This window comes from Pezoporus occidentalis, unplaced genomic scaffold, assembly GCF_034315485.1.
Source record: "Pezoporus occidentalis ecotype Australia unplaced genomic scaffold, CSIRO_AGI_Poc_V1 ctg1, whole genome shotgun sequence".
Taxonomy (NCBI): Eukaryota; Metazoa; Chordata; class Aves; order Psittaciformes; family Psittacidae; genus Pezoporus; species Pezoporus occidentalis.
This window is the reverse complement of record NW_026912778.1, coordinates 6,794,522-6,855,469: the sequence shown is the minus strand read 5'-3', so window position 1 is coordinate 6,855,469 and position 60,948 is coordinate 6,794,522. Positions and strand designations below refer to the sequence as shown.

Here is a 60,948-nt window from a genome sequence, read left to right as displayed (position 1 = left end):
GGATGGTCTCCATCTGTGCTGCTGGTCTTAAAATGTGTTGGGTAAGAGCACTAAAACACTCAACACATCTCTCTGCAGTCAAAGTCTGTGGACTTACTTGCATATTTTAGTGTTTAGGATCAAACTGACCCTCGCCTTGTCAGTGTTAATGGAAGCCATAATGTGCTGGTACTATCAAGCTCTGCATGAAAATTTATATTTAAAATAAACAACCAAACCAAAAAACCCCACAAACAACAGCAAAAAAAAGTACATATTTGAAATTGTGTATTTAGGTTTTCATTAAGACTTATTCAGCAGTACAGACTGTAAGATGGTATGCAAGAATGCCTCTTGGGTGTAATACACAAGTCCCAGCTGGAACGTTTCCAACAGGATGTAAACCACGGTCCTCAAGCCTGCACTTTAAAAAACATATTACTTAGCACACGGCTAACAAATGACAACACAAAAATACACTGCTGTAATGACTTAACTTTACAAGAGAGGGATGGGTAGATATTTGAAGAGTTTTTAAAAAACAAAAATTGAGGCTGGAGAAAGGGAAATCAATACACAGATGCATTAGACAAATATTTATTCAAAGGAATAAAACCACTGGTGATCATTACAAATTTGATATATTAAAAATTCAATGCTGTATAAACATACATATTAAGTCTGATATCCGTAAGTCCACAGAGACCAGGTCTGTAGACCTGTGCTTTCAGGTCTTCCCAGAGGCGCTGCTTGATGTTTTCAACAATTCTGAGGTTTCTTCAATTCTGAAAATAAATTTTGTTTACACACGCAAACACTTATTAAAATATGGTAAGAAATAACTGACTTGCCTTTAACTTTCTAATGTCCCCAAAATATTAACAAGCATAATGAAACCTTGTTTCCACTCATCCCCACTTTTCCTCTGCAATTGGTTTGTATTTTAAATGCCTACCACATATCTATAAACCTTAACTATACATAAAGTAAGCTACACAATAAAATTAAATCACAAAAAAAGCTACAGCGTTTTTGAGACCAGGCCTTTATAGAATAGAAAATCTCTTGCTAAAGAAACATTACAAGCAACGCATTTCTCTGCAAGTATAATGAAAATATTTCTTACAAAAAGAAATTCATTACAGATCTCAGGACTAGTATCAAATACACCTTAGAGTTATCACAATGCTTAAGCTGAAACTGGTTTTACTTTACTTGAAACAACAAAAACAGAGTTAAGGTAATGGAAGAAAAGTTGCAAGTACCTGGGATTTCCTATCAGAAGATAAACAATATTTCAATTCTTTGTCAACCAGATTCTAAACACTCTTTAATCTCTAGTTAATACTATTAAGAATGTTTTCTACTGCTTTTTAGAAACCAAAACAGTGACTCATCCCACAAATACAGAACTGTAAGTGGATTTATTATCCAGGGGAGTCATAAGGAAATGCCACACCTGATGTAGAGACCTTTGAGGTTTGGAACACATGTACATTCTCTATATGCCTCAGTCCAGTACAACTGCCTCCTGGGAAATGAAATCCTGCTGCCCTTTCCTATTACTTACATTTTACTTATCCTTTCCATTCTTTGTCTTGTTGTCTCCTGCAATTTAAAAGCAACAAAGTTAGTGAACTCTTCAAAGCTAACATTCTTCAGATGGACTTTCAACCTAAAAATTCATAGAGAAAATGTGATTTTAAGTCCTGCTTGCTAAAGAAACATTAGAAAACGTATCAAAAAGATTTTTATGAGACAGAACTAGATATAGTTTTGCAGCTTCCCTGTTTATCACTAGTAGTATATACAACTAAAACTAATGCTTACTTGTTCTCTTGATCTCGGAAAAGAAATCAACTAAGCATTTGACAGTTTTACTTACCTTCGAAATGTCTGTCAGATCATGAGAATTAATGGTCACAGCTTTGGGAGATGGGTCTGTGGATAATAGTGAACTGTATCCAGACAACTGATGAAGACACTCTGGCATCTCTTCCTTCCTCTCTGTATCTATGTAGAAACAGTTGGTTTTGGGTCACCTTTGCCTTTTGCTCTCTTATTGCAAGGTCAGCTATCAAATAAGCTTGATTTACAGTTTAGAGATTTACATTGTTTAGAGATGGATAAAGAAAAGCTAGTGGTGAGAGACTAAAATAGGTTTTTCATTTGCTTAAAATAAGATAAATGCTGTATAGTATGTATAACACACATAAGGCAAATTCCAAGAAGATTACTAGGAATGCTACCTTTATCCTGATACAATAAAATCAACACTTAAAGTGTAATTATTAGGTCAAACATTTAATAGTAACTTAAAATAGTTTATGTTCTTTTTATTGTAAACTGCCTGTTCAAACATGTCATAATTTGTTCTAAGTAACCTGTCTTATAAGCAGCAGAAATAAAAAGATAATATCACCTTCCTGCTTAAAAGCTGGATGAAGGTCTGGCTGTTTCCCTAGCTCTCTTCCTGCTGGGATAAGTTTAGCATCCATTTAGCAGAAAGAGACTTCTCTTTTTACATTGGGAAGGCTCCGATACTCTGCAATTTTAGAATACTATTGCTGGAGAACAGAATTTAGCATTTGGAAAAAAAAAAAGTGATCCCTTGCTCTTCTTCTAGTAGAACCACCATCTGTGGATCATACCTTTAGAACTTTTCCAGCTATATTATCCTGTATTTAAAATAATATTATATTACTTCTAATTTATTAAAATTAAAAACTGTTTCTTCGGTACAACTGTTATTCCTGAAGAACACTACAACCAAAAAGAACATGAAAGCATTTCAAGTACTGTACATCTCAGAAGACTTAAGACTGGCCATGTAACCTGTATGCCTAAAATTTCCTGAACCGTATTTTAGAAAAGCAGGAATAATAGGAATTCAGAGAATTCCAGAAGCATGAAAATACAAAAATTCTTTCTTAAACACCATCAGCCTGCTTGCTCATTACAAAGACCTCAACTGTCAGTAACATACCACTAAAGTTAGGAAAGGAAGTAAAGATGTTGCAACTTTCCAAGGTCTGTAAAAAGGTCCCGTTCCTGAGACTTGAAAATTAAAATGAATCTTGCCATAACCAAGAAACTGTCTTCCTAATTTCCATGAAAACTGAATTACTGAGATTCCCTTTCAGTTTCAGTGCAACAACCCACCACTGGACAAAAACACCTAACAAGTGAGAATGGGAAACAGTATCTTCCTTACTACTGGTTGTAGGCATAACAGCTGCCATGAAGGAAACAGGACAAATTAATAGAGAATGATGCAGAGTAAAGGCTAAAGAGCTACCACTGAGGCAGACAGAAGAATCAAAAACATTCCCCAGGCCATAAGTAATTTCTTTCTCGCTTCAGGCTGTTTCATTTACTACTTGTACATTAGCAAAAAGTTAGAAAGGAAGAAAAGATTTTGTCTTGATCTTCAAAATAAGAGTTCAACAAAAATAATACTTGGATAGCTAACTCTTTCAAACGGGATGAAACTATAGAGAATATTCAGCAGTGAGTTGGAAATCACCACAGACTGTAAATGAAATGGCCCTGATTTGTCCCGAGCCATTATAAAAGCAAAAAACAATCAAAATGGTGTCACATTTATCATGATAACAAAGCTCTGGCAGCAAATATCATTCATGTTTATGAACAGCTTATCTTAAAAACATTATTATAACTCCTTCAAAGTGCAGATAACATGGTTTTTCACACCTTTAACTATAGCACCTTAATTAAATTCGCATCTTTATGATTTTTAATAGTTATTTGTAACCATTAATTACTGCATGTTTTCAATAATGCTTTAAAAACTATTTCAGTAAGTACAGCTGCTAAAGAATGAATTACAAACACAAAACGACTGATAGGTTAACTTTTAGTTTGCAGCATCCATTTAAATTCAGAGGTCACTAAATTGCAATTGTCTACTTAAAAAAACACTTTTTTAGTTAAGGTCAGCAAAAAAGTTTAGCATATGATGTTAATTAAAAATATAATCATTAATACTCACCAGGGGAAACTGGAATCCTACTAGAAGAACCTTCTTGATTTATATTGCTTAACTCTGTAGGTAACTCTCTCTGAAATAAAAATTTACTACATTTTAGCCATACACTTTATTTAAATCATCTTTTGACCAAACAAAGGTATATTTAAGTACTTCGTAATTCAGTACTGAAGTACTAAAATTAAGTAATTTAAGTACTAATGTATGCATTTGCTACACCATCCAGATATGCTGGGACTGCACAGCTGTCTTTACAGGACTGAAAAAAAAACCAACATTTGCATACACACATTGCATTTGAAAAGTAGACTATTGCTGTTTATAAACAGTTCAAAACCAAGTCCAAATATAGTTAGATAGCTTAGTTATTAGCAAAACGAACAATCAGACCATTCTTGGTCTGTGCTAACAATTACATCTTGACATTGTCTGCTGTTACCTTAACAAAATAAGCTTACTTTCTACTTTCAGTTGATATTCAGAAATGCAGCTCCTCAGTCCTAGAAAGATTAGCCTATACATGAACTGAAATTCATGCCACGTAAGTGTTTAGAACTCAAAAGTATATTTTAGGCTAGTCTCCCAGGCTCCTAAATGAGAGAGGGCTCTTTTAAGAAAGGTGCCAAATTTAACTCAATCTAGCTTAGAAAGGGTTGTTGAAGGAAGCAAAATCGTACTAACAATAAATGTTCTGCAGTGCAATTTTCTAATTTCAAATAAAAAAAAAAATCCAACACTCACACAACATCTGGATTTTTTTTCACCAGTGAGTTATCATTATGATTTGAAATCTCAGCCTTTAGTAAAGTATATCACTTTATATCCTGCAGTAACTACACCAGCTAACAGGGGAATATTACATCCAAATAAGCGAATGAGGTTGAAATAGTAGCTATTGTATGAGAAGAAGCCGGGAAAAAGATTGTAATAATGGATACATTTGAGAGATCTGCACTGACTACTTCTGCTCAATTCTTTCCATCAAAATCGATTTGGTCTTTCAGACCTTCCTAGAGCCAAATGCACAGCTGCAGCTACTTTGGCAGCAATGCAAGACAGATCTTAGTGTTCCTGCTATGCTGGCTAGGTGCCAAAAATTCCCTGAAAAAATAAAAACTAAAAAAATGCAAGAGTAAGAAGAAGAGTAATTCTGAATTGTTTCTCTATATGTGAAACACAACTTGGATGGAATTTCATGAAACAAAGAAGCAGCAATTCCCTGGGCCAAAGGATTATTTCTTGGCAGTTTTCAAATGCCTATTGCAAAAAAAGTTAGGTTTTGAAGACTTTTTTTTTTTTAACATATAAAAGCCAGCTTATTTTGCTTTGAAAAAAGGACAAGCAACAATGCTACACAAATTACATTCAAAATTCTTTCAGCAGTGACTTCTTTCAGTAACATGCAGTACAGAAATACAATTACCTTACTGGAATTTTTAAAGTGGTATTAAAGTTAAGTATTTTGTAAATATTTTCCAAATGCTATTCCAAACCTCTGAACAACTGACATAAACTGCTACTGAAGTAATAATAAACCAAATTTACAGAAAATAACAAGCCTAGTCTGAAACAGACTTTCCTGTGCTCCTACCTCATAAAAGCAACAAGTATCTCTTGGAGAACACACTTCCACCCAAGAGCAAAACTATGTCTATTCAAGCTGAAGGCCTTTTGAGACTGCTGACAGACAAAAGTATTATCACTGGTGGTGTTATTTGGACTTATAACCATTAATAATTAAATTACAATATCCATACAAAATTCATTTTAAATTGTAAATCACTTTAGCTGTTACCAATAAACTGTGTTTAAAACATAAGCGATTGAGAATGTCAATCCTTATCATATGAGTACAGCCTTTAGAAATAACCTAGTGACCAGTCTGAACACTTCTTCATTTTGAGACTTTACATAACTAGCACACTTGCAAGGAACACAGGAAAAAAAAACATGTCTTGCATACATATATTAGCAACACTGAAATCTGCAGGGCCAGCAACACACACAGAGCTTCTAATTACAAGTAAATTCAACAATTTTTACAATTACAGAGACAAATGCAATACTGATCAAGTATTTTCTACAAGGGTTTTCAACTTCTGGAAAGCACCTGACAGCATCTGAAGGATATACATGAGATACTTAAGCAAATACACTTTGAAATTAAGCACGTGATCACAAAATTGATGCTATGGTTCACTGCATTTCAGAATACCTACATGTGCACATACGTAAAATTATATAATGCACATACAACTACTTTATCACTCTCTACAACTACCTGAAAGGAGGATGAAGTGAGGAGGTGACTGGTCTCTAATCCTAAGTAGTAAGTGATAGGACAAGAGGTAACGGCCTTAAGCTGCACCAGGGTAAGTTTACATTGGTTATTGTGAAAGGGTGAAGGGCCAGGTATTGGAATGGTCTTCCCAGGGAGGTGGTAGAAACTCTGTCCCTGGAAGTGTTCAAAATCTGTGTAGTCCTCAGTGACACGGTTTAGTGGTGGACTTGGCAGTTCTGAGGTAAAGGCAGGACATGGTGACAGACTCACAGATAGAACCAATTAGGTTGTAAAAAAAAAAATCTTTAAGATCATCAAGTCCAGCCTCTAGAGCTTATAGGTGTTTTCCAAACTAGTTGATTCTACAATTCTACAGGGACCTTCCAATAGCATGAAAAACAACAAAGCCTTAATGCAACAAAATACTTGGGCATATTTGTAAAAGCAAATCAATGTAGCCACATTACAACTGTAGCACTTTTACATGTTTAAAAATGCAGCAAATATCATGACAAGGAATAGGAAGAGGAAAAAGAGGAGGGTGAAAGAAAAAGAGAAAAACCATCAGGTCTGGGCTACAAAAGAGCCACAAACTAAGAAGAGGACTAAAATAAGAACTTTTCCATTAACCTTGTATTTTGCATTAAGCATGCCATCTATTTTTGTCAACATTAGTTATACAGAATGAAGACAATCTTCCAAAGAGAGTATCTGTATCTGATTAGTTTGGAGAATTAAAAAAAATAAAATTATATTCAACAGCAACATTTGCAGTACAGTATAAGAAATTGAGAAATATGCATACCAGAACAAGGAAAACCTTAAATGTATCACTAGCATGACAAAACTCTCTACAGAAATATTAAGCTTTCAAAGGCAGCATAAGTCTTTTCAAAAGCTTCCTTCTATAAGTTCACGAGGAGATAAAACACACAGAGTCATTACTATTGAAAATAGACTTCACTATACCTGCTGTTCCTGCAAGGAAACAATTTCCAATGGAGAGCTTTGCTTCACAAAGCATAAGAAAACAGCAAAACTTAACAATTAAAAAAAAATACCACCAACTCCATAAACAGCACTTCCATTCAGATCATGCTTTTAAAAATAGCAAGAAAAGCATATATAGGAGGCAGCAAGAACAGAAACAGGCCAACAACATCGTGTCTGGGCCATTTTTGCTATAGAAATACAAGTTAACATACCTTTTTGGATTGCAACAACAGTTCTGTTTCAAGAAGCAAAACTCGACTCAACAAGTTATTCCAGTCCTTCTCATCTATAATCACCTTTCCTTCCAGTTTCTCTTCTAAAACATGCAGTTTATCTTCCATCCAATCCAGTTTATGAAGCTTTTCCTGGCAATCAGCAAGCTGACTCTTCAGGGCCTCAATCTGAGAATTATCTTCTATGACCTGAAAATATGGACAAGAGCATGTCCTCTGATTTCAAAACAGACATAATTCATCAATTAATCAATGAAATCAAGTGGAACCTTCCTCAAGTTCAGTAATCAGATTCTGCTACATTAGAAAATTATTTCTTTCACAATTGCCATAATGTTCCTATGGAGCTCGGCTTTTAAAAGAAACTGTTGACAGAACTGGTTCTTGAAAGGCCAGTACAATTTAATTGACATTTTTCAACTTTTTCAATATATTTATTATATATCTATAGTTACATTTAAGGAGGATCCAGCTACCATGTTAAAAACTTTATCCCTTTATAAAAGTTCTGTAAGAAAAGTTAAGAATACATGCTGACAGCATCTTAAAATAGAAATTCTTACTTGTTCACAATTAACTTTGACAACATCATGATCTAGGCACAATTCTTCTTCATTACCTCCTTGTGCTGGAAGGGGTAATGGATGAAGGTCACCACTAATTTCATTTCCTGAGTGCCGTTCCACTAAAGGCTTCTTTTGAACATGGAAATAAAAAAAAAACACACACACAAAAAAAAAAAAATTTCAATTCATCGCCAAGCAACTGAACAACCCTAAAAGGCCAATCATTTTCATATTTATTTGAATCTTAAAACCTTATCCCAACTGGTTGCAAAACAGACAGCAACAGCAGAGATTTTCATTTTAAAAAATCATATAGACATGAAAAACTGTAAAACAAATACACATGCACTTTATCATATGCACTGTGTACCTTGATTTTCTTCCATAAACAGTAATTAAAGCATTAATGTCCTCTCCTATTGTAAGAGCTGTTATATTTCCAAGTGTGGTCTGAGAGGTATGAATCTTACCTTATATATTAACATATGTATAGACAGGTCAAACATCAACACTGCCACTCAAACATTCAAAACCAGAAAAGTTTAAGTAGTTTAAGATTAGAACTCTTCTCTTTTCCCTGACAACTGTCAGCAAAATAACACTACTAACCACGTTTCGTTTGCTTTGAATGCTTCCCTTAGAGAAAGAAAAATAAGAGACAAATTCTGCTTTCTTTCCAGGTAGATCAAGTCCCATGATTGCTATCTGCCACAAAATAAAACAATTACCTAATGATTACAAACTCACATTTACTAGTTTTGTACAACATATTAAGACTTAGATTCCTAGATGTTTTAGTGAAACTGAAACTCTCCTCTTCTAGGGAACTCTTAATACACTCACATTCAGTTCACCATTCAACAACCAGAAAATAAATCATTCCAAATATTCCCTTTGTTAAGTTTTCCTCAGGCCTGAAAGCAGCATTTTCCTTCTAAATAGAAATCATCCACAGTTAAATGGGCACATTCCGAAAAGTTTTGTACAATTTTCCTTTGCACCCTTTTAGCATTAAATACTAGGAAAGTGGTCTCCTCCACAGGCCAAGAGTACCATAACACGTAAGATCAAGCATTAGTCTTGTAAAACCAAAACCAAGCGGAAGATTACATTACGAAATCTTTGCTTAAAAGATTCAGACAAAAGAGCAAAAAGCGTTTTGAAAGCTGCATTGAAAACACTGCAATGTTAGATAAAACACACTTTAATTACCAAACAGGATATTTTTTTTTCCAATTGCATTTTCATTCCTGTCCCTCCATTTGATTTAAACAGCAAACAATAGTCCTACATCATTACCACCAAGACCTTAAGATCAACTAGTCAGTACAAGAGAAGCAATACCTTCTGTATTTCAGCTATAATTTCAGTCAAGCACACTTCTTCAGGAAAAGGAAAAAACAAGCAAACAAAGAACACCAAATACAACCAATAAAAGAAACAAACAAAAAAAAAAAAACAAACCAAAAAAGACCCAACTGGTCTGACTTGCTACAAACGAGATTAACCTTTAGATATAACATAAAAATTATTTTCATACCTGTTTGGAGTTCAGAGCACGGTCACTAATATCAGTAATGACATTATCACAATTTGACCTTATTTCAGATTTAAACAATCTGGGTTTTTTCCTTGCTTGGGATTTAACCTTCAAAGTGAAGAGGAGAAAATAATACGCTTCTAATACAGGAACACAGAAATATTTTCTGGAGTGTGGGGAGGCAATACAGACACATGGACACAATACATGACAACACTCAAATTTACAGAGAAAATGGATCTGGAAGTGAATGCCGCATTCATACACTCAATGTCTATACGAGGTTGCATCAAAGCTGGTCATAAACAGAAAACAATTTGCCCCAAAGTTGAAAAACAAGCAAATACAAAAAAGGTAGTTATGCCCCAAAAAGCGACAAATTAAGTATACAGAAAGTCTAAGTAACAGTCCTGAAGACTGTTACAAACTCAAATGATAAAATATGAGGACACAAAATTTCTTTTATTAAAGAAGACACAGATAAAAATAACTTAATAATGCAAAACAAATATGAAGAAAATAATCAGGTTTGAGATGTGTTTGTTTCAGTGGTATACAAGTGTCATGTTTAAATGAAATATTACCAGAACTTTAGCGTATCTGATGGCTTTGCTTTGTTTTTAAATGAACTAGCAAAGTCTAATTACATATTCACTATGTCAAGAAGAATAAAATAAAATATATCACTTCTATTAAAAAGTACTGAATTTATTTTTATTCTTTTGTTTGTTTGTTTATACTACAATGCATTACCAGCTTCGTGTCTTTCATATACTTGATAGGGCTCAAGCGTCTGACAACAGAACTTCATACTAATTTTCCCCCCTATTTTAACCATCAGCAAAGCTGCATCTAAAAAGTGTTCAGCTTCTATCTGCAGCATCAAGCATGTCAAAAGAAACTTATAATACAATTACCATTTAATCAATACCTTATTCGAGTTACTTAATTCCTTATGCTTTTTCACCACACAGTTGATAATGTCACAAACAATCTGCATTTTTCTTTCCACAAAGCCAAACTGAAGAAACTGCTGTTTTGTTAAAACTGGTTTATATTGAAATTGATCTCGAAGAAGCTGCAACAAAATAAGAGTCTGCTTCACTTTCAAAATCACTATGCAATCTGTTGCAGAAATGGCATGCTCAGGTTCTTATTTTTTCTACAATCTTTTCTTTCATCCTGCACTTCAGCAGTTAAACCTTTTAACATTTGGTTATTTATATATTCTCAGCCGTTCCTTCTAACTAGACTTTAAACATATCTCCTCCAAAACACTTCGTTCACAACACTCTTGTAAAGATTAAGTCACATTCTTAAGATTCGTGAAATAAATTATTTTAGACATTAATATTTAAAAGTCAAGGCAAAACTTCTCAAAGTGAATGCATGATAAGAAGTTGTATTAATCTCAGCAAATACATCAGAAGGCTAAGTAAGGCTCTAACAGAGCTTCTTTGTAAAGCAGTCTCTGTCCTCCGCAGGGCACAAACTAATCTGAATAAGCTAATATTCATTAACACACGAAGCTACCTTTTATAAAAATGTGCTTATGGATATTTTGAAGAGTTAAAATATTATACTCATTCAGTTATGTATTTTATCCCAATTTTTAAGCTGTTAAATATTGGACTTTATATATTAACACAGCATGGCGTTTTAAAATACCTGTATTTTTTAACATGGCTTTCATTATGATCATTGACGTTTGATGTGATTTTTTTGCTGATTATTTCTTCTAAGAAAACTTCTATAAAACTTATTGTGTATTAAACATTTCAGTATTATTCACAACTAAACATACACAAATAGTGTTACTGTTTCTGCCACTGCCTCAACACTGAGATTTGGCGAACAACATCCATCTTTATTTTCATAAAAATTTATATAAAGACTTACCACACAGTGATTTACTATATATCTTAAAACCTAACAGAATTACTATGTACATTCATTGCAAAAAAAAACTTATTTTTCTAGTAAAATTTATCCTAGATGTTTAATTTTTACAATGGCATACCCTAAACTATGTTTCTTCTGCGAAGAATATAACGACAGATACCTTGTAAATAGCTTCAATAAAACGCAAGTCACTCTTTGCTGTGAGTTCCACATCGCACTTTACCAAAAGCTCTGCTATGTAAGTTGAAAAAGATGTAAAAGAATAGCTGATGATAGGTAAAAATGCAGCTGGATCACCTTTTACTAGCCTATTGAGAAACAAAAGTACTTTACACAGCAGAAGACAACAAAGCATTTCATTATGCGAATTCAAACAGTTTGAAAAGTGTTTTAATATAGACAGTATGTTATGTCCAAGTATCTCTTCAATTTCTTTTTTTTTTTTCCCCAGGCATCTCTCATTCAGCAGTCTTTACTGTTATCTGCAAAACGCTCAAATCAACATTTTTGTGACTCTCATGATTTTAACATTGTCCAGTCTAAAGCCCATCAGCACTGTCATCTTGACATTCAACGCTTTTTTTCTTCAATACTTGCAAGATGAAATTCACTAGCAACTACAGAGAAAATTATAAAGGTGAGAGATTAATCAAAGAAATGAGGAAAACAGAGAAGAAAAAATGAGCAAGATAGCAATATACTTCAGTGTACACTGAAGATACACTTCATGATTATTACAAGGATTCTCAGAACAGCAAAACTACATCCTTTTATCTTCCAGTTTGCATGTAGCAAACCCCCAGCTTCCCACAGACGTATGCTTGGCTTATTCATCACTGGGTACAATGCCAATGTTTATACATATTTTGTTTACACATCTTGCTGTCATCATATATTAGCATAAATTTATTTACACTACCACTTACACTGTATAATCCACATCTCTTGGATAATTTATCAAGCGAAGTCCTTGCTCTATTTTTCTTATACTTCCTTTTAGGTCTCCTGTTGCCATTATTCCAAATACTATCCTTCTCTAGATTGTGAAAGAAATGCAATTCTCCCCCTTAAAAAAAAAACCACAAAACATCAAACACAAAAATTATAAAATGCAATATAGTCACCACTGAAATTCAAAGGGTTTTGCTCCTCTTTTCTAGACATGACCATTTCCAAAGTGCTACAGTACAGCACAGAGCTACAGCCCAATACCAACTAATATCAGTCATCATCATTAATTCTAAATAGGATCAATTACTAATCCTCAACCCGATCAACTATCAAAGATCTTTAAAGATATCTGGAAGCATTTAAAGAATTTAGTGCCAGTTAAATCCACTAAAACTGAGTGAAAACAAGTTTCTTCTCTGTTTTAATGGAGCAGAAAGCCCACAAGCAGTGAAAGGCTTTTGCATTTTTCAGTTTTGAATGCTGCTTATTCTTTGTTCACCTGGCCCCAAGCTCACTGGCCAAGAGAGCAATGTTTGGATGAGTAAACATGGGAACGCAGGCTAACAACTCACCACAGACAACGCTTTTGTATCTAGACGATCCATTAAAGACATCTAAAATTGTTCATGGGGAAGAGGGTAGCAGACTGCCTAAATATTTCAAAATAGGTACAAGTTTATTGATATGATAATCAAAAGGTCCCTGTTTAACTTCTACATTGTAACACAAGTTGAGAACCCACTTTCAATTTACTTTACTTTGCAGAAGAAAGAGGACTTCTAAGGACTTGGACAGAGGACTTCTAAGGACATCTAAGGACTTGGTGCAAACTACAGAAGGTGCCTTTCTCCCTGCAGAACTATCCTTCAAAGAAACTGAAGACTTCAAGAAAGGGGTGTGGGGGGAGGGAGAAAAAAGGGGGCAAAGCGACAACAAAAGAATCAGCAAAGCATAAAATCACCATCATCCAAAACAAATTTTACATCTATCAAAGGAACACAAAAGTACAGGAAGCTCCTACTTTTAACACGTTATACCAAACAAAACTGATTAGTAAATTCTCAAATGGAAGAGGCGGCTGGGGAATACTGGCAACTCCACCTGGCGGGCAGACAGCAAAATTAAACACCTGCAGCAGTACCTTCAAATATCAGTACTAATAATTACCTTAAAGAACCCTGTCCTCACTCCATTGCTTCAAAATACACTTATATTTAGAGACAGCCTATGAGTCCTATGTAATCTACCTTGCAACCATTTGTTTGTAAGCAGCCACTATTAATTAGCTCTTCTCCAATACAAGGCTTTAAAAGCACAGACTGGGTGACTGCCCAGCTCTTAGGTCACAACTGAAAACCAAGAGCTCGCATTATAGTAATCTGGACAGGCTGACAGGACTTTAGAAAGTCTATTAGCAAACTGCCAAACTCTGTTTTTTCAATGGTTTAGAGAAAAAAAACAAGGGTGGGGGAGGGAGAGAGAACATTAGTGAAAGTACAGAAGTACAGACAGACACTTCACAAAAACAGCTCTCCTTCATCACAACCTTGAGATCTGCTTGTGACTGGCTTAATCCACTACTTTACTTCCCCCAAAAGCCTCAGTAATGATTTCATCTATAAAGCCTTCGAACAGAAATTTAATGCTCTATTTTCTGCTTAGAACCTGGGAGATAATTGCCTGCCACTGTCTACATTGAATTTCTTTTCTTGACACAAAACATACTTTAAGCCTACCAATCCAAGCAGTAAAGAGGCATTACCAGAAAGCATGGAAGAGATATCCTTGAGATACAGCATTTTATATATTTTTTCTTGCTGACACCTGACATTCAGACCAAACACTCCAAAGACATTATCGTAACTCTGAAAGGTACTCCAGTTTGCAGCCTTGTTATTTGGTCGTATTCACTGAAGCAGTGGGTCTTCCTGAAAGGATTTTCGACCACACACATCTATTGGGGGGGGGGGCGGGAAAGCAAACCAAACCAACCAAACAACCCCAAACAAAGAAAATAATGCCAACAAAACCCACAACACCACCAAACAGTTAAACCTTGCACTCCCAATGGTATGGGTTTATTTTGACGGGGGTTGCCTTTCCCTCCCCCGCTCCTCTTCTTGTGTCTCTATGATGCTCAAATCAACAATCATCAAGATGAAGGAAGATCTTAACACGTGTTCTGCCCTTTTTAAAGTATTTTCTTCCTATTTAATTATCAGGTTCTTGCTCTTTAATCATTAGGGTCGTGACAGAACTATACAATACTCTTTGTTAAAAGCTAGGGACAATTCAACCTCAAGCATTTGCAAACTGAGGCAGCTGTTTTTCCCACCTCACCTTAAAAAGTGATCCACCCTATGGTTTTGCCAACCTAACCAGATCTCAAGACAAATCTCAAAGAGTCTGCTGTAAAACTGAAGCACTAATCTGCAACACAAATACTCACAGAAGACACTCTCACAGGAATTCATCTAACCATACAGGCTGTTTCCCAAAATCATCAACAATCCTTTCTATACCACGCCTCTGGATGTAAAAACTGGCAACTGCCATTAGTACAAACTATACAGCTTGGGAGATCATACAAATAACAGTTAAGTAGGTAGAAAAATAATACTTTGGGAAGGTGTACACTAAAAAGTGGCATATAAGTTTTGCCTGTAAGAATTCGTGACAGAACAGTTACAGAACATTGGCTACCCAGAGTAAAATCAGGTATAACAAAGTTTTAATATAGAACCACATATAGTTTATAAAGAACAACTCTCAAAAATGCTTACGGTATTCAAAGAGGCAATGAATGTCAAAAAAAAAAAAACCACCAACTAACACACAAAAAAAACCACCCAACCCCCACAAAAAAAAAACACAAACATGCAAATTACGAAATATTTTACAGTTGTAAACACTGAAATGCCTAACGAAAAAGACTTGTTTTCGTTATTCAGATGATCCTTAAGGTCCCTTCCAACCTAGTTTACTACGATTTTGTGACTCTTCTGTTACATGGGATGGGGAGATGGAGGGGAACACCCTTATACCCAGATGCAAAATCATCAAACAGTGGACTTCGCTACCGTGCCAGCTGCCGCAGACACACTCCAGACACACACCATGTTTGCAAACGAGTGAACCGCACAAGGAGCTGCACGTCACAGGCCGGTTGTCCTGGGCGCCATCAAAACACCGGCGGAAAAAAAAAAAAAATCGTGTCCCAGCCGTGGGCAACGTCGACCGCTGTCCCGGAGCCGCGCCAGCGCACCGAGCCGAACTCGCAGGAGCGGGACGGGCTCCCCAGCTGCCACTGCTCAACCCCAGACCCGCGGAGGCCAGGCCTCCCCCGCTCCGCCCCGCGATTCAGTCCAGGAGGAGAGGGAGTGCTCTGGGCTCGGAGCCAGCCCCTGCCCCGAAAGCGATACCGACGCTCACCCGCGCCCACTGTCGCCCCTGCTGCCGGACCCCCACCTACTCCGAAAAGCGGCTGCCCCGCTACCTCTCCTCAAGACTGCTGCGGCTGCAACCGCCGGCGGGTACAGACCGAATCTACCGCCGCAACACCCAACAGCTGCTTCCGCTTCCTGCGCGTCCCGCGAGGTGACGTCACTTCCAGCAAAAACAGCAAACGTCAAACCTGCCAGGCAAGGGGACAGGGTGGTGGCGGTCTCTCTGCTTGCTGAGGGGTCTCTGCTGCTCTCACCGCCTCTCGCACCGCCGGGGGCTGCTCAGCCACCTCCTGCCCGGCGAGGCTCACGCACGGACTCGGGCCGGGCTCGTCGCGGCGGCGGTTGGGACCCGAACTCGCACAGGTACGAACCCTGCGGCTTTCCCTTGGGGGACCGGCGACTGCGGATGGACGAGTCGCGCATCCAATCGAAAGCCGGGGCCACTGGGGAGGCCCAATGGCTCCGGGGGGCGGCACCCGCGGGGCTAGGATCGCCGGTGCCCGGTGGCTGGGGTTCTGCCGTGTCCCGGCCTGCGGCAGCAGAGGTCTTGGTTCCTGTTTGTGGGAGGTGGCGAGCGGGACGGTTTTGGTGTTCCTTTGGGCGGCGGGAGTGCAGCCGCCGCCCTCGGCGAGGGGGTTCCTAGGGCGCTTCTGTCAGCTGGGGCGGCCCTGAGCGTGAGGGACTTGCTGTGCCCCTAGAGCCGCCGCGTAGTTGCCTTGAGTTGGGTTTGAAAGGCACTTCCGTCAAGGTATCGCAGGCCTCGGTAACCAGTACAGCTGCGACGAACGAAGCTTCAGGTTCGGTAACGCGGAGGAAGAAACATTTCCCTGTTCGGATAATCGCGGTAGCCAAGCGGCAGCTGTAGGACTCAGTTGCCATGAGGTGGAGAGCGTTTCTATCGAATGTCGGGTTTTGTTTCATAAAGCAGAAACCAGTACCAGTACAGCATTATAGGATACATTTAGCTTTTAGTATCCTTCAACACTGCAGAAGAATTTATTGTGCACTAACAAAGCGACATGCAGAAGACATAATTAAAATTGAAAGCAGACTCTTGACAGATAACAGACAGAGCCAGAGAATATCAGCAATCCATAAGCAAGCTTGTTATTTTTACTGTGACAGTTATTACAGTCAAGCTGTCAAAAGGTCTCTGTTAAATAAAGTTACATAACTGGAATTTTTGAGACATTTGAGAAACGTACATTTGAGTGAACGGTGATGGAAAGTGTATGTTCAAAATAATTTAAAACTATAATTCTAGACACCTTACTTAAAAGTCTTTGTAATAAGAGTTAGTTTACACATCTTGTTTCATGAATGAGTTCTCAAAGCATTAATCCTGGATTACTACAGAGTTTATGGGGAAAACAAGATGTGATATAACAAATGGCATATAAACTGGCATATATAGCTACACACATACAAAAGCTTGTGAATTTCCAGTGGCTGGTTCTCAAATGGTTTAAATTGTCTCATTTTGTTTCTTCTCTGAAATTTCTTCATTTGGTACTTTAAAGAGGAAAATTCATTTTTTAATGATTTTTTAATATTAAAGATACCTTTAAAATTATTTCTGCAGTGATATCCTCTGTATAAGTATGTGAGTGCACTTTAAGAAGGCCAGTTTATTGAATGACACAGAATGGTTTTTTTTTCCTGTCTTGGAGCCATTTCTAGTGTCAGATAATTTGGAAGTGCTTATGTTGTTGGTGATTATAGCAGTTAGCTTTTGTGTGGGGAGAAGAACCCTGTGAGCCCTGACAGGAACTGTTGATAATTTTGTTAGCTCAGTATTCCTTAATGGAAAGTATTTTGTGAACAGGAACTTCTAGCTGAATATTTCAATAAAGGTATTACACTAGCAACTTTGATTTTGGATATTTGGATATTTGATTTTGGTCCTTTGTGACCACTACCAAATTCTTTACAAGTACTATGTATTGAGCATGAAGATAATCTGACTTTGAAGAGGTTTAAAAGCTATAATAAGATTGCCAGATGCTTACTTGGTACCATAAATTCACTTGATAACTGACTGGGCACAGCCCTTCTGTGGACTGTTTATGGTAATGCTGCTGGTCATCTTCTCTCGTCTTCCTGGTGTATTATGATTATGAATCTTGTCACCATATAATTCTTAAATGATCTTCAGAGCCTTGAGTTTCCTGTTACTACTTTTTTTTTCTTTTATTTAAACTATGATAAATAATTATTTTCAGAAGATTTTTAACAGTTGGGAGATAACAAATGTGTATAGAAATGTGGTTTTGTTATAATGATATCAAATTATGTGAAAAAAGGTAGAAAAAATTACTAGCAAAATAATTAATCTGTTTTACAAAAAGTTAGCTGACAGATTTATGCATTTAGCAGAGTGTTCCTTTCTCTCTACCTGACATATATTGTTTGCATAGAATAGGTTCTCTCATTTCATCTTTTGTGAAATGTAAGGTTTAATACTGCAGTGTCATCATATTTCTTCTTGCTGATTTCCATTGTCTTAAGGACTTGAAATAATAAAGAAGTATTATTAAAGCATTGCTCTTGGTTCTCTCTGTCCCTGAAACTAGTATTTTGGTTTTAGCTATTTTGTTATTTATAGTCAGTGCTATATTTTCAGGCAGATTTTGTTTTTACATGAAAAGCTGCACTGAGAAAGTGCAGATTATACTGGAGTTACACCTAGATGTGTATGTATACATTTACCTCTTTTGAAACTTACATAATTGAATCGAAAGGTCATTATTATTCAGTCCTTCAGATCATCTGATATCTTCTGAGAGTGAAACAGCCTCTAAATTTGACATCTGCATATTTGAAAGTAAAATGCCTTGTTGGCGGTGTTCAGTTTACTCAGGGCTAAGATCAAGAATTGGTTGAAGCCTCCCAAGATGTTTAGATTCCTTTAGATATACAGTACTGCTTACCAAGTACTTGAGTAACTAGCAAGCTCAGACACAATGACTTGCAAAATAGGAGCTTTTTTTATCTTAATTGAACCCTCTAGCACAGTGATAGTAGCCCTTTCTGAAATGTTGCACATGCTCAGAAATATTGTATTTCTTGTCTGCTCTTTTTATCCATTGGGAAAGTTACCTCCATCGAGCCCTTGGGTGTTACAGCCTACCCACACAAGTTGGTGTTTAGCTTCGTTCTTCACTGCTCATCACTGTATACTCTGCCAGCTTAGCAGGGGCAATAGCAGCAACAGTTGGAGTTGAAGCAGACTTGATGAGTTTATGCTTGTAGTCCTGAATGCCAGTTCTGGCACGCCTGCCACTGATTCATTTAATAGCTCTTGATTTTATTCTAACAGTGGTTGGTGATCCTCCTTTGGGATGAAAGTTAGTAACTTCCTTCTCCTTGGAGAGATGTAGTTGTTCAAAACCAGAAAAAGGTAGCACTGAGCAACTGCATCTCTTTTAGAAAAGTTGCTACCTTATATTTTAATCTAGCTTAGCAATGAAAAATAAAGGCAGAGTTCTTCATCTTGTGAAGAAATATGTTTTATATACAGCTGAAACTTTCATAATTGCAAACACCAGCATTAATTACCAAGACCTACTTTCATCATCCTTGCGTTGTCACTTTTTACGTGGCAGATTGTGGCATAGCTTCCACTCATGAAACAGCTTTACCATAGCCCTAAGGACTTTTAAAAATTTTTATGCTGTTCTCAAGAAAATGAGAATACCTTCTTTATGCATACATTCTTGCAGCCAGTGGTATATCCTACTTGTGTTTGCAACTCAGTAAGCCTTATTTTTAATTGCCTGGTAATTTATAGCAGTTGATCATGGTTTAATCTGTCTCTGTACAATAAAAAAAAATAAGCCAAATGTTTGTACAAGAAATACGAATAATAATAATAATGATGAATTTATGTAAAATCTTGCATATTACTAAATTGAATATAATACATATGACTATAGTTTCTTCACAACTTTGGCCTTATCTAGGAATAAATTCTTAAACTTTCCCTGAATGGATGGTTATGTAGATAACAGCTTCACTAGCCAGATGAACCTGTCTTGTGTTGACTTCCGTCTTGATTGTGGTGGGTTTCTTTTCCTGTACTTTATCTAATTTCTCCATTTTCTCCCATAATTACTCATCGCATTCATGGCTTGTTTCTTTCAGCTTACATAGAACAGCTTCCATTCATGTCCAACCTTAAATAGTGTTAAAACCCTGTTTTTAATTTCCCATGCTAATAGAATATGCGTAATTTCAAATACCTGTGAGATCTTAGCAGACCAGACCATCAGTGTTTCTTTTTTGAAAATCAGCATTGGGAACCTACAGATTACTGGTATGATTACTTTAGTGATCTGTCATCATAATAAAGGTTGAAAAATGATCACCATATATATACTACTTGTGATAAGGTTACGATAACGTTATCATACTGAATTAGTAAGATTTATCGTACTATTTTTCCCTCTTGATAAATATAGGTGGTTACTGAAATTTAAGTTATGGCATTCAGAAATCTTGGCAACTAACTAAGTCATTCAGGATCTGTTCTCTTTGTTCTCATCTGCAGCGAAGTTTGACAAAAAATAAAAACCCCACAGTGATAAGTAAAATATAGAAGTCTTATTCTGAAGTTTTTATGCTACTGTGCAGGAAACCTTGAAAAGATGTTTTGGTATTTTGGTTGCTGTCATGGTTTAAACCCAGCTGGTAACTCAGAACCACGCAGCCGCTCACTCACTCCCCCCCACACACACACTTTCTCCCTCCACTCCCAGAGGGATGGGGAAGAGAATCAAAAGAATGTAAATCCCACAGGTTGAGATGAGAACAGTGCAGTAACTAAGGTATAACACAAAACCGCTACTGCTACCGCCAGTAATAGTAATAAGGATAAGGGAAATAACAAGGGGAGAGAATATAAAATTAAAAGGGGAAAAGATAACAATAAACACAGGTGATGCACAATTGCTCACCACCCGCCAACCAATACCCAGCCAAACCCGAGCAGCGATCTGGGCCTTCCGGGTAACTCCCCCTGGTTTACATACTGTGCATGACGTGCTGTGGTATGGAATACCCCTTTGGCTAGTTTGGGTAAGGTGTCCTGCCTCTGCTTCCTCCTGGCTTCCCGTGCCCCTTCTCACTGGCAGAGCGTGAGAGACTGAAAAGTCCTTGATCGGAATAAACATGACTTAGCAACAACTAAAAGCCTTATTGTGTTATCAGTGTTGTTCTCAGACTAAAGTCAAAAACACAGCAGTGCATTGCTTATTAAGAAGGAGAAAAATAGTTGTTACAGCTGAACCCAGGAGAGTTGCTCAGAAACAAGAAACTGACAAGAAACAATGAATCCTTTATGCATTATCATTAAAGTTTTTAAACTTTGTATTAATGTCAGGCACAGACTAATTTTGCGTGCTTCTCACTATTCAGGACATTGTTATATCTTCTTACATTTTATAGCACTTCACTGACTCTACATAAGATATTTTTATTACATTTTAAAGGAAGTTTGAAGATAATAATTCTAAATGTTCTGAAGGTTAAGGCTTCTTAACTTGCATAGGACATAGATAATGTTTGTTACTATTCACAGAAGCTTAGTATTAATTTTATAACTCTTCAAGCACAAAAGCTTTTGTAAAAATATCAATTTTTATGGGTTTGTTTTCAGTATTTATTCAGTTGCTCCACTGAAGACAGATTATATTGTCAGCATAACTTTGACAAAACTCACCTTTTTCTACTCGGATCAGTCCTAAAGGTTTATTTTTCTAGTGTGTGCTGAGTCTGTCTTGCAAATATTCATAAATAGCTGGCAACATTTAATTTGGATTTTATGTCCAGCAGGCTCACAGATGGGTCAGGGACTCTGGAGAGTTGCTAGGAGCCAGCAACTGCAACACCAAGGATACAGTGGACAAGGCTATTTTACCAGAGAACATGGTAGGAGGATAGCTACCAACAGTGTTTCCAATACAAGCCATCGAAAACAAGCCCAAGGAGGCATTGATATCTACCACCTGTTGAAGACCAGAAAAACTAAAGAACAAGAAGGATTCATTAACCTGGAAATGCTGCCACCAGAGCTTAGTTTTACCATTTTGTCATACCTGAATGCAACTGATCTCTGTCTAGCTTCATGCGTCTGGCAGGATCTTGCTAATGATGAGCTTCTTTGGCAAGGGTAAGCAAAATAAGTAAATAAATTTTAAAAAATCACCTGGACATAAATATAAATAATTATCAGATTTTAAATTTGTCTCAATATATGATTTTTGTCACAGTAACCTTAGAAAAGGGTTTGCTAAATTAAATGCGATTTCACAGGGGAAATATGAATATAGTTTAAAAATGTGTTATTCTGGATTTCTAATTACAATTAGGTAATAACAGATTACTACATACATAAGTGTGCTTGGTACAAGTATACATGTGTATTACTGCACACATTGTTTGATATATCATGAGGGAAAAAAATAAGGACTTATCTTGACTTTGGTATTAGCTCAAAGCACATCTCAAATGTATGTATTGTATACTTCTCTGAACCTCAAACAAATATCTGGCTTAAGCAAACAGACCTATTCAGCAGGAAATCCAGGTAGAAAGGGATTCTAACTCATCTAATACACTTGTCTTAGTGCAACTGAAGTGTATATATGTTTTTTTGGAAGATGGTGATGAAAGGGGGGAAGAAAAGGTGAGTTCTGCACGTGTCAGGTGGAATTTCTGCAGTCTAACGGTTGAAAGACATTTATATACATACGGAGAGTTTGTATGTCCAGGAAACAAAGAAATGCTCTACCAAATAGTGTAAGATAAAAATTTAATTAAAACTATTTTCTTTGATATTTGATGTTTTGCAACACTGGGAAAGACTCATGAAATCATACTTATTTTTAGAGTAGATGGTCAGCCGAACTTGTATCTTTCTTCACATTATATTCTTACCTTTCAACTTAACAGACAGTAAGAAGTATTACTGCTGGGTTGTTGTTCAGGTCCTGTTTAATTCCCTTTCATTGTGTTCTACGTCTCTTCCTTCATCTATTTCTTTGCCTCTCTGCATTTGAGTTAAGCAGCTTCCCTTCTTATCATGCTTTATGAACTCAGCAATAGGGTTAATGCAATTATAACTTCTTAGTCACAATTGTTCTACTGTTGGGGACTGTTTTCTTAGTAGGAAACAGGAATTCTAGTGAAGATCCTGCTAACCTTCTAAGTTTATGTTGGTATCCATTGTATTTTACTCAGTTCTTGGTATAAAAAAAACACACTAAATACAAATAAATTCCCTGGACCAAAGATAATAGAGATTCTTAATTGTATATAGTATATATTCTTAACATACAAGGGAAAAAAAATACGTATTTTCCACAGAGTTCATCCTGGGAAATAGCTCAATCATTTTTAGTAAAATTTTCCCAAATAGTACTCAGTTCAGAGTATACACTTTGTTAGTGAAAATGTGTCCTGATTTAGCAAATTAATAAAGATTTCAATTTGAATAATCTCTATAGATATCTTAGTTTTCAACATTACGTATGCATTGGGATATGTTTGATTTTTAGGCTTTGGCAAGCCCTGTGACTGGAGTTCTGAATCCAGTCCAAATTAGACCCAGGTTCCTGAACTGAAAACAAAGTCACTTCCCACGTCCTCAGTGGCTACCTGCTGGGTCCTAAACATTGTGTCTAATTATTTACAAAACAGATGCGTTGAAGCAGAACTACCAGTTCAATAAGGAATCTAGATAACAAATTGATTGCCCAGGAAGTGGAAGTTCAAGGCGATTTTAGATGGTGTCATCAAAGAGACTGAGATGAACATAAGCTGATGAAACTGAGATATGGAGTCAGGGTGTGATGAGAGGGAAAGAAACTGAGAAGTAATGGAAGATATAAAGGGATGGGGCTGGATTGAAGAATTGGGACTGGTCAAGACTGGAAAGAGGCCAGGTGGGTGAAAAAGGACAGTCAAGGAAAGCGATAAGTTAATGGCATAATTTTGTGCAGATGTAGTGTCCCACTCACTGGACAACTGGGGCACAGGAAAAGAAGCACAATTTTTTAATCTGTCATACTGCTGCAGAGCAACTTGTCACAGTTACCCACTGTTAAAATACTAGAAGTGACAGAAGTCTCAGCTATGTGGATGTTGTTATGATGCCACCTACTGGGACGTGTTTTGAGATTGCACTCAAGAACACCAAAACCTGTGAGAAGAAAATGATAATCATATAACTGAAAACTTCAGTAACACACATATAAAAGGATTAACAACTAAGTGTAACAAGCAACCTATTTCTAACTTTTCCTATAATTTGAGTATTTGACTTTGCAGTCTTGATTACATTTTGCTTCTGTAAAATACATGAAATACAGAAAGGAATTTTGATAATAGACTAATTCTATTTTCATAGGTTGTGCAAATCCACTTGGGGTCACTGTTCTATATACAATAAGAATCCACCTCTAGGATTTTCTTTTAGAAAATTGTATATGCAGCTAGATGAGGGCAGTCTCACCTTTAATGCCAACCCTGATGAGGTAAGTGAACTGTTATTGATAGTAGCAAACAGTTAAATAATTGTGATTGTTGTTTTATAATCATAGCTGTATTAAATGCTAAGTTTTAATAGTTGTTTGGGTTTGGTTTTTTTTTTTGTTTTAACATAGGAATGGTTAATAGTAAGTTACAGCCCTATCCTGATAATTTTTGCAGATGGTACCTGTGCACATCATTAACATGGCTTCCTTCTTAAGCACTCTGTACAGTGGTCTGACCCATGAATTCCAGAAATTCATAACCTCATACTGACTTAGGAATGAGACAGGTATCCTGTACTGTGGAGACAGTGGTGAATTTAAAATGAATAATAATAGGCCTGCAGAGTTAGTTTGATCCCACATCAGTTATAGCAGGGTAGTTAAAGTAACACAAATTACTTCTATGAAATTTATGGTTTCTTATAAGAGATTTTTTTTAAGTATTTCCACTATCAAGGAGCAAATCTTGAAATAGTATGAAAATAATACTATGAACTATTCTAAAGATCGGTTTGATTTGATATCTGTGGATGTTTATTATGCATAATCTTTCTTTATAGTATGTAACAACATAGTTATTTTCAAAAAATACCCCCTGTCAATCTAGAAGGTTTCCATATATTAATGCATGAAACTAACTGGGAAAGTCAGTTTCTGCTTTCACTCTGTCACCTTTCAAAGAAAAGAGTTTGAAAGTAGACAGCTTTTGCCTGGGAGATATGCAATTAATGCCCAAGTGACAAAGAGAGCCTTTTGTGTAGGAAACCAGACTCCTGCTTCATGTTTCCTAGGAAAAGGTGGTACATAGTACAGAACAAAAAGTAGTGTTAACTTCCTGAATGTATTTGCACATACAGAAGGAAGTGGTAATTGAATAAATCCAAAGTAGGAAGAGGATTAAGAGACATGAAAAGGTACACTTCTAGGAGCAAATAGTTCACTCTGCTGATATACACAAAACACGAACATGTAACTGCAGGGTGAAATAAATAAACCAGTTGTATCGTTACAATAATGTCATGTTGTTTAATTCTTGCTTTATCTCATATTCTGCTTGATAATAACTACTCTTATCAGTCACAAATTACAATATTTTGTAATTTCTCTGTTAGAGCTCTGCCTTGAACTGTTATACAAAGTGCCACTTGAGTGATTAGCATTGATTTTCAGCAGGATTTTAGTGAATTTAGTAGTAAATGTAAAATTTTCTAAATGAAACGCAATATTTAGGTAACTTAAATGTTTTTAAGAATATATCAAGTTTTAGTTGGTAACAGCTTTGTCTACCCAAATTTCTCTTTGTCTTTCAATTTGCTTTAACGTTTGTTGGTTTTTTTTTTACACTTATACCTTCATTTATAGTATGCTGTTGTATTCCAATCTAATTTAAAGTAATCTTGGCAGGTTTAAAGCATTTGGAGTCTTCACAAAAGGCACTGGATAAAAAAATTGTTATTTTACAAGTTCTGCAAATTAGAGCTACCTTGTAGTATACCTAAATTAGTTATTAAATTTATTATCCTACACTTACTTTTTCTGGCTTCATTATGGTATATTGTACAATAGTAGTACAAATGGCCTACTTCAGGCCTAATGAGAGACAAGAACCTCAGGATACCTCCTAAGGGCTTCTGTTCCTCTCTCCCTGTGGAGCACCATAGCCTGGTAGGAATCATTCAGGGCCTGAGTTTCAGGAGAATTCACAAATACTATTGCTTGTATTGTTCACGACTGTGGTATTGGCAGCATTATGACTGTAAGGACACTGTGACTGGAATATATGATATGACATGACATTCCACTATTACAAATTGCATCTCCGAATTTCCTGCCAAACTCTGCTTTACATTTGATAACAGACCTGATCAAATTACTATAAAAATAGGAATACTTACAGCCACAGGAGCAAGATTCTCCAAAGGACACCTCCCATGTCATGAAAATGGGTAACCAGGCTCCACAGCAACAGTTCCAGAGCTAGCGGTGGCTCACGGGGTAGGGAAGAGCATCTACACACTTTGTGGTAGGATTCTCTGGTTAGCCATTGTTGTGTGCATGGTGTTGTGGTATCTGCTGTAATTTAATGTACTGATCGTGTGCATGAGCTTGCATAATACATAGCAGGTGCTCACATTCTGCTGAAAGGATGTGCCTAATCACATTACACGTAATCTAAAACAAGCTAAAAAACTCCAGTGCATGTTTGGTTTCTCTTTTTTTTGTTTGTTGGTTGGTTTTGGTTTTAGGTTTGTGGGTTGTTTTGTTGTTTTTTTTTTTTGTTTAGTGTTTGGTTTGTTTTTTTCATATTGGCAGCACCATTGTAGCCAAGATTTTGGAGCTTGGTTTTTGTTTCTTGGGGAGGAGGGATGGTTTAGTGTTAGTATTAACACTTGAATATGAATATTATGTTGTTCAATCTGCCTACGTGGTCTCTGTTATATTTTATTCTAAAGGGTGTATGGTGTATGCAAAGTGTTTCTCATGCAGTGCTCATTTCATACCTCACATGCTTATGACCTTGAATTTGTAAGCAAACAGAAGTTATTTCTCACTGTTTTGTATATGTTTCTAATTCCCTACAAGATATTTTGTCAAGTTTATTACATAGAGCTATGTTACGTAGTTAAAATTGGAACTGAAGGTGGAAAGATTGGTCAGGAAAGATTTTTTGTTTGGATTTTTGTTTTGTTTTGTTTTACATAGTGATAATGATTCTAACTGATGCTGTTTAATAGCATTTGTTTTTATGGATCTCTTGGAATCTGGACTGTACTGAAATCTCAGACTTAAATGAGGTCAGGGTTTCCTTTACGTACCATAATAACAATAAAGTACAGTAAGACAGTGCTTATACTAAACCTGGCTTTCCACTCTTCCGATTGTCTTATTTGTTACCAACTACCCTTAGTTTTTGTTAGGGAGGTCAGTTTTCTGACCTCTTCTTGATTGTAAAGGAATTGTTAGCCACATGCATAAAGCTACCTTACCTGACTTTTAATTATAGTCTGCAGATGATGGAATATTTACTGTACTGTATATTTCTAGCCCAATTTTTTGAAAACTTACCCTATTTCATAGGGACCTACTAAGCGAGCCAATTTTGATATGCACTGATTTATCAGATATTAAAAGTATATGTATGTCATAGAGGGAAGATGTTCTTTTGTGTGATTTATCTGGAAAGGTGGAATGAACCAGAAAGCTGAAACCTTTTGAAAACTCTACATTAGAGTCAGAGATCTTTAATCATGTAAATTATTAACTATGGATTCCATGTAACATGAGAAATATTTGTACTTATGATTTCTGCCATCATGACTGTGTATCACTGAGACTGTATTTTAAAGACATACAGTGAAAGAGACACTGTAATGTGATGTTCTGTATGGTGTCCACATTTGTCAACAACTTGATTTGTAACTTAGGAACTAAGAATCACAAAAATTTCTGTTGGAAAATATGACATCAGTACTGCATCTTTTGTTTCAGAAAATGCACCATAAAATGTATTAAGATATTGCATTTCCTTAGAAAAATGGGAGTAGTAATACCATACATGTCTAATTAGTACTTACTAGTAATGCTAGTGTCACCTAGAAGCCCTAATTAGCAGTTGAGGCCCTACGATGCCAGATACATACTAGCCCTAAATAATTTATCTAAATAATTAAGCTAGTATATAAATTTGAATTCCTGTTCCCTGAGCTTTTAGTTAATAATGTTTTAATTTTGTTGGTGATCAAAATAGTCTTTTTTTTTTAATACAGTAGAGACTAGAAAGAAATTAGCATTTTATGTTGATATATGTTATCCTACCAAAATGTAAAAGCATATAATTTGCAGAATTATAAATTGCCTAACAATATTAATATACTTTCTAGTAATTTCCTTAGTCACCTGTTAAAATTTTTTAAACTAAACAAATTGAGCATGTGTACAACCATTTATGTGAAATTTGTTGCTGTAGACAAATGTATGTGTCATATTTTCTTGCACTGCTTTTAAATAGGCATTGTGTAAAAAGCCTCAGTGTTTCCTAACTCGAACTTTGCAATAATTCCATTTAAATATTAAAAAGAGAAATCATGTATATGTCTAGAAAAATGCTGATTCCAAAATTTCTATGCGAATAATTTAAAATATCTGGTTTGTTTTGTATACATATCTAAACAGAGATGGCAAAGGCAACTACAAAAATTTTAATACTGTCTACTGTATTAAAATATTCTGAAAGTACTCTTAGCAGAGAATAAAACCAATGCAGAAGTGAAACCAGTTATGAAAAAGAAAACTCTTTTCGTTTACATATCCTGTATGGATATAAATTAATGGAAAACTTCTTAGGAACAGGTAGAAAGTAAGCAAGGAGTGTCAGTCCTGTAGCAGGATAGATTGGTAAAACAAGTGTTGTGTGACTGGGAAAAAATGAGTAACTGTAAAAATAACATTGAAATACAACAAATGGTTACTATTAGTCTATAGTTATGATTGATTATTATTTGCATGTGATAATTTAAATCAACACTTTAATACATGGCAATTTTATCCAGAGCTGTCTGAAATTCAGAGGTAATATTCTTGCCACAGAGGCAAGGTATCCTTAAGGCATCTTTCCTAATTCTCTAATGTTAAGAACATTACAGTGACAAGCAGGCTCCTCATATAAGTTAGGCAGACCCAGATCTGCTGGAAATCTCGGCTGTTATACTGTTCACCTAATTACTCTTCTACTACATCAGAATTAGAAGAACATACTATGTGTGTGCTCATTCCTCGGTGTTAAAACCACCTCTTCAGACCTGGTAGGTAGTGGCACAGATCTGCCAACCTGACTTCAGTCACATGCATCCTAAGAGAATCACCAGATGACTGGTAATCTTGGCATCTATTTTAATAATATGTAGGACTAGTTATTTCAGCTAGCATACCTGCCACAAGCGATCATTTTGGCTACCAGAAGTGATTTATTTGAAGTGAAGGTTCTGAGAGGAATTCAAGGCAGTGTTTACAGTGTTACAAAAAGCTGATTTGATGACATGCTGTAAATCTTGTAAATAAATTTCATTTCCTGTGAGCCAAACTTTAAGGACTTTAAAGAGAAATCAGGTTTCTATTGTTGCAAAGTGTTTGTTGTTGTTGAGAAAGAAATAAAAGGTGCCTAAAAATGATGGCATGTGCTGAAGTATTTTTTATTTATGCCCTGTTCATTTGTGAAGGAGATGAGGAAAATAAATAACAAGACTGCATTCACAGAGAAAGATACTGTTAAGCATTATGTGTGGTGGGGGGAGAGACTGGGAATTAGAGACAGGGAATAAAAGTGCTTTGCAAAGACGTGGTTAGACTATCAGGTGACGATTGTACCTTGAGATGAAATCTAATGCATGAAATAAATTACTTACGGCATTTACTGTCACAGTGAAACCAACTCACTGTATGTCTTAAAGAAGGTGTTATTTTTATCCTGCCTCGTATGACATGCCGGGTATGTGGCTGAGGTGTTTGTTAAATAATTGTAGCAGGAATATTACCGAGACTCCCTTTCCAGGCTTCAGTTTGTATTACCTTAAGCAAATACTTATTACTGAAGCAAATGCATCTCATTAAGTGAGGATATATGTAAAGAGTATATATGTATGTTCTGCTGCTAGTCTTTTATAAATTGCCAAAATACTTGAGGTATTAATGCATAGTTCATTTTGATCTCCCATCTTAGTTTACTATTTAGCTCTAATTCAAGAAAGCACTTTACCTTATGTTGACCATCCATATTATGGAAAAAGTTAAATATGATGTAGTTTGGACTTAAATGTAAGCTTGCAATGAAATACATGTTTCATTACAGTCCTAAATGGAGGTTCTTCTTAAAATCTGGGCCTAAAAATGCTAGGATTTTTTCTTTTTTTTGTTTTGCCTATATAAAACCTTTTAATTTATTTTCTATAACATTCTTTTAACAAACAAACAAAAAAAAGTGCTAATGAACTTCTATTTTCTATAAATATATAAGCAAAAAGTATGGACCAGTAAAACCAGATAATGTTACAGGTATTTGTTGTTTTTTCACTTGTGTTACCAGTATCTTAAGCGTGTATTCTAATTTATTTTTTGCTTGCTAAAACTGAGACTTTGCTTTAGTAATCCATTTCATAAAACAACTTTCCAAACCTGCACTCAGTCCTTTATTTCTTTTTTAAGCAAAATTGAAGAGTACTGGGAAGTTAGTTTATACACTGAATGACAGGTTGCCCCTACATTTTTATAGATGTAATGTAAACTAAAAGGGCAGACTTGCAAAATATTGTGAAGCCTAATATCAGGGATTTATGAAAAAATATCTTGGAAGTATTTTAAAGGTGATTTAGGTTGTGGCCTTGGTACATTATTCTATGCAGAAATTCTCTGGCCTACACATTTTGCATTATTTCAACACTGTGGTATAGTCAGGAGATACTGTAGTTAAGTATTGTAACACTTTTTTGTAACAAATGCTCAAAACCTCTCCTAGCCCTTGCCAAATTGAATTGAAACTAGTTGGTTAGTTATTCTCAGGTTTAGATTTTTGTTGTTAAAAAATGTGAACATGTTAAAAGTCCATTAAGCTGGTGTTGATTTCTGAGATCGTAAGGAAAATAGTTTTATGCTTTGGGATATTTCAATGAATAGAAAGAATCCAGAATATCACTGGAATATTTTTAAATTAGATTTGGCATGTGTATTCCGTGAGAAATGTGTGCTTGGCAAAGTGTGGAAAATTCTGGAAATCATAATATCAATATAAAGTATACAGAGTTCTATCTTTTTAAACTTTTTTTTTTGTTAGACACAGTGTTCTTATTTTCTGTGTACGTATATTTATAAATGTTGATATTTACCTATGCTTTGAAATCTGCGTGCTTGTGTTTATTTGCATTATTGCACATTTAAACAAATGCATTTAATGCATCTATTTGAATGTGATACATTGTATACATGTGAGAACATTAATGTTTTAATATAAGGTACTAAAGACTGAACACATTATGGCTAAGATTTTCTTATTTAGAAAAGTTAAGAAATTAAAAGTTGTGGACCCTGCATCATTGTATATACGATTACAAAAGTATGAAAACCAAAATACTAGTCTACGCTAAAGAAATTAATAAAGAACTGGCATGCTTGCTATAGGGTTCATAATTTTAAATTTCTTATTGTGAGTATATGTGAAATCTCAACCATAACAATAAATTGTTTCTTTGCATTTGATTTATAATTTTAGAGTTTATTGTGCATGTCGAAATGTGATTTTGAGAAAGAAGAATCATTCCGAAAAACAAATTAACTAATTAGTAGGATTAAGTTCATACACTGCCAAGCACAATACTTGTTCCTAAACACATTATGAAGATTAAGCGTATTTATACATGCATGTATTTTATCTCAGGGAGTCAACTACTTTATGTCCAAGGGCATACTAGATGATTCGCCAAAAGAAATAGCTAAGTTTATCTTTTGCACAAGAACACTAAATTGGAAGAAGCTGAGAATCTACCTTGATGAAAGGTAATCTGAATTTCTCTTGAGACATTTCCTATTCACTTTCAACGTACTGCACCATTCAACAATATTTTGCTTGTGTTGATATAATTTTATAGATGTGTAAATGCAACTAAGTAATGCTGCTGCTAAATCTGAACAGTTACTCAGTTCAAGTATTTATTAACTGTAACATTTTATAAGAACCCCTGAAAATACCACTTGTAACAAGTAAATATCACATCCTGTGCTTTTTCTGCATTTTTGCAGTTCTGGACATGAATTGTTTTGAAGTTATAGTCAGCATGTAAACTGCACAGGATAATCTTGGTGCTGTATGACATTCAGATTTTATAGATATTTTGCTGCACTTTACCAAGCTATGGTAGCTTTTTAACTAATGTTGAATCATCTGACTAATATTTGGGTGTCTGGTATTTCTTGAATGGAAGTTAACACCCACCAATAGAGCATCCTCTTGGAGACAGCATGAACTGCAGTAGGGAACACTCTCCCTGCTGTAGCATGCTCTTCTGCCTCCACAATGCTTTCTCTTGCCCTCCAGGATACCCTCAGGTTGGGGTAGTGCAGTGTCAGGAGACAGGAGCATCAACATGTTTAAGAAAAGTTGAAAGAGGAGGAGAATAATAACTGGATGTAAACAGGAAGAGCAGAGGGACAGCAGTGCTTCCAGCAGGAATCCTCTTCTGCTTTTCATTCTCCTCAGCCTGAATTACTAAAGGAGTAAAAGGAGTCATTCTGTAGTGGTATCACCACTGACAGTCCTGTGCTGTAAAACTTCAGATTATCAGTTTTTGTTGGCAATAGAAAAAATACAAACCCGTTTAACAGATGAGATTGCAAGTTAATATTAGCAACCCCTACTGCCATTCATCTTCTCTTCATAAACAGAGTGTAATCAGGCACTAAAAATAAAACTATGTTTCTAAATGTTGAAACTCCCCTCCTAGTACTGAAATGTTTAACAGAAAGGATAAACATACGAGAATATCCTTTGGTTCACTTCAAACTTACATCCAAATTTCCTTCAGATGTCTTTTGCACATCTGTGCACGTAAGCTAGTCTGAATCCCTTAGATGTTTCTGTGTTCAGTGGAAAATGCTTGAGACCATTGCACCCTGATGGACTTAGACTTAAAGAGGTTTTGTGAGCAAATTTTATCTAACTTAAGCCTGATTTTAACAATATACTCCTGTAATGGCTTCTGCTTAGGCACCAAAATGTGTGACACGCATGAATCTATTCCCTTTATTTTCTTTTTTAATGGTTTTGTCAGTTTAAAGGAGGTGAAGCCTCTATGTAGACTGTAATTGAATATGCATACAAAGTAACTTGGAATTCTGATTAGTATATATTTCTATAGTATTTGTTTACTATTGTGTCTGAAAAACAGGGGTTTATATTAGCTTGAACTGTTAGTGATAGTTTTGTTTGCAAAAGCCAAAGCTCATTAGCTATTCTAAAGCTTTCATTTTTATTTTTTTAAACATACGTTTTCATATTTAAACAGTTAAACTTCTCTAATTATGTGGGATTTTATTCTACCAGGCGAGATGTTTTGGATGACCTTGTGACGCTGCATAACTTCAGAAATCAGTTCTTGCCAAATGCACTGAGAGAGTTCTTCAGACACATTCATGCTCCTGAGGAGCGTGGGGAGTACCTTGAGACTCTCATAACAAAGTTTTCTCACCGATTCTGTGCTTGTAACCCTGATTTGATGAGAGAGCTTGGCCTTAGCCCTGGTAAGCAAAAAAAGATTTGATTCAGTGGATCAGTCTTTGTATTTCTGGATGTTGTTACTGTTCATGATAGTTTTAAAATCAGCACCTAAACAAGTATTTCTGAAAGGACAAACATGGCTTGGGATGGTTCAGTATACAGGCATCATCCCACTTGAGATAAAAAAAAGACTGAAAAACACCCACACAGATGCTCTTCTTAGAACTAGCTGATAAGTGGGTTTTGTTCTCTCATTATCTTTCCTTCAGTTTTTTCTGTGCTCAAGCTCTGTACTACCTTGAAGTTCCCTCTTGCAGTCTTACACACTTAACATTTTGCCTTGTGGATAGTCTCACAGAAATGAGAAGGAATTTTGGGCCTCACTGAAGTTAACAAGTATGTATAATTGCTGGGGGGTAGCCAGTTTTCAGCAGTGGGACTGCTTACATATTTAAAGATAAGCTTTAGCAGGATGTTGACCCTAGTTTGCAAAAACTTCAAGAATCTTTTTAAATGAATGTGCACAAAGCCCTTAGTAACTTTTGGATAACATAGAAATGTTGAGAGATTTCTAAACGCTAATTTGGCAATGTGCTGACATTATTACTTTGAAAATTGCTATATTAAATTTTACTTCACTGGGATAAACTTTTGAGGTGTTATATATGTGTGTGTATACGTGTGTGTATATATATATATATAATTATAAGCCCAGATGATGAAGACTATAAGGTACGTGGACAGGGAGCAATATTTTTAATGATCCCAGTTTCCTTTCAACTTCTTTTTTATTTATTCTCTCTTGTCTAGATGCAGTTTACGTACTGTGTTACTCTTTGATTCTACTTTCCATTGACCTAACAAGCCCTCACGTGAAGAACAAAATGTCAAAGAGGGAATTCATCCGAAATACACGGCGAGCTGCACAGAATATCAGTGAAGATTTTGTTGGGCACCTTTATGACAACATCTACCTTATTGGCCACGTGGCTGCCTAAAAGCACAATTTCCTAGCACTTAAAATTTGTGATTTTCAAAAGCTACATCAATTCAAGGAATTATTTTGTAGAGATGGGGGTTATTTTAGTGCTGGTCATTCTAACCTCTGTATGCAATCAAAGTTTGTGTGTGTAAGTGTGTGTGTGTGTGTGTGTGTGTAAACTACCTTTTCTATCTATTTACCACGGGAATAGAAAGATTTGGAGATCTGGTTTTCATAATTTTTTTAGTTTTGCACAAAACCACAGCCTGAAGCAGCCATTTACAAATGTTAAACTGACATTACGGTCTAAGCTGACAAAGTGGTGGATTTGTGCATTAGATCTGCTTGAAACTTTAAGAAGTTCATTCTTTTTAGAATACCATGTAATATGTATATATTTAACTAAAGAGATTTATAATCATAATTATTTTATTGTAAAATATTTTAACTAAAATTTCTTCTTTTATCTCTTAAATGTTGTACTTCTTTCTTTTGAATTTTTTTACAGTGCTGACTACCTCAGATACATAATTTAGAGAAATATTGGTCTGAATACTCCAATAAAGTTTACTCTAGGAGATAGCAGAACACTTGTAAAATATCTAAGATGGTATCTAATACTGCATTGACTAACTTAAATTAGCATATTGCCAACCTGCTATTCACTCAGTTTTAAAGAAGATTATAACCGCTAGTTTAGATGAATCCTGACATCATACAGGGACAGCCTAGGGAAATCATGCAGTTTACCTGGACAGTTTACTTAATCTATATTGCAGATGCTAGTTACTGGGGACATAGGACAACCACAATTATCTATTCAGCATGGTAAGAAAGGAAAAATCTCAACAGGGAAAGTGGTAGGGGCAGCTAACATATTGCTACTTTCAACTGCTTCCCTCAGTCTAGAAGTGTCAATGATGGAAATGCCTAGGCAAATATATACCAGATGACTCGTTGCTAAAGCTGTTAAAAACTGACTGTGCAAGATCAGAGCAGTGACTGTGCAGGACTGGAGAGGTGACTTGGACTCGGATACTGAATTACACCTTCTAAGTCTGACATGTAGCTAGGTTTTAAATAGTTCTGGATTTATGAAAATACTTCAAATATGGTCTTGGTCAGGTTGTGTTTCACATTTTCTGAAGTGCATAGAATATTAATAGTGCAACTGCTGTGCATGTGCAGGAACTGAATAAGGATTTGCCTGGTTTTTGTTCAGATATCTCATAGAGCAGTGCTTTTCTTAAATTGTCATACTATGTAGTTGAAATCAGCTGTTCCTGATTATGTTTGTTTACATAATATTCAGCTATTGCTAGCATCTGGATTCATCATGGTAACAAGTAGATTTATCCTTTTTCCCTATCACACCATGAGGTGAGGTAGGAAGATACTCTTAGTTCTGTTTTACAGATTAATCTGATTTGTGTGTGTGTGTGTGTGTGTGTGTGTGTGTGTGTGTGTGTGTGTGTATGTAGAAAGCCTATGGCAGAGCAAAGGATTGGATGCAAGTCATCCCCCTCATAGGCATGCACTTTGCCCACACTGCTGCTTTCCATTTGGCACCTGGGGAGTGTTACATTTGTCTTGGATGCCAGAAGAACCATGACAACGACAGCGCACAAAAGGGCTACATAAATGACAGGGAGGAAACAATGTAGCTACTGCTGCAATTTCAAGTGTTTAATACGTTTTGATTATAGCTCTGGTCCACATGCAAAAATGCACCCAGAAAAAGCTGTGGGGTTTTTATTACTCTACTTTCAATCAAGAGAAAATGCCATTTGTATTTGTAGCATACACAGCCAAAGCCAGGAGCCAGCAGCAGCACAGCTATTTTTGAGACAGGTTTTACAGTGTTCCTCCCCTCTCTTAGGATAACTTCATCCTGTATCATTTCATATATTTCAGGAAGCCCAAGGATGCATTCCGCAGTGGTTGATTAGTATCAAGCACAAATAAAGATTATATGGTATGGTAGGGAGCTTTGTTTAACGCACAACTATCTGGTCCTGTTAAAACACAAAACCAAAACCAAAACAAAACAAGCTGAAAAACTTTTAACGTTATCTGTAAAAACAATGATAAAGGATAAATATCTCTATGCTCCTTAATGTGATCTTACGGAAACTGGAGAATATGGCTTTCTAGAAAACACTCCTCAAAAGTTACACACTTAACAAGAAGAATTCAGTGAATTTTGAAATTGCAACTATCTTATCAGAAAATGTTTTCTTCTCAAACCACAAATGCAGAGTGAGAGTCTCTTCTGACTATGTTAACATTAGTGATACTGGTTTTGATTTTTCTATTGATACAAGAGTATGAATTGCTAATTTGCATTTCTCTTAATTTCCAGTTACCCTCTGTTCTCATTCTCAAACAGATAGAGAACAAAGCCTCCAGGCAGGCAGAACATGTTTTTTCTGGAATATCTGAGTACATCTATTAACAAGGTTTAGAAAGCTTCAGGGCCAGTGTAACAGCCAAGAAAATAAATTAGAAGCAGGATGATATGGTTAAAGTTTCCATAAGACACAAGTCCAGGGGAAGAGAAAAAAACAAAACCCTAATCACATACAGATAACAGCATCTGATCGTCACAACAGGATTTTGAACTGTTAGATGGTTAACACCCAACTCATGGTGTACATTATGTTACTAACTCAGAATGGAACAGAAAACAGTAAACACAACATGCCAAGTGTAAATTCCCTTAGAGGTAACCAAGAAACAAAAAAAAATGACATGTCTTCTGTCATCTTTTCTTTTTAAATTTGAGTCTTTCTTGTGACAGAGAAGTCAGTTTTTTTCATTTTAAGAATGTAGACTTTGCATGACATTAGGCCGGTTTTTGTCTTAAAAAAAAAAAATAAAAATAAGCAAGTGTAACAATACTCCCATAAAGTGAGAAAGATAAAGTTTGAATTCTCTTAGTCATCCTCTAAAACCCCTCTAGCAACCCAAGTTTTGGGCTGTGTCTTCTTCAATGAACTATTAGTACCTCCACATACATTTAAAAGAAAACAGATACTTCATTGATCCAGGTGTCACTAGATTATGTAGTGTGGAAATAGCTACTTAATAAAACACTTCAGAAGACCTAGGATAAAGTATCCCAAGCGTAATTACATGAGCAGGATCATACTCATATCTGTGAAGTGATTCCTGAGTTATTGTGATTCTACCACTGTTTGTCCTTTGAACTTTGGCCGTGAGATGTTGCCTTCATGCTGGTTGTACACAGCACTGAAGGAAGAAATGAGCCTGCAGCCTATCCCCCTGCAAACGCTAGTTAATTCTGGTCCTAAAAGACACCAAAATTGTGCACTGAATGTTTCTGAAATTTTGCTAACTTTAGTGTATCCCGAGGTGACAGAAGGACAACAGTTCTTTGTTCATGTAGGGGAAGTGAGTGTACCTGGGTCCATGTACAGTGTCATATATTACAGATCATTTTTGCCTGTAATAAATTCTGAGGTTCTCATTGAATTTATTCAAGGAATACAGCATATATTATGTATTCACATGGTTTAGTTATAGACAGTGTCTCATACTCTTCGTTTTCGCAAAACTTTTTCTGTCTTAAATACTTTCCATACTCTAAACAGCAGATTTATTCAGCTTTGGCTTTTTAAAATAAATCAGAGCTGCTTCGACATACAAAAGCCCAAACTCTGTATGTCAGAGACACGTTTGTCAGTTTTGAAGTGGGCAAGAAATTTGCATTCTGGGAAAAAAACATAAATCAGTTTGTTCTCTTAAACCTTTCCCTCCCACCCCCTACACTGGAAAAAGAAAAATTACAAACAATTTCAAAATGCAGATTTAGGAAAATAAACTGTCTAGCTGGGCAAATAAATGTTACTATTTCCTCATCAGTATGCATCAGTTTATTGATGTTCTTTACATAAATTTATCAACAGGAATTGCTCTTTTTTGAAGTTTTGTTTTCTCTGTAAGGCTATCATTGTGTAGTCTGATATTTTTATAGTTTGGATTTTAGAAAATAACTATTAAATTAAGTACTTAAGCAAAATTGAGATATACCTACTTGATCATGTTAAAATGTCAAAATAACAGCATTAAGTATTTAGAAAAGCCAGATTTAGTTGTATTCTATTGAATTGGGATTTTTTTTTCTTTTCACATATTTCATGTAAGTATCAAAACTAATAAACATTAAGGCTGATGACTTGTTCTCTGCCATTGTAAAATCTACCACTCTAATCTCAAAAGCACTATTAAAATGAACAAAGAACAGACTTAAAGGATTTCCTGTGTCTCCCATAGGCACATTATGGTTTCATTTTGCCTTAAAGAGAAATAATATACGAACTTTTATAATCTACATATAACAGTGATTTTAGTAAGATAAAATTTTATGTGAGCTTCTAATATTATTTATCAGATGTTAAAAGTTAAGACTTACCATACAATGTGTGTAATTAAATCATAACCAGATAGCTAGGGTTACAGAAATGAACATGTATGTAAAAAGCTTCAGAGAGATCACATTGCTCCTTCATCAGTTCAGTGCTTTTGCTGACAATGATGTTAGTAAATTTGCAGTTTTCCTTTCTTACTCATATAAACAAGCTTAGAAAAGAGATGGATTAGAAGATATTTACACAGAATACTTCCATTTCTTATGTGATTTTTTCTTGAGTTAAAAATGAACTTTCTGTATTTGCTTTATAATTTTAAAAGGCAAAAAAATGCAGTTCATTGAAAGACAGTAGAGGCTCTAATTTTCATACGTTGTTCACCTCGTACAGAAAACAAGCAAAAAGCACTTTTCAGATTCCTAGCAATCTAATGCATTATTTTTTAAGCTTAAAAATACTACTTATTGAATATGTGTACATGACAGAAATCAAGCATATTTATGTGAAAGCAACATGGTCAGGATACCAGTTCTTTTCAGAGAGAATACTAATTTGTAAAAGTTAGCTTTCTTCTTGGCAGCATTGGAGAGGAATGTTGGATTTAATTTAAAATGATTAATGAGATTTTGTCAGACTCCCTGCCTTTACCACCACTGCAGTTTGTCAGCACAACAACCTGGGAAACCCGGACGCCACTCTGTCGCCCAAAACAGCTTTCCAGGAAAAAATAAACCTGAGTAACTAGTGCCAGGTACATGTCAATGCTATTGTCTTTCAGCTGTTGAAAGTTTAACTCTGAGTTCGGACATTTACACATTCTGAGGAAGTGAACCTCATTCATTATTTCAATAGTCTGGTTTTGACAGTGAATGCCTGTATAAAATGAACTTTTCAGAGCAGGCATAACCTTTATTATTAGCCTTGTGGAAAATGCTGTCATACATGCAGATGAGAAATTCTTTAAGAGGAAAAAGAATAGCAAAGCTTGTCCAGGTAAGCTTTTTCTGGAGAAAGACCACCTATGCAACCTGTCTCATTTTTGGCTGCATTCCATCAAGAGAATCTCATGGTCCAAGCCCTACACCCATGGGTAGGCTGCCAAGTGGCAAGGAATGCTCTGTTGGACTCGAGGTGAACACGTGTGTGCACACATATGCTAATAGCCAATACCCAACAAGTTCACAATACTTTTCATATGTAACAGTAACAAGAAAATGAGCAATTCTTTTGAAATGTACGGTAGATACTGAAAATTATTTACGATTTGTCTGTTTCACTTTCCTTGTGGGATTTTGTTCTGTTGGGCTACAGCTTGAGCATTGTGTTCTTCTGACGCATGAAATATACAAAAAATGAAGACTTTCATTTCCAAAGCAGCCTTCCCCTTCCAGGGAAACATACATCTTCCTGGGCTGTGCAGGTCTTTCTGCAGTCACATAACCCTGTATCAAAAAACTGACCTTTCCTTCACTCCTGTAAACCCGTTTGCACATAGTTTTATCCACTAAGTCAGCAGGCTGAGAATCCTGTGAGGCTTCACAGGGATACACATGGTGAAAAGGACTTTGTACTGGTTTGCTCCACCATGCAAACCAGTCCTCATGGGGCATGATGCCACAGGTATGATTTTGCATGATTTCTGTTATCTTAGCTATTTCTTATATGTGAAAAGTATTGTCACAACTGCTGTTTCCCCATCTTCACTCCATAGTTCAGTCTAATTGCCATAATTACATGTAACACAATTGAATTGAAATATTTTTATAACTGGAGACCTTAAGCTTGCTTGCCTTCTGCAGAAATCACAGAACTGCTTTAGGAGTGCTAGAGAAGTGCATCTCTCAGTGTGCTGCTTGGTGACAATCAAGATCCTGCATTTTTTCTTATTTCTACTTAGAAATTTATATCAGTAAATGTATTTGTTGCTGTTCCTTTCTGTCTAAAGTCTGACAGTATCTTTTCTGATTTGTACTAGAAAAAGATAGTCTTGTTGGTCTGTTGGGTTTGAGGATTTTTTTTCCCCCTGGCATAACGGCAAAATTTACAGTAGATACACAACATTCAGATAGCACAGTAAAAATGTGGTTTAAAAATACTTTGACTTTTTTCCCCTCTATATAAAGTTTGGATATGTAGTAAAATACAGAAGTAACATTAGTAATCAGCTTTTGTTAAAACTTTTTTCAGCTTTATTGAAAGTAAATCTGTTCATATATCATTTCCTTTTCTTGATATTAATTGTTCACAACGTACATTGTGCTGCATAACATACTGAAAATCACAGCATGAAGCCTAATTTAAAGATTTAAATGGTACATTGTGCTGAATTCCTGTATAAAGTAGAATTTATTTAAAATCATAAAGTCCCTGAAATGTCTTGAGAATTCTTTTGAATAATTTGGTAATATTAAAATAATAAAATTTATGGTCTGGGTATAAAGACGCAAATTAGTAAAAGAGGGAGAAAGCCAAAGGAAGACATTTTCTTTGATAAGACTTTTCATTAAAGTTTTCATTAAAACTAAATTTTTTTTAGTTTCGATGCAGATTGAGACAGAAGGTTTGAAGAGGTGAGATCAGCAGTTTCTGTAAGCAGATACCTGGTCCCAGTCATATCTGTACCTCCCTCTTTCCTAAAGCGGTAACAGCCTTCCTACCCTGCCCAGCAAGTCTGCTCCTCAACACAGCTGTCCACAGTGAGGCTGAGCCTTTGTTGCCTACTCTTCTCTTCCCCCCAGTTAGAAAATGGACTGTGTGTAATCTTGTTACTGTTAAAATATAAAGTGTTCTCTGTAATTTCTTAACACTGGTTAAATAACAGAAACAAAATATTTTAGTAGTTAGGATGTACTCTCAGTGAGTGCCGATATCTTTTAAGTACAGTCGGTTCTATTATACAAAAGAAATAGAAAAGGAAGCCCACGTTGCAAATTACACAGCATTATGTCAGTAACTTCAATCTATCTCATGATTTTTCCAAACTTATCCTTAAATTAATTTCACAAATGTTGATTAATGATCTTTAATCTATTTTAGAAGCTGTTCACCACATACTTGAACTAAGCAGAATTTTACATAGAGAGAGTACACTCGGAGAGACTTGTCTGCATTATCCTTACAACACACCTAACAAGGTACAGCCTAGTAAAATTCTGGCCCCACTGTTGTCAAAAGCAAATCTGTAATTCAAAGAAGAATGGTCAGGATGTCATGGTTTGGAACAAGCAAAAGATTAGGAGTACGTTTAATGCCTCATCCTGTGACAGCCCCCTCTTTAAGCTGGTAGCACTGTGATATCAATTCCTACATAGCAGTATTCTCAAATCTTTTCTGATAACCTGTTCTCAGTAAGAACAGAAACAAAAGCAGGTTGAATTTCTGGAGGCTTTATGCTTACTACAAGTCAAAAAGCATTTAACCTCAGAGAAAAAAAAGAAATAGTAAGTAAATATGTCCATGATGCATGGGAGATCTGTAAAATACATTTTTATTTACAGTACAGAGTTGCACCTGTACAGGCATAGAAGAATATTGGTCTAAGAGAAAAGGTGTGTCAGTTTCAGTAAATTATGATCTAATTTTCTCAAGCAGAGAATAAAGTGCCTTTTTGATTTTGCTTACTTTGTAGCCAGGTCTCAGGTTATGGGTGTACCACATAATCTAGCAAAGGAGAATTTGCCTGTTCATAGGCTGATGAATAGTAACCTGTCTGCTCTGGCTGGCACTTCTCACAAACATCCTTTGGTGAGTCAGTAGCAGTGTTTGTAGAAGAAAGATCTTCCAGGAAGTGATGTGTCACCTGCCATATCACAATTTAGAAGGTGTGCTCAAAGGCTGAAGAAAGCCAGGTTGGGTGGAGTTTTTATCCTATCAGTCAGGTGTATGTATTGTGTACTTCTCACCCCCTTTCCTCCTTCTTCACTATCTTCATTTCCAAAAAGGCTTGTTTATGTAATTCTTAACAACCATTTATCAGGGAGGGGTGGAGGGGGGTTGGAGGGGAGGAGAAGTGTTGGGGCAAGGAAGGGAAGGAAGACTGTGAAACTTTGGGGTAAAAAAAAAAGGCGTGAAATTTCAGAGCTTTTCTGTAACATTAAAATATTCTTCCTGTGGTTAACAAAAATCTTTGTGAATAAAAATTGTGAACTTCACGTGAGCCCAAACTGGTCCACTGATACCTGAGAGTGGAAGAGTCACATTACAATTACTACCTCAGAAAGTTAAAATGTGGAGCTAGTGTTACCATGCTCACAAAAATATCACATCAAAGGTATTAAATATTTACAGAATTTTTATCTATTTTTTTATTGTTACTTATTTCATGTACAATTTTAACTGGAAACTGTCAATTAATACTTTTATCCCTCATTGTGTCAGTCTTATCTACTACAGATCAAGCCAAGTTTCTGTGAAGGGTTTCCATAATACATTGCTATGGAAAATAGTGCATCAGGTTCACAAGAATAAAGCTTTGACCAGTGAAGCTCTCACTTAAATGGTGTTAAATATAAATCGTTTTATGAAAATGAAAAGTGAGCCAGTGATCCAATCCATTTTAAACACAAGTCCTCCCAGGGAAAGTCTTAGATGTAAACAGATGAATAACCCAATCCCTATTCTGCTGAGATTACACATCTTTGAATATGTGCCTTTAAATTGCAGAGAAGCCAATGAAACCAATTTCCCATACTATATATGTCTGTAAGACCCAGCCATCTTGGAAGGGCAGCACTAAAAGCTGCTCTCCTGATACGAGTAGTATGTGTTTCAGGCTCCTTATATGACTTGTTTTAACAGATGACAACCATGAAGGGAAAGTGAGTTTAATACCGAGTTTATTCGTGATAGGAAAAATTTCAGAACAAATGCAGTTAATTGCAGCAAAAGAAAAACATGCATGATAATGGCTCCATAGAGGCAATGCAGCAACAAGGTCTTTCCTAAGCAAAACCATCACTCCAGTCCCCAGTTTTACAAGCTTGTTTGCCAGGTTTCACCAGTTGGGAAAAGCTCCCTTTGGTACTCCCTCCCAAAGCACAGCTGCTGCTCCCCGGCATCATTCCCCCACCAGGCCAAGGCAGTCCAGGCCTTTACTTCATACTCACTATCCAGAAGAAGGGGCCACAGTTTCAGATTACAGCAACGTAAAAACAACAACCCACCATTTCTGTAGCACCAGCCACTTCCCTGTTTCAGTGAAACTCGTAATTTACACCAGCTCAGAATATGCCCTTCTCTTTTAAGTCCTGAAGCTTGCTTTTCTCCTACCTTGCTATGTAACTATTTTCTCTGCATTACTTGGATGTTTCAGATCTGCTGTGCTCCTTGCAGTATGGATTCCTTGTTCATACATCTCCTCCTGCAAGCCAAAGACTCAGTGTCAGAAAGAGAAGGCACAAATTCCACACTGGGTAGAGCTCTTATTATCAAAAGAGCACTAAATAAATAAATAAATAAATACAGTGCATTTGCCATGATCTATCCCTGGATACAAATATGTTTCAAATTAAAGAAAGACTAGGTATGGCTGCAACATAAAGAATACTTTGCTGCATAGAAAATCTGGTAAACTTATGTCTTTTCCAGATATATCTACTACATTGTACTTTAAAATTACCATCATGTTTTTCAGCCACATATTCTTGAAATTGTGTCCCTGACTGTTACTATAATAGGGTTTTTAATTTTTTTAAAGTCTTCAACTTGCTTAGACGCTTTTTTCTTTCCTTTCTCTCTTCTAACATCTCCCTCTCTGGTATTAAAACATACAACATAACCTAACTTCCTAACAAGACTGCCTACTTCTTCGCTGTGATTTCATGACTTCGTCAGGACCTTTCTGGATACAGCTTCTCCTAGAAAGGTTTGGGGAGGGAGAGGGAAGTAGGGGAGAGGTGTCAATACTACAAAGTTGACAGGGTTTATATGTATGTATTTATGCCTTGTATATATCCTAGGCTCCTGGTTTGCTTGCTTGCCAGTATAATTGATTGACTGCATCCCGAAAGATGTTTATAACAACCTGCAAGTCCCGTATTTTTGCAGATCTGCGAACGCCCGAAGAAAAGCAGGGGCCCGGTGAGCTCCCTGTTGGCTCCCTTCCTGCAGCCTCAGATAGGAGCGTTATTCTGGCGGTGCTTATAACTAACACTGCCAATGAGCTGCCCTTCTTCCTTCGCCCCCACCCCTCCCTGATCTTTAGGGCAGCCCACGCAGCCGAGGGTATCTGCGCGGCCGCGGCACAGCTAAACGGCTCTCGGGGATTGAGGGGCCGAGACGGGAAAACTAATCAGTGTGTCTATGCCCCGGCTCCGGGGACAGCGGGGTCCTGGGTTTTCCTCTCTGTTTCAGGGGCGTCCCCGTCATCACAGGGTGACAACCGGGTCACTTTGCAGACGCGCCACTGGGAGATAATAGAATATAAAATATAAAATAAGATTTAAAAAAAAAAATAAAAAAAAGAAAAGAAAGAAATCCGTCCACAGATTACGAGCCTTACTCCAATTCAAAGCATCAGGCTGGGCTTTGCTCCACCTGCCAGGGCCCAGGGCCGGGAGGATCCCCCTGCCTTAAACCTCCCCGCTCCCGGGGTCTTTTCCATGTGGATCCCATTATCATCATTTGCTCCTAGTATAAAGGGGATTAAAGCGATTAGAAAGAAAACAATTAAATGATCTTTCCATTTACCTTTTCATGACGGTTGCAAGCGGAAAGGGGGACGGGCTTTTACTTGGAGTAACCGAGATAGGGTTTCTGACTCCTTTTAGAAGGGTTTATTTTTGAAGGAAAGGAGGGGAGGGGGGACCCTCGCCACTTGTCAACTGTTTTCCAAACACTATATTAATGCTGGCCAGACCTCTGTCGTACGTAACGTGACTCTAGTATTTTCCAACCTGTAATCGTTTGTTAAGTCTCAGCGTTGAATAATGAAAGCAAAACAAAATCCCAAAATTCTCAGACGCTCTGGAGTGGGGTTTGTGTTGTTCTGGAGTGGAAAGGTGGAGAAAAGGGTTTTGGGGCTGTTTGGTTGGCAGGGGGGAGGGCTGTGTTTTGCTTTGTTTTTTTTTCCTACGACAAGCAAAATCCCTGTATTTCAGCATTGGAACAAAGCCATAATCCTGACGAAAGTATTTAAACATTTTAGAATAACAGACAGATTTTAATCTAATGATGGGGATAACCTTTCTTCAGTCTCTTTTCCTTTCCAAAGGAAAGTGCTCTGAACCAGCGGCAGTCCCCCTTGTACCCCTACGCTCCCACTCGCGCTACAGCCAAGCGTTCACGTAAATATCTTTATGAACCCGTATTTCAGTTTTTGCGGTTTTCGTTTGCACGGATCCAACGAAAGAGCTTAGAACCTTGTCCACGGAAAGGTAACATTTCTAAAGGTTAATTAGCCACGCCACAAGCGCCTTCGCTTTCTTTTTCTTTCCAAGTCACGTTAACATTAAAGAGAGTATGAACCTACAGGGGCCCACCCGGAGAAATTCCCGCAGTGGATTTAAAGGGATGAAGCCTCCCCAGGGACTACAGGAGCTGCGCCCATTATTCCCCCCACCACACGCCAGTGGTGCCCCCCATTCCCGGGTCCCCGCCCCGCCGTCGGGGCGGGCTGGGGGCGGTGGGACCGACCGCGCCGGCACCGCCTCCCATTCCAGCTTCGCTCCGGCTCCGCTCTGCCGCTGCCCGCAGACACGGAATCACCGAGACCCGTCTCTGACCTCTGAATGGGCACAGTCGGCAGCACAGCCCTCCCCTCCCCGCTTCACAACTGAGTGACACCGACCTAAACTCAAGTGTTACGCCCCCGAAAGCTCCAGTGGTGGTAGTGGAGGAGGTAGATGAGCCGGAGACATTCAGAAAATGCGAAGTGTACAGCCGTAATGCCTCTGCTACCTGAAGGCACAACGCCAGAGCGGATAATTCCGTAAACTAATCACTCCGTTTGACAACAAGCAGATCAAAAAGAGAATCTCGTAGGAAGAACGTCAGGATCTGCAGGGGGGAGAAAACATTTCTGTGCTCCCTGCACATGCGAAAACCCCGACAGCAATGGTGTGGGTGCTCGGCTCCCAGCGTGTCTGGGCGTGCCGGCTGCCCACGGGCACACCTCGGCTTGGTCGGCTTCAAAAGCTTCTTCTAAAGCTGAAAAATCTCTGTTATTTAAAATAGTAGATCTTTCAGGGTGAAGCGAGGAGGACAAATCCCGTTTGTCGTCAGAAGTTCATTTTCAGCTACTAGAGGAGTTACTCACTCTAAATATTTTTCTTTCCTCTATAAAAGTTATTGCCCTGCTTTCATAGTTACTAAAAACTTCATTCGGCAAACAGAAGCCTAAATCCCGGCATTCATGTGGCAGTAATTCCTTTAATAAATACTTGGCATTACCGCGCAGTGCCCCTTGCCCGTGGGTCTCCTCCACAAGCCAGCCAGTGTGATTTCTACCCGCCGAAGGGGTCATTAATACCAAACCCGCGGGCGCGAGCCGCTCCTCCATCACCAATAAAATCTTTACAGCCGCGAAAAGTGCTCTGAGAGTGTCTTTGTAGAGCCTGCTTTTCCGCGGGCGGTGCCTGAGCGCGGTTTTCTCTAATGCCCCCTTTCCTGATCTTATTACCTGGTTTGCAGTTTATGGACACTAAAAGCTCCCGCATGAGGGGGAGAGGCAGGGAGCGGAGCAGGTGCCGCTCCGCGCAATTTTTATTTTTCTCCTCTTTAAAGCAAAATAGGCAAACCCTCGGCTTTACTCCCACCTCCCCAGCACTTCCATTTCTTCGCGGAAAAAGCGCAAGGAGCGCAGGAGGCGCAATGCGTTTTTCCCTGGCATCGGCACCAAGGGGTCCGCTTGGCTGTACAGCGCTCCTCTCACGCCAGCATCTCCGCCGGCGCGCAGCGGCCGCGGGGCTGGCGCTAAGAGAGAGAGTAAAGCGAGGCGAGGGGGCTACTGGACAAGACGCTTTACGGCTGCGGACTGTCCCCCCCCACGCCCGCCGGCGCGGAGCCGGCTGTGTCCGCCCCCCGGCGTAGGGCAGGCAGCTGCCGGGAACAGGGCAGCCAACGTGAGGAAACGCCGAGAGGAGCGGAAAGGAGAAAGAGGGGAAGAAATAACCGAACCAAGCCAACAAACCTCAAACCACCACCGACAAACCCCCCCAGCCTACAGCGACCAAATCAGGTTTACCTTTCGCGGCCCGAGGGATGCCATAACTCTCCCTTCTGTCTGGACGGGCTCCCCTCAGAGGTCCGCCGTCCCCTCCGGTAGCCGCTCCGTCTGCCACCTAGAATGACACACCAGCGCGGTAACACTCTGCAGCTGCCCCGAGGCCCGGGCACGGCGCCTCACAGCCGTGCCCATGGAGGGGGAGACACCACCACCCCTCCCTCCATATAAGGCTCTCCGGGAAAGCCCTGGAGGACCGGCCGGTGCCGAGCATCGTCCTCGCCGCTTCGGGCCACCCCACCCCACCCCACCCCGCCTTACACGAGGAAATCTTCCTTCTCCAACAATAGTACCCTGGAGGTTTCGGTGGGTTTGGTTTTATTTCTGAGGGGATGTTCTTAGGTTCAGACCCTCCGACGTGCTGGGAAAAAGCCGCCCACTCATCGGGGGCTCCCCGGGCACTGGGGCGGGGGTCAGCCCCTCGGCCGGAGCCCTCTCCCGCCCCGACGGCCCGTTAAACCCCGCTCCGCCACTCGCAAGCCGATCCTCGGGGTCAGGCTGTCGGGAGTCCTCCCTCGTCCGGCCGTTTGGTTTAAAACTGCCTCCGGAGAAACGCAAATAAATAACTTATTCGGGAGGAGGGGAAAAAAAATTAAACCCCCAAGCTGACAGGAGCTACAGGCGCTAAATACGTGTAGGGACGGGAGAAAGAGCAAAAGTAAATAAATTTCCGTTACTTAATTGAAAGGCAGAAGCTAGCCCTTTGTGTACACAGCGCTTCAGGGAGAGGAAAGCCAGAGCAGGGGCGCGGGGGGAGAGCTGGGGTCGGCCGGGGGTCTGCCGCCGCCTTCAGATGCAGCCCCGCTGCTTCCCCCACACGAGGGAGGAAACAAGGAAATAGTAATAGTAGTAGTAGTAATAATAATAATAATTTGTTACGATAATAATAACAATAATACGAGGAGGGGGAGGAAGAGGAGTCCAATAACATGGAAGAAGTGATGGGGGGCACACACGGAAAGCTTACCTGGCACTGAGGAGCTGGGATATTTACTTGAGACGCTGGAAAGGGCTGCGGTGACAGTGCTGGACATGAGAGTGGGCTGCGCCTGGAACACCATCGAGAAACCTGAAGTGAGGCTGAAAAGGTGCAAATAAAAGCAAATGAAAGGAAATACCACTTTTTTTTTAATTTTTTTTTTTATCTGTCTGTAAGTAGCCTGTGCTGCTCGAGGAGTGCGGTAGGACTACTGAAACAACACGGCCTTTTATCTGTGTAAAAAAAAGGCTTTTAATGCTTTTTTTGCTTTTCTTTTTAACTAAGTGCTTTGGCAAATATACTCATGTTTCATCTGCACAGAAGCCAAAGAATCAAACACAGTCTCCAAAATCAGTTATATCTTGATTATTTGGGGCAAAATCCAAAGCTTTCTAATTCTGTGCTAATATGATAAAGGACTGTAAATGAATCTCTAGAGGAGGCTTTTTGGTGTCTCTTATACACTGACAAGTTTTTTTCTCTGCATTTATCATCATGTCAAATAAATCCCCAAATGTATGGGATGACGCACACAACCAAACCCTTTCACTGTGAAGTTATTCACACCATGTTTGCTTGAAGAATCAGTCTCTTCTTTTTCAGCTTGAAAGCATGCATAATACCAAAGGACACTCTGAACACGCGCTTTCAGACTGCAAATCAATCTTATTCCTTCCTCTAAGCCCCACAGTAATTAGTAACAACTGCAATTAACAGCTTCAGTTTAGTGTCTCATGGTGTTCTCCAAAGGAAAATATACTGATAATCTGCACTTGGCACATCTTAGTGTTACTACCATATGCAGAGCAACTCTCACACGTTTTCTTTCTCAAATGTGACATTCCAGGCACCTCTCTCCAGGGTATCCAGGGGAGCCTTACCCTACCAGTCCTGAACCGGTTTGCAACAATTCTGCCCCTTCGCAAGTCAGCCTTGCCTTCGACACTGATTCCAGAATCTTTTCCATTAAAATCAGCAGGCTGGTGACTCCAGAGGCCATATAACCAGTTCCATTCAGCTCTTTCAGTTAAGAAAAGAAAATCAGTCTGTTAACAGACCTGTCCTAAAACTGAATTAATGTGCACATATGCATATTTCTACCAATGTGAGTAATTTTTCTGATACCTCTCCTGTATATTGTGGATGCAGTCAGCAGTGTCTTTGCAACTAATATGTTATTATATATGACATTGTCGTGGTTTAAACCCAGTCAGGTAACTCGTTCACTCACTCCCCCCATTCTTTCCCTCCCCCTACTACCGGAGGGACGGAGAGGAGAATCAAAAAGAATGCAACTCCCCCAGGTTGAGATAAGAACGGTTTAGTAACTAAGGTATAACACAAATCACTACTGCTACCACCAATAAAAACAATGATAAAGGAAATAACAAGAGAAGAGAATACAACACCTCACCACCAGCCGACCGATAACTCGCCCCCCCCAGCCCGACCAAGCACCGACCCATACCTCCTCCAACCCCGCAGTCTCCCAGTCCTTCCGGCTAACTCCCAGTTACCACCTGGGCATGACGTGCTGTGGTATGGAATACCTCTTTGGTCAGTTTGGGTCAGGTGTCCTGTCTCTGCTTCCTCCTGGCTTCCCCTCCTCCCTGGCAGAGCATGAGGCTCACAAAGTCCTTGGCCAAACCAAAACATCGCTGTTATCAGCTCTGTTCCCGAGCTGAAAGTCAAAACACTGCACTGCACCAGCTACCAAGAAGGAGAAAAATGACTGCTACTGCTGAACCCAGGACAGACATATATATATATATAATAACATATATAATGTTATTCCATATGTGTATAATATTCTTGATATGCAGGTGCATATCTGGGTTTACCAGGAACAGAAAGGTTGAAAGGGACCTGTTTAGTATCATCAACACTATCTAGTGTTGTGCATCCACTCCTAATCAGATGGTGCAACTACAGAAGAGCAATGGCCTCTTAATTCAGAGCACCATAAATGTGACTGCAGAAAGACTTATGAAAAATAGCTATCATCTTCATTTACTGTTTTCATTTCCTACTCTCTCAATTTTCCAACTAACAGAAACAGTGTTTTGAAAGTGCAGTTTTATGTAGAAATACAAAGCTGATCAGAAAAAGAAGTAAGGTTAATTTATTCCTTAAAAAGGTGTAGCCATTCATGAGGTGTGGAAGTGAAAACTTTTGATTGCTTAAAAAATTGAAATCTTCTTACTCAAATTCTCAGTTTTAAAAAGAAAGTGTACTTTTCATTTACAAGTTCACTTCTAAGGTTTAGTTATGGAAAGGTTCTTGAGTTATGGAAATGTTCTTGGATTACTTGCTGCACAGGCAACTACAGACTTTTAAAAAGGAAATTTTGCTCCAAGAGATCCCATTGGTGACTTCCAGTGCTCCTAATGGAGCGCAGCAGAAGTTGCTCAGTAGTTAGCAGCATTAATCAGGATTCTGAGTCCTGCAGTTTAAAGCAGTGAACAAGTAAGGTAAACAGCTATAAATCCTTATGTCTTGGAGAGAAATCCTACATTAGTCTATCATGTGAAAGGGTAAAAAAGAAGGCAAAAAAAGCCTTTTCTGGCTCTGTTGTCAGCATGGAAATTTTCCACGATAGTACTAGCATCAGGTGAGAGTGTGGCTGGAGCTCTGGCTGGTGTGGGGGAGAATTCTCTCTTTAAGCAGCTGAAAGTGGCAGGGTCAGAAGTTTGCTCACAGGAGAAATGTCATGCCTCAGGAACAAGCCAAGAGAGAAATGACTACTGGTAGGCAATTATAGTATTGGTCTGGCTATTCAAAATACTTTGGTTCTCTTCCTATTTTTCTGAGAGTCCAATCAGACAGACCTTGAGTCCCCCCAAGCGGTCTCAGGTGTCGCTTACTGATCTGTGCAGTGCAATGGTGAATAGGACATTCTGAGAGGTTTCCCAAAGGCTCATGCAAGGACAGGAGTGGTGTTTACTGCCTGTGACCCTCTACTGAGACATTTCTCAGAGAAATCTGATGCAGTGATCTGATCTGCTTCCTCACTTTCTAGGATGGGACAACCATGATTTCTCCTCTTGCATTGGGTCCACTGGAATATACAGAGAAATAAGGATGGGAATTTTTGAATAAGCATGAAAGCCATTTTCATGGCTGGACATTCCTGTATCAGATTCCTACATTCTTGCTTTTACAGACTTCAGAAATATGTTCTCTGGGTGTTGGCATGAGATGGAAGGTGAGTGTTACCCAAAGGAGCGTGTAAGGAGCCAGGGCTCCTGAAGAACTGTCCTGGTACTAAACAAAGAAGAGCTGGGAAGATTGCGCAGAGTGATGTTAGTTGGTTTTGCAGTCAGCACAGATATCCAGAAGCAGTGTGTCTCCATTTGTGTGAGCCAGCAACCCTGACAAACAGCTCATGAGCCCTATGGTGGAAGTAGTATTCAGGCAAGGTTTATTTGGCTAACTTGCAAGTTGTGGCTAAGCTGCTTTTAGAAAGTCTATGTGCCTGTCAAGAATAGAAAGAAAAGGAGAAACGCATATACAAAATTGCACAATTGTATGCTGAACTTTATTTATTTTCATCCCTGAGGAACAGCTCAGTGTATACAAATGTAGGAATATATCTTTGATGGTGAGAGGACATTTGGTCAAAACAGGGCACAGGTGAAATAGAGTTAAACTTTAAAGAACTGGGTTTCTTTCTGTGTGTCTGTTGTAGACTTTTTGTTTGTTTGTCTGTTTTTAGGAAAAGAGCCCTACTGCCAAAAACTAGATACTTCATTGTTACAAATTCATAAACACTGCAAAAGTTAATCTATATTCTAAAAAGCCTCAGTTTTTTTCACCTCTATTTTGCTTAAAAGTGATTGATATGAGATTGATATGAGAGTCTATGTGCCAAAGCCCTGCCTTGAAGTAGACTTACTGTTTATGGCTCTCTAGTCTGTTAAAGAATTGAAAACTTAACCATAGTTCACAGTATTCAAATATTTCAGCTATCCTGAAGACAGCTATTCTTTTTCCTGGGTTAGTTTGACCTTGCCATTTTACCCTGACTACCAGAGGACATTGGCATGCAGGTGAGGAAAGAACAAAGTATTGAACTTTTCCAGCAAAACAATATCAGAGTACATTGTGTTATTAGAGATGCTCCAGAACACATACAGGTGATAAATTAACATTTTTCTCACCTTTCTGAAGCCAGAAAACATCTTTACTTGATACAGCACGTTCAACCCAAATTCTCAAGGGCTGATTGCTAAGAGGGTTACATGAGAATTTACAAAACAACTAAATTTGCATGATTTGTTTATGACTACTGAAAATTGCCTGTGGCGACAAAACCTAAAAGTCACAATTATGGATTAAGCACAATAAAATTTTTAAGATTTATGAATCACACTTTTGGACTCATAGATTCAATTCTGCTTTCAGTTTGTGTCCATATTACTTAAATTCCATAATTGTGTACTTTCTGATTCTAAAGTTTCCTGTGTACCTTGAATTTGAATCTGAACAACCACAACTGAAACCTGAGCCCACCTAGAACCAAGAAAGTTTACATTTCTCCACAGAAGTTCCCTGAGGTGCCTTATTCAAAGACATCTTACAGTACTACTTGGTAATCGCTGAATCAAGTTCCTTATCAAATGCAATTATATATATTACATATATATAACTGCAATTATAAAAAAAGAACACACAGCTTTGCTATTGTTGCTCAACTTAGTCAAACACTGAGGAAATGGAAGATTCTCTTTTTTGTGATTTCTCCTTTTTCAAGGAGAATACACAGTTCTGTATTTAAAAGGAATTGAAGAAATGGAGTAGAAGTCAAAGGACACATGGACTTACCTTGCTGCTCCATGGAGTATTTTGGCTTACAGATCATTAAAAATGGAGCAATTTTGTCCATCCCTAAGGAAGGCAAGTGGAAACAGGTGGGGTTAAGGACACAGCCCTGCCTTCCATGTTCCTGCTGGCCAGTGGGTGTTTTTTTGTCATATAACTGCATGCCCACCCTGGACCGTTGCTCTCTGTTCCAAGGGGCAGGCACCAAAATTCTATAGCCAAACCAAGATGCAAGTGAATAGCTGCTCATTACCTGACCATCTTGCCGAGAAACCCAGAGGCAGCTGTTACATATTGAATTGAGAAAAACAGAGTGTTAGGAAGCTGGGCTGTGTATGCAGGAGGAGGACTGAGGCACCCTTTGAGTGGTGTGGAGCTGTGTGAAGGCTCAGGCAGCACCAACAGCAGCTGGAGAATCAATCGTGGCCCTACTTTTGGAAAGAAAAGGCAGAGTGCCAGATGGCAGCTGACCAGAAGAGCCAAGGTCTAAACAAAAGCCCTAAAAAAGGGGGAAAAAAAGAAAGGAAAAAAAACCCAAACCAAACCAAAAAAAGCCCAAACCCTGAAAGGGAACGAGTCTTTTGGGTCAACACAGATTTTACTGAGAAACATTTAAAAAAAAACCCCAAATATGTCCATACTGTGTGTTGCTTTTCCAAAGTGCACATTTTCTCAGATACCTATACCAAAAATATCACAAAACATTACCTGGCTTATTTGTAAGTCAGAAAGCCACTAAGAGAAGAAAAAAAAAAGCTTGCTTTCTTCAAGGGGATTTTGATGTGCTGTTTAGCCTGCTCTGTCATTTTTCTTGTCTCTCTTCATAATCCCTATGTAACCCAGGAATGGCCAGTAAAAAAGAGAGACCCTCTGCTTGTTTAATTACTTCCTGAAAATCTGACAACTACTACTTCAGTCTCATTGGATAATCTACTTTTAAATTGCCTAGTCTTTCAAAGACAGCATAATTATTTGCGTACACTTACTTCCCTAGCTATACATCATGCCTATCAAAATTAAATGCTTCCAACATACCATTGCAGTGTTTTAACATTTCACTTCTGTGATACATTTAACAGTAAATTGATCCTACACTTCCTTTTTAACAAATTTTCATAGCTTTAGTATAAAGCACAGTTAGAAATTGGATCTTTTTTCTCTGATGAGGGAATAAAGTTATTTAAGGAATGATAGAGACTTACAAAATACAAAGCTTTGTGGCAATGTTTGTGATGTTTAAAAATTATTTCCTTTATTTCTCCTTAAAAAAGGACTATTTCATTAATGCAACTTATTTCTGAACAGACATAACTTCCTGAGTTCACAGTTTTGCTGTAAATATAACCATAATAATAAATGTTATGAAAGGAATTAATGTGGTTTTCTTCTGAAATTTTGTGAATATTTTTTTCAAGACAATAAAATGATTTACAAAATATGAAGAATAAACAATTTAATGTACTCATTTAGCAGACTGTTCCACTGACATTTTAACTGGTGAATATGTCAGTTTTTAGAAATATTTTTTCCCTGTGAGCCATACGATTATTTCTGTTCCTGTATCATCAGAAAACCAAAAATGCTCTTAACAACACGTACTGATTCAGCATCAAAATATGCACTATGCACGTATTTAGGGCACAGTCACTGCACTGTGTGCGTGTTTTCAAAGCTGAAAGACTACCCCACACAGTACTAGGGTTTCTCCTGTAGAGAAACGGGAAGCTACAAGCAGTCACGAACACAGACCTCTCTCCCAGATACTAGTATGGCTTCTGAGCATTCCTTTCTCAGGATATGCTGAATTTGAGGCTGGGTTTTTCGTTTGTTTGTAGTGAGACATGCTAATAAGCCACATTTTAAAGAGAGCAGTTTTATTTGCAGGAATGCATGCAGACTCTCTTGGTGGATCCTGTTGGTATATGTACCACATGTGCGTGTATGCATGCAAGCCAGAAGACTGTCTACAGCATATGTGCAGGTCAATCCAACATGAGCAAAACCAAAAGCAAAGGAGGTAAAGAAACAGCACATAAAAGGAAAGGAAAAAGAAAGAACCCTCTTCTTGGTTCTAAATCATCACAAAGACTGCAATATCCTGTTATCTATTGTAGTAACATAATATACAAAATAAAGAAACAAATGTTGCACGTCTGTGAAGGGAGATAATAAAAGATTGATTCATTAAAAGGGGGGGGGGGACGACGACGGGGGACAGGGAACGGGACATGAACAAAGAAATATGCTGGTTTAAGCTATACTCAAGAAAAGCACAGGCTGATACAACTTTCAAGCAGCCTGAATTTCTTTATATTGGCTGTTCCTGTTATCTTATGGAGCAGAAAGTATAGACATGAGATGAAAGACAAGCAAAAGCCATCAGATGCCTGGTTGTCACAAACCTAAGACACTCTATTGACCTGGTGGAGGCAAGCTTTGTATGCTGATATTCACTTATTTTTTCCTACTGCAGGGTAAGACTGAAAAGCACCAACTGAATATGTCCTGAGGAGTCGTTAACAAATTCATTTTACCCTAAAGGGAGAACACTACTCACCAAAGATTAGTATTGATTTAAAGCATCTGTCCAGAATGCCTCCTTAATTCTGTTATTACAGTTACCTAACGGTAATGAGGTAGATAAAAGTGAGTCAAATGTGTCAAGTTCAAACATTAAATGATGAGAAAATAATAGAAAAGACACCACTTCTGACACCAGCACACCAGCATTTTTTAATTTAATGTCGAAGAATTAAAATCTGTTACCTGCCTATTTCTAAAATTCTATTTTCTGATTTTATTGATTTACCAGTTCAAGTTTTGACCGCCCTCAAACCTTAAACACACATGTTCAGGAAATACTCAAAATGGCAAATCTTATCAGAACTTATGAAACTTTCACAGAAATAACATAAAATAATGAATAGTAGGCATAAATAAATCCTACCTCTTCCCCTAGTACACAACCAAGGCAAAACAACATGTACAAAGTGAAAACTGGTACATGAGAAAATATTCAGGTACAATCTGCAGAACTCACAAGGGTAAGCTTGACTCCAGGAATATTTGCAAGATCTGGAAAGAGTGACAGTAATCAACTACGCATAGATGAAGATATTTTACAGGTTAAGGCTGTTGAACAAAAACATTATAAGTATATGCCCACAGTTGGACTCTCAGGATCTTACTTAGCTTGCTAATGAAGTCTGACCAACAATTCCCAATAATACTGGTGGAAAGTGTCCTGCACTTCTGAAAATTGCAATATTTCTTAAGCTGCCTAAATAAGATATTTGGTTAGACGTAAGGCATTTTAAAGGGAGGGAATAACCATCCATATCCTGACATCTGCACACACACTTACAGTGCACTTGGTCTGTGACCATACATAGTTAATGCTATTTTTCCCATGGGTAGCACAGTAACAGTTTTCACTCTTACAAAGTACTTGATGGCACACACAGCTCCTCTCTGTTTCTAAGCTTTTAATTTTACCAGTAGCTTAGATACACTGAATGCATAGATTAACTTAAATCATCATGTAAAAACTCCTAAAGCAAAACATGATAGGTTATTGGAATTTAGTTAATTTTGCTTGCAGTGAGGGTTTTTTTTTTTTTTAATTCTCATAAAATTTGGAAAAAAAGACATCTTAGATTTCTGTAAGGGGGTAGATCTATTTTTTTGGTTATTCCATAACAGTTTTTATTGAGTAATCCATGCTTGCTTAATATTTCAGGTCAGAATAGTCACAATGGAATTAAATCACTGTTCTGAACAGTCATGTTCATACAGTGATTTATAAAAACAGATTAGATGTTAAAAATCAATCATTCTAAACGAAATGATTCCAGGTGACATCCCACCTGGAATTAATATTTAATTAAGTACAACAATCTCAAAAGGAAAAAAAAAACACAACTTCTTTGTGACTTTTGCACACATATCTTGGTTTTCCAACTTTTCTTATATAGAATCTGTCATATAGTAGCTGCCTCTCAGGAGCTATGCTTTTGTTTCCCTCCCCATTTTCAAATTCATATTGCACTGGGTGTTCCTTAAAAAAAATAATTAACCACTCATAAACTTCTGATCCATTTTTAAAAGTTTGTACTGAAATCAATTTTCAAATAGAAATTTGACTAGAATACCTGAAAAAGAAGTTGTTCTGATAATGGTTTACAGTATTAATAAATACATTTTTAAAAATACTAAAAAATCAGCATTTACTTTCTTTTTTCTAGTTTTGTATGCTTTGATTTGTTGTTGAAGTGTTAGAAATGTTGAAGCATTTCTATCCTTTTCTTAAAAGCATTCCTCTAAGGGAGCAATGGTGAACTGCTTCACAACAGCCATGCTCCTGACATACAAATAGTTTTCTTGGTTTGAAATTTGTTCCCATTACATGCATACTTCTTAGGGCAAGGCCTGGAGGGCTGGTGGGGGGCCATAAACCTCACTATAGTGAAATCTGTTTCCTGGTTGATCAAGACAGCGACAGTATTTTGTAAGGCAAGTACCTTTGTAAGAGATACTAAGTTCCTGTGAAGGTAAAGTGCCATGAAAGCAGAAGCAACTCAGCTACTATAGTCAGACAAGAATTTCTTTATCCTTAGAAAACCAAAATAAAATAATAAAAAATAAAATAAAATTAATAACTTTCTAAATAAATGTAATAAGCTCTTTTAATAATTGGTGATTTTTTTGACATTCTGCAGTAAAAAAGCCTATTGGGCCAGATTTCTCTTCCCCCTAAGGGATTTCTTTATATATATTTATTTTTGACTTTGAAGAAGGGTAAGAATTATTTCTTTAAACAACTAGCTGCAGATTAAAATTAACACTGTATGTTTCAATTTATTATCAATTCATCAGGAAATCGAAAGAGTTGGTATTTTTAAATTAAAATATTTTTATCAGATAACCTCAGCCCCTAAAGTCATATATTTGATTTTAATTAAAAAAAATTCTGGTTGTGATCATTGTTCAGAATTAATATACCAAATAAAATATGGGAAGAAAGGAGGTAAAGGGAGGTTATATAGTGTTACCTGATAAAAGGAGACAGTAATATTTAAAATGAGGTAAGTGTTACACCGATTTATGATGTATTTTATCTTCTAGAGAAACCCTAGTTTATCGTAGTGTCGTTCAGTTTGAAACGTCAGCTGTATATCTTTCTGCTTTTGAATGTAACTCTAGGTTGAAAGGAAAAGGTTTGCAGTGATGTGATGCATAAGCAGATCAAAAGCCTGGCATTTTTTCTGGGATAATTTGCTTTTATATTGGAACATTTTTGGTGTCATAAATACATAAATATTATAAATAACTTACAAATATCTTGAAAGAATATTAATTAATAACACTTAACATGCTTCTCATCTTCATGGTGCTGCACAAACATCTATTAATCAGAAAGGACAAAAATATTCCTTTTGTTTTAGTCCCCACTCAAATTATCCTGTAAACTTCCTTATCTCTAATCCACTAGCACCAGGATTTGGGTTTTTTTTCCTTCATTTTGAAAACAAACCAAAATATCATCATTCATAGTCTGCTTTCCTTTGTATCTGTAACATACTTCTACCAGGAGTCATGCCAGTATAAAAGTGATCTAGTTTGTAAAAAAACGTGCTTGAGAGGTGGCTTTCTAAATATAAATGTAGTGCTCACACAGCACCATACTGATAATGGATTTGCTCTAGTATATACTTCCCAAAATTGTAAACCAGACTCTGCCTCTGCTATGTGTTTAAAAGCAGCAGACTCCTCCTGGTTGTTCTTGTGCTCAAAAAACAACAAAATCTATATCCAGAACAAAAATAAAATAAAAAGATCCCAATCCCAAACCAGCAGAGCAAAGCAAATCAGCCTCTAAATCACACACCTAATGTAATCACTTGATTGCAACCCACTAGCCAAGCGCCAAACTAACCTATGTGTTACATCTAGTGCACACAGCATTGCAAGCAGAAGTGGCACTTTGCTTCATCTGCATACTGTTCATGAGATGAAAATGCTCTGGCTTTTAAGGACAGTATTGAATACTGTATTTATCTATTTTAAAAAATACCCTAAGATTATAAGGCAGCCAGGATCCAAGAGTTGCTTTGACTGAAGGGGGAAAGATGGAACCAACCTGCAGATGAGCAGGATTTCATTTCTTTCAAGGCAGCAGTCCCTACCTCCCGCTAAATTCCAAATACCAAAGAAACAGCAACATATCAGTCCTCAGAGATCACTCTTCAAATATGCTGTTGGTTCCCATCTCATAGGATTATCATTATTAATCATAATTATTATTTATCATTCAAATTCACAAAAATCATCCATCCCATTTCTGTATGTGCACCCATACGTCCAATGTGGAATATATTTCCAATTTTGATTTCATAGATTTAGTAGTATATACACATTTTTAAGAAATTAACTGAAGGGAAAAAGTTATGGTCTTCATTTATATTCTCAGTGGGTTATTTTGCTCTCTGTAAGCTAAGCCAGTCCCCCTGAGCACCATTGTTTATTTCCATTTACAACAATTTGTAGGATAATGTATAGTTGCAGTCTAAGGATTATAGTTGCCTGACACAATTGTCAGCACACTATTAAAACAGTGCCAGCCTGCAGTCGCATGACCTTCCACTTTTCATCTTCAGAAAACAACTTTTGGTCTAGGTTACAGTAGATTTATTCATTATACTGTTCATTTTTTTATATTTCTTAACTTGTTCCCAGAGTAAAGGGGATAATAGCTATTGTAATCTATAAACCATACCATATTTGCCTCTTGAGACTTCAGTGTCTGGGCTTCAGCATTAACATATCGGATGTAAGTACAAGAAAAGAAATCATAACTAAACTA

At 37.5% G+C, this 60,948-nt stretch overlaps 2 protein-coding genes and 1 long non-coding RNA gene across 10 annotated transcripts; 1 reads left to right on the top strand and 2 right to left on the bottom strand.

Moving 5' to 3' along the window:
• Window positions 1–560: 560 nt before the first annotated feature.
• On the bottom strand, window positions 561–12,566 carry CEP44 (centrosomal protein 44). 5 transcript variants are annotated; one of them, XR_009964594.1, is made up of 10 exons: window positions 12,430–12,566; window positions 11,664–11,811; window positions 10,533–10,679; window positions 9,602–9,709; window positions 8,059–8,190; window positions 7,475–7,711; window positions 3,992–4,061; window positions 1,865–2,065; window positions 1,550–1,587; window positions 561–764 (listed from the first exon to the last, which is right to left on the bottom strand). XR_009964594.1 is itself a non-coding variant. In XM_062617516.1 (10 exons), exons 1-10 carry the CDS (start codon window positions 12,516–12,518, stop codon window positions 707–709), a joined length of 1,155 nt encoding a protein of 384 aa, XP_062473500.1. In that variant the 5' UTR covers window positions 12,519–12,566; the 3' UTR covers window positions 561–706. The 5 variants fall into 5 exon arrangements, 4 of the variants coding, with proteins under 4 accessions (XP_062473500.1, XP_062473649.1, XP_062473591.1 ...); XM_062617516.1 differs by having other exon boundaries at window positions 1,865–1,992; XM_062617665.1 differs by having other exon boundaries at window positions 1,865–1,992; window positions 7,475–7,684.
• Window positions 12,567–15,997: 3,431 nt separating this feature from the next.
• On the top strand, window positions 15,998–36,723 carry FBXO8 (F-box protein 8). 2 transcript variants are annotated; one of them, XM_062623008.1, is made up of 7 exons: window positions 15,998–16,263; window positions 21,733–22,069; window positions 24,308–24,434; window positions 31,858–31,976; window positions 33,520–33,716; window positions 34,504–36,120; window positions 36,157–36,723. In XM_062623008.1, exons 2-6 carry the CDS (start codon window positions 21,741–21,743, stop codon window positions 34,689–34,691), a joined length of 960 nt encoding a protein of 319 aa, XP_062478992.1. In that variant the 5' UTR covers window positions 15,998–16,263; window positions 21,733–21,740; the 3' UTR covers window positions 34,692–36,120; window positions 36,157–36,723. The 2 variants fall into 2 exon arrangements, with proteins under 2 accessions (XP_062478992.1, XP_062479061.1); XM_062623077.1 differs by having other exon boundaries at window positions 21,730–22,069.
• Window positions 36,724–43,884: 7,161 nt separating this feature from the next.
• On the bottom strand, window positions 43,885–49,119 carry LOC134166263 (uncharacterized). 3 transcript variants are annotated; one of them, XR_009965821.1, is made up of 3 exons: window positions 48,248–49,102; window positions 46,853–47,061; window positions 43,885–44,422 (listed from the first exon to the last, which is right to left on the bottom strand). It is a non-coding gene; the product is annotated as an uncharacterized LOC134166263 (long non-coding RNA). The 3 variants fall into 3 exon arrangements; XR_009965816.1 differs by lacking the exon at window positions 46,853–47,061 and having other exon boundaries at window positions 48,248–49,119; XR_009965826.1 differs by lacking the exon at window positions 48,248–49,102 and having other exon boundaries at window positions 46,853–47,204.
• Between the last annotated feature and the right edge of the window lie 11,829 nt (window positions 49,120–60,948).

Coding starts and splice junctions, on each gene's coding strand:
- FBXO8 (XM_062623008.1), top strand. CDS start 21,741: ATGGGTCAGGGACTCTGGAGAGTTGCTAGGAGCCAGCAACTGCAACAC. Junction 22,070..24,307: donor GATGAGCTTCTTTGGCAAGG/GTAAGCAAAATA, acceptor CTATTTTCATAG/GTTGTGCAAATCCACTTGGG. Junction 33,717..34,503: donor AGAGCTTGGCCTTAGCCCTG/GTAAGCAAAAAA, acceptor TCTCTTGTCTAG/ATGCAGTTTACGTACTGTGT.
- CEP44 (XM_062617516.1), bottom strand. CDS start 12,518: ATGGCAACAGGAGACCTAAAAGGAAGTATAAGAAAAATAGAGCAAGGA. Junction 11,812..12,429: donor AGAGATGTGGATTATACAGT/GTAAGTGGTAGT, acceptor GTTTCTCAATAG/GCTAGTAAAAGGTGATCCAG. Junction 10,680..11,663: donor TTATTGAAGCTATTTACAAG/GTATCTGTCGTT, acceptor ATTTTGTTGCAG/CTTCTTCGAGATCAATTTCA.